The sequence below is a fragment of the Dromaius novaehollandiae genome, chromosome 3 (assembly GCF_036370855.1).
Source record: "Dromaius novaehollandiae isolate bDroNov1 chromosome 3, bDroNov1.hap1, whole genome shotgun sequence".
NCBI lineage: Eukaryota > Metazoa > Chordata > Aves > Casuariiformes > Dromaiidae > Dromaius > Dromaius novaehollandiae.
Window position 1 is genome coordinate 107,959,518 of NC_088100.1, and position 70,668 is coordinate 108,030,185.

The 70,668-nt window shown below is 38.9% G+C and overlaps 4 protein-coding genes across 9 annotated transcripts; 2 read left to right on the forward strand and 2 right to left on the reverse strand.

Moving 5' to 3' along the window:
* Positions 1-612: 612 nt before the first annotated feature.
* Positions 613-4,937, reverse strand: LOC112988108 (uncharacterized). The gene is made up of 3 exons (XM_026108355.2): positions 4,714-4,937; positions 2,379-2,844; positions 613-1,348 (listed from the first exon to the last, which is right to left on the reverse strand). The coding sequence occupies exons 1-3, from the start codon at positions 4,935-4,937 to the stop codon at positions 911-913; spliced, it is 1,128 nt and encodes a 375-aa protein (XP_025964140.2). The 3' UTR covers positions 613-910.
* On the forward strand, positions 4,868-20,315 carry MTIF2 (mitochondrial translational initiation factor 2). 6 transcript variants are annotated; one of them, XM_064509751.1, is made up of 15 exons: positions 4,893-5,018; positions 5,739-5,856; positions 6,543-6,774; positions 7,296-7,401; positions 8,012-8,183; positions 8,641-8,801; positions 9,259-9,435; positions 11,497-11,636; positions 13,040-13,164; positions 14,048-14,252; positions 15,117-15,369; positions 17,802-17,942; positions 18,850-19,014; positions 19,235-19,375; positions 19,800-20,315. In XM_064509751.1, exons 3-15 carry the CDS (start codon positions 6,550-6,552, stop codon positions 19,967-19,969), a joined length of 2,181 nt encoding a protein of 726 aa, XP_064365821.1. In that variant the 5' UTR covers positions 4,893-5,018; positions 5,739-5,856; positions 6,543-6,549; the 3' UTR covers positions 19,970-20,315. The 6 variants fall into 6 exon arrangements, with proteins under 6 accessions (XP_064365819.1, XP_064365821.1, XP_064365823.1 ...); XM_064509749.1 differs by lacking the exon at positions 5,739-5,856 and having other exon boundaries at positions 4,868-5,018; XM_064509753.1 differs by lacking the exon at positions 5,739-5,856 and having other exon boundaries at positions 4,899-5,014.
* A 992-nt stretch (positions 20,316-21,307) lies between these two features.
* RPS27A (ribosomal protein S27a) lies at positions 21,308-23,641 on the reverse strand. The gene is made up of 5 exons (XM_026108015.2): positions 23,440-23,641; positions 22,896-22,950; positions 22,689-22,774; positions 21,857-21,988; positions 21,308-21,498 (listed from the first exon to the last, which is right to left on the reverse strand). Exons 1-5 carry the CDS (start codon positions 23,485-23,487, stop codon positions 21,349-21,351), a joined length of 471 nt encoding a protein of 156 aa, XP_025963800.1. The 5' UTR covers positions 23,488-23,641; the 3' UTR covers positions 21,308-21,348.
* A 149-nt stretch (positions 23,642-23,790) lies between these two features.
* On the forward strand, positions 23,791-41,054 carry CLHC1 (clathrin heavy chain linker domain containing 1). The gene is given in 14 exon segments (XM_064510182.1): positions 23,791-23,877; positions 24,446-24,734; positions 25,755-25,942; positions 26,580-26,704; positions 27,517-27,558; positions 27,561-27,717; positions 27,922-28,037; positions 28,398-28,449; positions 30,459-30,565; positions 32,284-32,458; positions 33,789-33,894; positions 33,896-33,992; positions 35,492-35,665; positions 36,751-41,054. Coding segments are annotated over 13 exon segments (1,752 nt in total). The 5' UTR covers positions 23,791-23,877; positions 24,446-24,524; the 3' UTR covers positions 36,954-41,054.
* Positions 41,055-70,668: the final 29,614 nt, after the last annotated feature.

Sequence of the window (70,668 nt, forward strand, 5' to 3'; positions counted from 1 at the left end):
CAGCAGAGAACATGCATGTTCTCCACTGGTACATGAATCAGTAGAAATTGTACACAAAAGTTAATACAGTTCCTGCTTGTATTAACTTTCTTTTCAGTTATCACCAGTAAATACTATACCCAGCCAGGAACCTGCAACACAATTATTCCTTAGAGCTGTTCTGCCAGAAGAGAGGCTAGTACCAGTGATTGACGCCCCTGTATAATCTGCTTTTAGATTACTCCCTCACATTCTGCCATTTTTGGAGAGGCTCTAAAAATGAATGAGGCACACTGTCTTAATGGGACATTTAGTGGCCGTGCCATCTGGAATTAATGGAAGAATACTCTTAAAGTTTTCCAAGCGCAGGATACTGTGAAAGTGAAAATGCAGCTACAAGTATAGACAATCAAGTATGTGTTGGGTAGCATAAGGAAGGTTTGGGGTTTTTTTTTTCCTCTAGGTAAAAATAATAAAAGGAAAGCAATATAGTAGAGGATAGATGGGCGCAGGTACACAATCTAGACATCTCTGTTCTAAGCGTATTGCAGAATATTTTAGAACTTTAACTTAATTCAGTATTTCTTGATGATGTTTTCTTAAGTTTCAGCATTTCAAGCCCAGTACAACATATTGAAAGTTCCGGTTTTATCAGTTTTATTATTAAACACTATAACATTATTTAAATAAAACCTTTTTCTACCCACTGGTTACTTAGTGGCAGAATGCAAGCATCTTTTCTCATAAAGAATATTCTGTTGAACTTTTAATAATCTGAAGACAGTATTTTTTTCACCAGATTATAGAAGACAGATTTAGGTAATTGAAAAAAAGAGAAGCATGCCTATTTTTTCAAATTGTATTTGTAATGAAAATTCCACTAGTTTTGTTCTATAAAATCTATGCCTAACAATAAAAATGTGAAATTTATCTACTTAATATTTTCATCAAAATGTATGATTATTGGATCGTGTCCTGTTGATTTCACAAACTTCAGAAAGTCTTCAGGGCTTAATCCCATGGTTGCAGAATTTGTCATTGGATGAAAATATACCCTTTCATGGCCATCTTCCAGAAAGCCAGCATCCAGTACAAACTTCACATCTCCTTGGTCACAGAAGAGGGCTAGTGGTGTTGCACATCCTTGGCCCACTTTTAATTTTTCCAACATGGCATTTTCATTAGCAAATCTTAGATTTCCACTCCCAACCCTCAGTTTTTTAGCAAGAGCGTTCAAATCAATCTGCCTGTTGTGTAGAACAGTTACCAACCAGAACCCTTTCTTCTTTTTGTCTTTAAGAAAAAGATTTTTACTGTGACCTCCTTTCATGTGTTGGACATAGGGCATCATTTCTTCAACAGTGAATACCTGGAAAATAAAATTAGTATAGTGTGAGACTCTATATCCCATTAGATTTTTAGTTGCTTATTGACAGGTATCTTTTGTTAAGTATTTAGAAAATCCTGAATGTTATACTCAGCCTAAAAACTGTACCCTTTTATGAAGAAATTTTAAAAGAACACAAATAAAATGTGACATACTGGTCTTACAGACTTTCTCAATCATTTCTCTCTGATGTATACAGCAAGCGTATCACACTTCAAAAGGGGAAAAAGGCAGCTCTGACAGCACTGTCTTGTGCAGATCCACCATACATGGATCGTTATGATATGTATTTTATGATATGATATGTATTTTGAATTGGGAGTGAGGAAGAAATTTGGAAAGGATTGTGCAGCTATTGCATTTTCTAGACTGGGGTTTTGCACTGGAGTGCACCAGTCCACCCTTGACTGGTGGACTTACATGCTGAGAAATTCACTATCAAGTAGTCCATCAGCATGCTGTAGCTCTTGAAACAGGGGAATTAGAGGGGAAAAGGGAGTTTTGCCAGCTGGGGTGTGAGCCACAAAGTCCTAAGGGGAATGACCTAGCGCATATTCTTGAAACAGTTACAAAACTTTTCTGCTAGGCTTGGGATTCGTAAGTACACTTTAAGGGAAACACAAATTTTGATAACTTCAAGATTGATACTTAGTTATGTTTAAAAAAAAAAAAAAAAAGTCTAATCTGTCCTGTAATCTATTTTGTCCTGTCATAAGTAGAACTTAATTTCTGCACTGAAAAAAAAAAAAAAATCCTAAGGATGTAAGGAAAAAGCATTGCTAAAACTACTCTTGGAATGTTTAAATTGCAAAGGTACCTGGAAAGGATTTTAAGCAGAGTAACTCGTTAATGCACACAGCTGTGCAAGTCCCTAACGTGCTTTTAAAAGTGACAGGCTTCAGGGGCGGATTTCTCCCTCCCCCTCCGGACGGCCCTGCTCCTAGCCACGCGGGCACTGCCGGGCTGGCCGGGCTGCCCCCCACCCGTGGCCCCGGCCCACGCCCGGGCCTACCTGGGGGTGCTCCGCCGTGACGGTGGTGATGCCCAAGCCCCGCAGGTGCTGCTCCAGCACCTCCCGCAGCCTGTGGCGGCCTCGGCGCAGCCATGGCAGCCCGCTGCCCCCGCCGCGCCGCCCACCCGCCACGCCACCCACCCGCCACGCCACCCACACGTCACCACGCGTTAGCTTTGACGTTACGGAGGAGATGCTAAGGCACAACCTTTCCTGAGCGTTTTCACAGTACAGTGTTCTTCCTCTGCCTTTCACACGAGAAACTAGAGCGTCTCTTTGCTGCAGTCGCGTCTCTGTGAAGTAGCAGAGGCTGGACGCGACTGAGGAGAGCTGCTGTGGAGCGAGCAGATCCCCCAAGGCCAGGGCAGCAGCGGCCTCAGCTGCCGAGGAAGACCCCTTTCTCTGCCAGCGTAAATGCAACGTCTTGAGTTTTGTGTCTCCTGTGCTAGGGAGACTTGTGCAGAGCCTGTGAGATTTACCTTTCCCATTTCAGAGTGATTTGCCAGCCTCGATTAAGAATTCAGAAGCTATTCTGGAAGTTGATACGTTCTGATGAAGAATACAGGGCTGGATTTGCCAGCAAATAAGACCTGTGAACAGTTTTTAAGCAAGAAGCTAGCTGTAAATTGAATGCATTTGCATTAACTTTGGATAAGAAAAAAGCCCTAAGCTTCAGACTTAAATATAATGACTGTGTTAATGCAATAATCTTGTAATAGTTCTAAGTTAGGATTTTTTTTTAAGTTAGATCTAAAGTGCGTGAACACGGTGCGCTTCAAATAATTAGCAGTCTTGGTCATCTGGTCAAACTCAAAGCAAGGCCAACTGAGATCGGGTTGCTGAGGTCCTTATCATAAAATCATAAAATAAGATTTTGAATAGTATCTAAGATGTCTGTTTCATGCTCTGCAGATAGATGAATAGAAGTAATTTGCAGGGACAATTAGTTGTATAAACCTATCTTCTAGCTATGAGTATGACAAGAAGGGTTAAATCTATTCAAGAATGTGCTCAGAAATGCAAGCTGCTTTACCAGGGAAGTGGATGTTATAAGCCATATTATATGTCATCTTTGGGTCTTTCCTACAACCTTTGACATTTAAGTACTGTAGTGTTTTTACCATGGTTTAGTTTTCAGAATATTTTTCCCTTTTTATATTTGGAGAAACTGAGGTGTTAGCAATTACAAGCTGCAGCCAACTCAAATTTTGGGAGTCTATGCACAGCTGTGATGATGCACACCTTGTGCAGATCAGCCTTATGTTAATTTCCTTTCAGGAGAGATTTTAATTCACAGACACAGCTGAAGAACTACACAATCTATCCTTAAGAAAAAGGCAGGGGGAGACCACCTTGTGCAGTAGTGGCACAATGTACATTCACAAACAACAGAAAGCAGGCTTAAGTTTAAATGGTTATTAGTTTTATTTTTTCCCATTTTCTTAGTTTGCTTATACATGCAAGAATATTTTTTTCTTTTTTGCTGTTTTTTTTTTTGGTTATAGTTGTGAAAACTTCCTCAAGTCTTCTAGACTAAGGGTAGAGAAACTCTCCCTAAATGACCCTGTGCATTTTAATTTTTCAGATTGTACCTAGGAAATTCATTGGCAGATTGTGCCTTCAAAAATGCAGGATGTGCTTTTTGTCAGTACTCAGTATCACGAAGGACCAAACAGGCAAATATGAAGAGTAGCAAGATACCGAGGGCAGCCAAAGCTGTAGCTACTGCCTATTTTAAGCGTAGAAAAGTGGTTGTGTGAACTACTGCAAGCTCTGTGCTACATGCAGTACATGTAAAATGCACAGTCTGAACCTACGGGGAAGATATTATAGTTATTACTCATAACACAATTTGCAATAGCCAGATGTATATATAGATCACTATAAAAACAGTACTGTCCCAAGAGCACCCTAAGATTAAAGGATGTCTTATGATGTAACTGGGATTATCTCTGGGTTGTACAAATGGTATTAAAAAGGGAACATTAAGGATTTTTCAAAAACTATTTACAAACCTCCCTCTTAGGATTTTTTCTAGTCTATTAAACTGATGTTATTTTACAGATGCCAAATTAGAACTCCTATTAAAAAAAATAACTTCAGCCATTTTAAAAACTTTAGATTGGGGGTGGGTGGAAATAGATTGCAAAGAAAAGCAATTTTTTTTCCTGGTATGCAAGAGAACCTGAAATTCAAGCATATACAATTATGACTACTCAGAAATGAAGCAGCCTGAATTTTCTCGCAAACACCTTGACGCTTGTGCACAATTTTATGCAGAAAGCCCTTGGCAAGCGTTAAATGATTTGTTTTTGTTAAGTCTGTGCCAGGTCACCATCTGCTTCCGGCGCGCGCTGCGCTGCGCATCGAGGCGGCCGGACGTGACCAGCCGAAGACCCGCTGCCTCACGGCGGCGCCCGGCGGGCTCCCGAGGCCTCCGCATCGCCCCGCCCCCACAGCCCGCCCAGCCGTTAAGCGCGCGCGCCGCCAGGCGCCACTGCGCCTGCGCAGCGCGGGGCTGTCGCCCTCCGGCAGCGGCTGCCTTTCTGCGGCGCGCATGCGCGCCCCAGCGGCGCACCGCCCCCGGGCGCCACGTGCTGCCGCGACATCCGGTGTCCGCGCCGAGGGCGCTTCCGGCAGGTGGAAGGAGCGGGAAGCGGAGGGGGGGAGCGCCGAGGCGGCCGTTGGTGGCGCGCGGGGATCGTTGGGTTGCCCCCCTCCCCCCAGCCGCGGCGCGGAGGACGAGGGACCGCCCGGGCCCGTCGGCGGCCTGATGGCGGAGAACCCAGGGAGGCGCTGTGCGCGGCCCCAGCTGCGGAGAGGCGAGGCCTGCCCGCGGCCGGGGTGGTCCCGGAGCCTCACCCGGATATCCGCTGCCCGCGGCGGGGGGAGGGGCCTGCCGGTGATAGGCCGCGGGTGCTGCGCTGCCCCCTGGGCTGCCAGCTTCAGGGGGCACCGTGGTTCGCGTGGTTGCGGCGTAGTCCCGTTAACGGCAGGGTGCGGCTGCTTCTCGGGCAGGTGTGCTTGTGCCTGGGGTGAAAGCTTGCGGCCTGGGTGCGGTTCCAGCCAAAACGAAGAGCCCAAGCACAGTGTGAGATCGAGGGACGCTTCCCTGATGGCCATTTGTGACTCAAGGGCTCGGAGAGCCGGGAGTGGTTTCTTAGCAGCTTGTAACCTCGAGTGGATTTTTTCTCTGTGAACTTGTCCAGTCTTGCCGTAACCTTTTAAGTCAGCTTTTAGTGTAAACGGTGTCTTGTGACAGTTCCACAGCTTTACTACTTCCATCCCTGTCAGGTTCTTTTTAGGGAGAAGCAAATAGGTTGCTGGTTGATTACTTTGCCTTCTGCTTACTTCTTGTAGGTTTCTTGATACAGCAGTGTTTTTAAGGGAACAGCAGGCATTCTGAGAATAGCATTTCAAAGTGTTTGGAGCTCCTTGGAAGATGGTACAAAAGCATCTCTGAGAGAGGATATAGAAGGTATTGAGAAAGGGGTCACTGAGTAAGGAAAACAGAAGTATAACAGTGGAGAAGTAGATGGGAGCTATGAAACAGCCAATTTTGAGCAAGAAGAGAAGTTTGTATAGGATATTGTACAGAATAGTTAAAAGAGTAACAAAACAAAATTGAGGTAGTTAAAACAAGATGTAAGATGATGTGAGAGAAGCATCTCGTAAAGATTATTTTCGAAGCCATGTCTTAACCTGGAAGAACATCTCCATCCATGTAACAAAACAGATTTTATTACAATGCCACAGTCTTCTAGTATTGTTGTATGCTCATGTAAACAGGGTTTTGCAGATTTGCTTTACTGGCTTAGAGAGGTAGGTTACCTCAGTATAGCCAGAAAAGTGGAAATCTCAAAGTGTTGCAGAACTCAAAGTGGAGATTTCAGTAATTTATACTAAAGATGATCAGCAAAAAAACAGGAATGATTTGTAAGCTGTGACATGATTAATAAACATAGTGAAAGTGGGGGAAGGTGGAGCCTTTAGGGAAACTGAATAACTGGGACAGTTACTAAGTATTTCAACTTTTACAGTATTAGAAAATGCCTGTTTTGAAACATTATAATGTTTGAGCTTCTCGACCTTATCAGTATTATCATAGGAAATAGCACATTTCAGCTTTGAGGCTGTATTTCAACATGTCCTTTTTGTTTTCAGTGAAGAAATGAATTGGGGGTTGATACTGAAGTTTGAAAATCTGTTCCAGTTACGCTGTGCTTGCAGGCAGCTGCATGCTCTGTCCCACAGAAAAGTTTACAGAACACAATGGAAGCCTGTACAGTCATCTGTGTATCCCATATGGTCCGTTCATCTGTACCCACAGCTCTGGCAAACAGACAAATTAATCAGTGTTGCCTTACCACATTACAGACATCTAGCTACAAAGGAGGTAATTAATGGAATTCAGTAATCTCTGTTTCTGTGTGAAATTTCAAAGCACAAGAAATCACTTTGAACATTTTCATTACAAAAATGGAACCTTTATATGTAGTAAGCTTCTTGTGAACAGGATTCATGTAATTATGAGTATCGAGAAGTATTATAATTTTGTAAGATAAAATGTACTAATGTATGTAGGAGTGTATTGTGACTCCGTCTCAAATGTTCGCTTGCAGTATTTGTACCTGCAGTATCATGACTCTTGCAGGGGCAGGAGAAAATGATCATAAACAAAAATGAAAATTTTGTTAAATTTTCCTTGCTGTGAAAAATGAAGAAAAAAATACATGATATTTTAAACATTCAGTGTGATGTTTTAAATGATTCATTTATTGTAATTCATTTGTAATGTAGATAAAAAGATGTGTTTACAACATATCATGTAAGGTCATTGTCTCTTTAATGTTGTTTTTATTATTTCTTAGTTTATGCCAGCTATGTGTTCCTATATACCTGTCTAATTCCATGTAGGAGAAGAAAAAGAACAGAAAGAAATTGCCATTGACAAAAGGTGAAGTTGAGATAAGGCAGAAAATGACTGTTGAAGAACTTGCAAGAGCTATGGGTAAAGATGTAGGTGAGAGCCTGTTCTGTTGTTTGAGATGCATTACAACTATTACGGTTCAATCAATCATGATGTTTTCATGACCAGTAAGGGCAAAGATGTGCTAAGATGGTATTGGTAAGCGATTACTAGTCCCTTTTTTAGCAAGGTAGATTGTACCTGTACCGAAATGCCTGTCCTGTCTGGCTGTGTGTTTCTGAGATAGACTTGTAAAATATGTCCTGTGTTTCTGCTACCAAAGAAGGTGGAATATGAAGAGACTTAGCAAATTTCTTTCCTTCCTGAATCATTTGTTAGCTATTTGGTTCAGGTCAGTTTCAGTCGTTTTCTTCTTAGGAATTAATGGGAAATAAGCTATGAAAATCTGAGTGAAAAATAATATCTTAGCATTTAATGAGGCAATCATTTTCACTAAACCTTTCCGAATCAGATTGTTGTGAGTATGTAGTGCAACAGGAACCTTTACATAAATGTAACTGAAGCAAAAATGCTTTGTGAATTAAATTTATTTGCAAGGTATCAATTACTAATGAAGAAAGTCTGAGTGATATTAAAGGGTATTTCTGTTGCACGTATTTTTTGATGGATGAAGAATTGTTAATTGTATTCATCTTTTCTTTAGATCATATATATGAAGCCCTACTATACACAGATATTGACTTTGATTCACTAGAACCAGATTCTATCTTATATGAAGACTACATCAAGTTAATTGTTAAAAAATCGGGAATGAAGTATAAATCAGCAAAACTGAAAGAAGAAAAAGAAAAAGAAAATACGGATGCTGTAAAAAGGTAAAATGTGAACTGGTTTTTTTGACTGTTTTTAACTCTTTGTTTCTGCAAGTGTTTTTCATATACTATGCTTTCTTTCTTGAATAGTATGTTAATGATACCTGGTATGGTCATGATCTAATAATATTTAAAAGGTACAGTTTACTGTTTTGATTTCTTTTCCCGTAAATCTGATGCTCTGATTTGATTTAAGTGGTTTTGTGGTTTTTTTTTTTTTTTTTTTTTAGGAAAGCTGGTTCTTTAATTTACTGAATTGCTGTAGTAATTGATGTGGAAGTAAGACTGAGTGCTAAGAGGGCAGACTGCATGATGTAGCTAGGATCTGTGATTATGTTTTTGTATGGGGGGAAGCAAGGCTGACCTGCTCATCACTACGTTCTGGTAAATGACTGTTCATGGAATGTGACTTAGTAAACATTTTTGGTATTTACAAAACATGGTTTTGTTCTAATTGTAGGCCTCCTGCAGACCCAGCGGTATTAACCCCCCGGCCTGCAGTTGTTACTATACTGGGCCATGTTGATCATGGGAAAACAACTTTACTTGACAGTCTGCGAAAAACTCAGGTGGCATCAATGGAAGCAGGAGGCATTACACAACACATTGGTGCTTTTCTGGGTATGATTTAAGTGTGCATGTGTGTGTAAAAATAGCTTGCTGTCCATCATGTGTGATCGGCTGATTTTCTGACAGTTTATTGGGGGGGGGGGGGGAGGGGGGAGGGGGGAGGGAAATGTGTTGATGTACACAGTTAATATATAGAAATTGAAAAGAGAAATCATAAACAATGATGTGTGGATGGAACTGTGAAGTGTATTGTCTGTACAATAGAAATAATATTTAGATTATTTTGGATTATGAAAGATCCCAGCATACTTTTTTTTTTTTTTTTTCTCCTCCTCCCTATGAGGTACAAACACCCTTGATCTCCATGCCAACTGTTATCTGTCTGCCTAAACTCTCTCTTTATTTTTAAAAAAGGTTCTTAAAGGTGTGATGTTTGACTTGGGATAGGTCAAAGCAAGCTATGTGAAATACTGCTTTTAAAATGTACCATGTATGTGTGTGTTCACAGTGCATTTGCCTTCTGGGGAAAAGATAACTTTTCTTGATACTCCTGGACATGCAGCTTTTTCAGCTATGCGAGCGAGAGGTACCAATGTTACCGATATTGTCATACTAGTTGTAGCAGCAGAAGATGGAGTAATGGAACAAACTATAGAATCCATCCAACATGCTAAAAATGCTGGAGGTACAGTGTTTGTCTTGTTAGTATTTCATTTTTAAGTGAGTGGCAAGCCCAGTACACAAAGCTAATATACAAGATGTGTGCGATTCACATAATGAATATGTTGTAAACAAATGTCTATTCATCTCTTGGAAGAAACTCCTTGAATTAGCATCCATAGAGTTTGGGAACCAACTGTCCTAGTCCTGTCTCCTCCCCTGGGAAAGTGTCCAAAAATATACTGAACATTACAGTAATACATTAAGATAACAAAACATTTATGTGTCTGCAGACTTAGTGACTTGCAGATTTGCCAGAAAGGCAGTTGCCATTCTTTAAAGGGAATATTAAATACACACTCAGTGCTTTGCAGTTTGTATGTGCAGTTGTCAAGAGTATCGCATTGCCCTTTCATGACTTCATTAAGTTCTTAGTGGCAGAATGTATGGGTCATGTTTTAAAGAGCATAGTTCTCTAGAATCCTAAAGATGCTAACCTTGTTCATCAAACAGGGAAGTGAAATTTAATTTGATTAAGTGGCTTTATAATAAGGTATCTCTGTTTTCATAGCTGTTGTCTCCACGACATACTGCGATCTAGAATCGTTTCTAAGTTGCTCTGAAGTTATCAATTTAGAAACCTTAGGTTTTTTTGCACAGGACTGTGGTTGGTGATACTCATTATTGTCTATATTATTTTTCTATATTTTATCTTGATTTCTGTAGATTTTAATAATGTTACTGTGGTATTGTCATCTAGATAACAACAGATTCACTATATTGGGATGCTACTCTAAATAGTGTTGCAAATTATCACAAAGGGAAAATTGACTCTTTTTCCCGATAAACAAGGAAATTACCTATTCATATGAATGTAAGTGGTGAGAGGAGTAAACTTTGTGTACACAGAATGGTAAAATTCCATGATTTTGAAGGGAAATGAGAGAAGAATAATCTTTAGTGGTATCCGGAGTTGAAAGAATCCATAGACCAGATCTGCCTCAGTGGATCGCAGAGAAAACCTTAGTAGTAAATACAAGCTGTTTCCAAGAGAAACTCTGTAAGATCCTTCAGAAAAAAAATCTGAAATCTTACAGTACCAGAAACATCTTGTAAAATTACGGTTTCTTCCATTTTTTTCCGGTTGCATCTAGAACAAAAGTGTTTATTAAAAGACCCTTTTTCAAGTGAAAAACTTCTATAAGGACCTTTAACGTATTGTAACAAGCTCTCTTTCATTGAATTTGCTACAGTTTGCCAATTTGCTATATTTTTCATTTTGCATGTGTCCAGTCAGTTTGATTACTTTGTGATCTAAGGTTTGATTACTTGAACTTTAAAAAGGAAGAAAAATATGAAGTTATTTTGGTGGAAATGTGAAACAACTTAATTTCCAGTTAAACTGAAAACGATGTGAGAAGTTAGAGCTGCTCTGGCCTTTTTCACTTGTTGTTATTCTTATGATCAGTTTTCTTGGCTGTGTGTAAGTGATGTAGGTACTGAGAACTGCCGCTACTGCCAGCTTGGCTATATGGATCATTGTAGAGTGCTGTGAAGAATTTTGTCATATCTGACAGCTTTTTGTGTGATTGTTTGAAGTATGTTTGAATGTCTAAAATGCCACTGAATGTCAATGTTTAGGCAACTGAATTACACTGTTGCATGGGTACTGTGATCTTCCAGTCTGTTCTGCTGCATAATGTTAGCAAACTCCAATGGCAGTAATATTTGGCCTCCATTTTTTTTCTGCTAGGATAATTCATCCAGCCTACTTCTCGTAGCCCAGTTTTCAAGGGCTTCCTAAGGTTGCTCAGGGAATAGGCATCAAGTAAACTTTTTTTGGTCTCGTAACCTGCTGTAACCTATTACTGCAGCTGTTCTAGTGGCAGGATTCTTTGAGCAAGTCTGAGGCCTGTGTCATGCAGCATTCCCTGGCCTTGAACTTCTTGCTTTACAGATGGGAATGAGGAAAAGTTGCTTTCCCATCTCCACTTGCACAGCGTGTGTAGGTTGGGCAAATGCTGCCTTGGGACTGCGGTAAGTGCTTGTTATGTTGGTAATGTGTTTGTATGTTCTTTCTTTGTAGTTCCTCTTATCCTCGCTATTAACAAATGTGACAAACCTGAAGCTGATCCTGAAAGAGTGAAGAAGGAATTGCTGGCTCACGATGTGGTTTGTGAAGAGTTTGGAGGTGATGTTCAAGCTGTAAATATTTCTGCACTCAAGGTAAAGGTTTGGTGGAACAAATGGTCACCACGTTCATAGATATCCAGTATGTGCATACAGCCACATTTTTACTTGGCAGTTGGAAAATGAATGCTTAGCTTCCTGGTGTTTGATTGGACACCTTACATTAGCTAAAGCGCTGCTGGCTGTCACCAGAATCCTTGGAACATATTGCTGTCATGTTTTGAGGCTCAGACCTTTAGTGACCAATAATATCTCATTTTTCTTCTGGAAATTTTAGTGGATATTTTTCAGATTAATCCCAGTTATTATAGATATTTGTTTTCTGTGTAAGGTTAGTCCAAAATGGTGATAATGCTGTGCATGAAGATAAACATTCGAATGGGGATATAAATATCTTCCTAACACACTTGGAGACAGAGTTTTCTTGTAGACTTGCAGACAACCGATAGCTAAAAACTAAACTGAAATCTGAACTTTAATACTTGCCTTTAGTTTTGTAGTGGCCAAAGCAGCCTTGTTGAAACTGATGCAGCAGTATCTTAGGCTTATTGCTGTCTTCCTGTGCACCCCAAGCATATTCTAAAATTTCAGATAAATTCAAGACCATCTGAAGTTGTGGCCTTACGCTTCTTTAAATAAATGTATATGTAAAAATCTCTGTTCACCTCTGTAGCAAGCTTGTTGCCCTAATTCCCACAAAGCTGGGTCTTCTGACTGACAGCTTCTCTCTCTTATTCTGAGAACAAAATGTGATTAGAACAAAGAAGGAAAAAGAAAACAGATCAACACGAACACCTCAATGTAATTTTATATCTTTGCTGTCCTGGAGTCTTGAATTGGTTGTAGATATCATCAGGTTTCAGGTTGGCTGTTCTTTTCAAGAATTGCTTGTCATCCCTAGTATGCCTGTAGCAGAAAATTGAAAGGTCTCTTTCTGCATCTTTTCTTTAATTAAAGAGAGAATATGTGAAAGTTCTGAAGGGCTGCAGACAGCTATTTTGTTGTGAGAATGAGGTTTCCAACTCTGATTTTTGAAATGGGGAAAAAAAGTATATGCTAACTCCCAAACCAGCCTTCTGCCTTTTTTTCAGTTAGTGTTAATGATTCCATTAAACTAAAAAATATTTTCCAGAAACGTAATTCATTCATGTAAAGATTTAAACTTTATTGTGCCTTTTATTAATCCTGATACTATGGACAGAGAGGAGGGGAGCTGTGCTTTCTAATGTTTGTTTCTTGTGTTTGGGACTGACAACACAGCAGTCTTAATAGTTTGTTATTTTAGTGCTGTGCTGCCTTAATGGCAAAGGGACCTATGCTGTTGGACCGTATCGCATGATTAGAAGTTCTGAATTAAATGGGGGAAGTTGGCACTAAGATTACAACTTCTGATCTTATTTTAACAAGGCACTTCCTTTACTACTTATGATTCTGTACAGGGTGAAAATCTGATGGTTTTAGCAGAGGCAACAGTTGCTTTAGCAGAGATGTTAGAACTGAAGGCGGATTCCACAGGTCTGGTAGAGGGGACTGTAATTGAGTCTCGGAAAGACAAAGGAAAAGGGTAGGTCATCTGTTGTCTTCGCAACTTTAATGGAGCAGTTTGTAAGAATGCAGAGATAGTGTTCAGCTGGTTAATACCTCAATATTGAGGTTTAACATTGTATTTTAAAAAAAAGTTGGACAAAACTTTAACAGTCTTTTTTGCAGTGTTTGTAACTAAATTGTTGAAATGTAGTTTTACAGCATGAGAGCCAGAAAATGAAGTTACAAACTGATGAAGCAAATTTCATCATACCACAGAAATGAAATATTGTCTGCACAGGAAACATTTTAAAATGCAGATGTATTTTTAAAAGTCATTATCAGGAGGGGTGATCAAATGAATAATCATAAAATAATAGTTATGTTATAAACAACTTATCAAAAATTATATGACATTTTACTCTTTAAAATATTTTGAGCCTTTTTGCAGGTTCTCTATAAACAAGATTTGTTCCACTTCTTAAACATAAACTGAATATTGGAAAACTGTTAACAAATATATATCTCTGTGTGTGTATGTGTATATACACACACACATATATGTATTTATTTATTTATTTATTTTCACCTGTATAAATATGAGCTTAAGTGAGTCATGTGCTTTCTGGCCCAGAGAAAAAGACTGAGATTTCACTTAGCATGTGAAATCAGTCTGTATTTGAAAGTTGAATATGCGAAATTCTTTATTAATCTACAAAAATGGAAAGAGTACAATATGCTTCTGGGTTTTTTTGCGCTTCACTTCTAACACTCTCGTAGCATGATAGTAGATTGTGTCATAAGAATATTTTGCCTGTAATCACAAGTACACTGTTTTGTCTTTGCTTACCTACCATAGCTATGAAAATGAGATGTTATTTTTGTACATTATTTTTTCCTTCTCTCTTTCTGCTCTTCACTAGTCCAGTTACCACAGCCATCATCCAAAGAGGAACTCTGAGAAAAGGCTGCGTTTTAGTTGCAGGGAAGACCTGGGCAAAAGTGCGTTTCATGTTTGACGAGAATGGCAAAGCCGTAGATGCAGCCTCTCCAGGCATCCCAGTGGAAATCATGGGCTGGAAGGAAGTCCCTTCAGCAGGAGATGAAATCATTGAAGTAGAATCTGAGGTACAGTAAGAACTGTTTAATGGAAGATTCATATTGTGGTAAAGTGGATAGGCGGCAGGAGCTGAGTGAGGAATAAGTGGTAGCTTTCACTCTGAAAAAACAAGATAATGTGACAAAAGATGAAGGCCAGGCATGGGTATTAAATGTAGCCTGAGCTAGGCATTTTGTATGAGGAATAAAGATTTGCACATTGTCCCTTTCTTTCTCCCTTTACCACCCACCACCTCTGGTGTGCCAGACCCTTATGTCCTCCCCTCCTCTCCATGCATCCAGGTAAACCTACTTTATAAATCACACAATGAAAGTGGACTGTTGCTTCAGCAGAAGATAAGTCACCTTTGGTTCATTCCTTGTGCTTCTCATGGTCATCCTGCCTTCCTCTTATGCCTTGTTTGCAATGACTGCAGTACTAAACAGCTTCTTTTTGGATTATCTGGGATATGTTCTAATGTGTTCCCTTTCCAAAGGCACAGAAGACTGTTTTTCTCTTTTACTTGACCTCGTTATAACCTTACCTAGAAAACAATCTAGTACTTAATGGTGTTAGTGTTTTTAATTCTGGAATGAGAGATAATTAGATTCTGACAAAAGAATGTGCATGTCGTTTACTTGGAATAGGTGTTTAGAGAGCTGGACAGATACTATTTGAAAGAATGAATGGTATCAGAGATATCTTAAAAATAAGACTTGAATCATGTTGCTGTAGCTAGTGCTAGTTTTCTGCATCTTTGTGGCAAAATTTATTGTTAAATGTGAAAGAAAATTAATAAATCTGTAGAGAAAACATGAAAGATTGAAAAATCATTAATGTGGAGTTTTCCAGTGCCGTGTTTTAAAAGAGAATTTCTGTCTCTCTTTGCCCAGCAAAAGGCACACCAAGTTGTGGCTTGGAGAAACTATGTTGAACAACAGGAGAAGATGAAAAGGGATTCGGAAGTTATCGAAGCAAAGCAAAAGGAACACAGGACGGAGTATGAGAAGAAGCAACAGAAGCTAGCCCATCTGACCTGGAGACAGAGAAAGGCAGTGCTGTACAAGGCTAACAAACATCTCATGTGTTCAAAGCCAAAAGAGAGAACAGAGATTGACAAAAATGTGCTATCAGTAATTGTTAAAGGTACTGTCATATTCTGTTCCATTCTTTTCGTGCTTCTCTGATCTGAAGCATAGTTCTAAAACATTAACAGAATTTCTATTATCAGAAGTGGGGTTAAAATGCCACTTGAGCAGAATAATATAATAACATTAAACATAATATTGAATCTTTCTCAGTAAGGGGAGGGGCATCAGAAAACATCCAGCAGTCAGGAATAGTGTGCTTCCAGCAAGGGCAGAGCAACAGGAAAATTTCTGAGCCTAACCCCCTTATCTAGGAACTCCTAAGTAAAAGCCACATGAATGCCAGCATGATACGCCACAATAATGTGTGAAGGACAAAGGGGATAGACAGACTTGGAGCATAAGTGCATTGGGTTTGGCCAGAACTTGTGCAAAATGGAAGAGACACAGCGTGAACATGTAACCATGAGATCGGGAAGCCAGAGAAGGAGGATATGAGTTTTGGGTAGTAGATGCTGTGTAGTTCAAATTTCAAACAATATTTGGAATTTTAAGTTGATTTTCTTAATTTGATTCAGTTGCAATTGCAACTAAACCTTATCAGGCTTAATTTAAAATCTTAAGACAACTGATGGTCTTCAAATTCTGCTGCCTGCACAGATTCCCCTGTTTTGGTACATCTAGTAAGATCACATTTTCTTGAACAGCAGAACATGAGTTGTACCTGCACTGTGGTCCCTCAGTCCCTGAGGCTGAGTGTGGGTAATCAGGGACCAGCTTTGCTTTGTTTTTCATGGCTGCAGGCTGGAACTTTGCAGAGTACAATTTAAAGCAATTTGGTTGAATCTCTTTTATAGTTTAGAACATTGTTGTTGGTTATCTTAGTTAAGCATTCTGTCTGGTCTAACAAAGTTAAGAAATAATTCAGGTTTTTTTTTTTTTTTAATTTATTTCCTTCCTTTCCTTGTGTACAGCATCATGTATCTCCTTCCTCAAACCCAGACAAAATCTTAAAATGTCTGATTCCAAGTTTCTGGGGCTTTGTATTTGACCTATCCGTGATAGTGCTGATGGATGTAGTTTTGGGTGGTTCTTGCAGTCTTTCAAGTACAGCTCCGCTTGCCCGTCCTCAGCCAAATAACTGCTTATTAGTCCTCAGCAGAAGCAGTATTATCAAAGACGAAAGAATGGTTCCTTACTCAACAGTCAGTCTTCAAGTTATGTTATGGGTACTACAGCCTTTGTTCTCTCTCTCCCAACTCACCTGTGTCCTCTTCCTTAGAAGCTGTCATTGATGGAGAGTTGTTGGTCTTCAGTTCTTCCTTATGCTTCGCTACAGAAATCAAGAGGGGCAGTGCCAAAGATACTATTGCTGCTAGGTGTGCTGAAAATAGATCTGTATGGTCAGCACTTCTTGAAGATATTCTAATAAATAGGACACATGATAATTCTATTCTTGTGCCAAACAGCAATCAGTTTAATTGAGGAACAGCTTTCTGGTTTAAAAAAAAAGATATCCTTCATGTAGAATGGGGAGATAATGTAAGCAAATTTACTGGCCATAGTAAAGCTCCTTTGAAAAATTAAAATGAAAATATGGTATGTTTAATTGGCAGGCTTCCTGTTAGAACTTTAGTTTCATGTCTTCTCTTTGGTGGCTTTGATTCTATTTTACAATCTAGAGTTATTGTGTCATTTTTCATTTTACTTCAGCATTACTTGCTTTGGTTTATAGGAAGTTAATAATAGTGCTGTTTATATGTTCAGGTGATGTAGATGCATCTGTTGGGTAACTACCATCAGGGCTGTGGAAACAGGTGTTGAGATTCTGCTCTAGCTCATGCTTCATCAGCCCACTAAAGTGATCCTGTAAAACTGAAGTGCACGAGTAACTCCTACACATAAAAGGAATCTCAGTAGATTCAGTGGCTTATGTGTGTAAGGTTACTTCCATGCATAAATACTTACAAAGTCAAGGTTTAAGTTTCAGTAATAGGGCTGTGGACACGCAGGTGTGTAGTTTGCTAGGATGTCCTCATTTATGTGTGTGTGTGTATATATATGTGAATATGTATATGTGTATGTATAGCTATATAAACACAAGCTATGCAAGCAGCAGTATTGCATTGACAGAATGGAGTACAAAACAACTATATATTAGATAAAATGGGGCAGGAGGAACTTAGTTTTGCCTCACGTTCTGTACTCTACACGTAGCGAATAATAGTAGCTGAAAACTATGCAAGCTTGACCTGAAAATGACAGCAGATACAGAGCCTCTGCTGCTCTTGTATTTATTTACTTTTTAGAATGAACACCCTTGTTTTTATATATATGTATGTTTTAGCCTACTGTTGAAAATATTGTGAGAATGCTAGATATAAAAAGATTATGATTATATCGTATAGCCTGCAGTTGTCTGTCTTTATTCTACTTCAGTATTAATTTGAGTTATATAAAAGTCAATAGTAGTATTGTTTATATATACAGGTGATGTAGATGGATCTGTCGAAGCTATTCTAAACATTCTGGACAGCTATGATGCTGACAGTGAATGTAAACTGGATATCATTCATTTTGGAATGGGAGATATCAGTGAAACTGATGTAAGTCTTGCTGAAGCTTTTAATGGTGAGTGCATGTTTAAATATCAATTTACAATTAGTACAAAATCTTTTCCTCTCTAATGAAATGGTATTTATTCATTCTGATTTTGTTTTCTTTGTAATAATTAGCATTATCTTTAATGTAAAATTACATGAAACTTAAAAATGTGTTCTTCAACACTGAAGACCAGTGCAGGTAGGGAAGGCTAGAACTCTAATGAAAAGGAAAAAATCTGACTTAATTGTTTAATAATGACATACAATGCTTGAAAACTCTGACTCCTCACTCTAGTTGCTTTATTCTGCTCTAGCAGAGCAAAGAAGCCAGAAAAGTAGTGTACCAGTATACTAGATATAGTATAAAAAAAGGAGAACTTCCTTTTGCTCAGGAAGGTCATTGGAAAGGTTGTACTAGTTTAGTACCCATTCCTACCCCCTGCTCCTCACATGCAGTAAAGGGTAGAGGGTTGTTGATTTGTTGTCGTTGGATCTGGCCTCACCTATAAGTGGTGAGAATGAATTAGGGTTCACTTCAGACTTAGGCTAAACAATCAAACTTTTTCTAGGCAAAAGGTGAGGAGTCCTTTTCCTTTAAGTAGTGCCATATGCTCTGATGAGCTGTGCATAAGAATTTTCGCTTTGATACTTTCAGTTCTGTCATGACAGAACTTCTTATGAGGGCTTTTTCTTTGAGCATAATTGTTTTGGTACAAGGTTAAAAGTAGTGGATGTGCTGAATGCAACAAGCAAGGGAGACAAATGCTCCCCCCTTTAAAAGGGAAGCATATATAAAATGGTGTTTCTTGTATTGGTGACTGCTAATTTTAGGCTGTGCTGCAAGTTTAACATTACAGAATAAATGCAGCAGAATTTCACCTACTGTTTGAAAAGCAATGATCTCTTGTAGTCATCAGCTGCTAATTATTTTTCAGGTGTTGTATATGGATTCAGTGTGAAAGCCAATGAAACTATTAAAAAGCTGGCTGCTAAGAAGGGAATAAAAATTAAAATTCACAATATCATCTATCATCTTATTGAAGATGTAAAACATGAGCTAAATAGCAGATTACCACCATCTATGGTGGAAAATACAATAGGTGAGTTTTCACTGAGTTGTAAATACATCTTTGCTTCATGATATGCCCTTATTTTCCAATTAAGTGTTCCTACTATATTGAATACTTAGTATTCTTTTGTATCTGCTTTTCTTTTTTCTTATAAAGCTTAATAAGTGGAAGAGTGTAGCTTGGTTCTAATTAATAGTAGCTTGTACTTCACTCTCTTGTATTTCATACACTCTATTTTTTTTTCTTTCAGGGGAAGCTTCTGTACTTGACACCTTCTCTGTAACAGTAGGAAAAAGTAAAGTTCCAGTAGCTGGGTGCAGAGTACACAAGGGGCAGCTAGACAAAAAGATGAAATTTAAGTTAATCCGTAAGGGAGATGTTATTTGGAAAGGTAAGTTTAATTGCTACAAAAGCAATGTTTGTTCATATTTGGTATTAGATATGGGTATTTCCCTGGGAAGTCAGTGCAAAATGTGTGCATGCATCTCATCATGCAATCCCATGTACTATTTAGGATGGTTTTGCCCCAACTAGAGAAAAGCTGCAACCTCACTGTACTCTGTTATCCAGACCTTTTTCTCACTACCAACTCTTGATAGGAAAGCAGTAGCAACACACAGTTTACCTACTGAAAGGGATGGATATCTGACTTCCAGACTTTAATCAACTGCAAGTGGTTATTGTCCCTAGTTTTCCTTGCTTACAGTTTCACCATGTAGCCACAGAAGGAAACTGTTTGAGAGGAAACCAAAACACTTATGTACTGCGATGTCAGTGGGGTCTCTATTTTTCTTTGACATTTTTTCTCTTTGTAGGATCCTTATCATCACTGAAGCATCATAAAGCTGATGTCCAGATAATAAAAACTGGTATGGATTGTGGCTTAAGTTTAGACAAGGATATAGATTTCAATGTTGGAGATGAAATTATCTGTTATGAAGAAAAAGAAGTTGGACAGACAACTTCCTGGGATCCGGGATTTTAAAATACATTTGAATACACCAAACTAAAGGACATGCGTTGTTCCTGGACCAATGGCTTATAAACTCTTCACTTTAAGTGAATTTATGAAGCAGCTCATATGAATCCTTAGACCTGATATTTATATAGCATTGTTCTACTTCTAAATCTTGTCAAGCAGTTACCACTTGGAGTATAGGATAAACTAGAAGCATTAATTGCAAGCACTTCAGATGCATACAACAGTCAAGGTATAAATATCTTTCTAGTGACTGTAAGAAATTATATAAATGCAATGGTTCCACCATAGCTGAGCTGCTCCCTTATAATGGTGCTGTACCCATTACCTTCAGTAAAGAAGGAAACAGGTTTTTCAGTGTGTTGTCTGCATTTTGTTGGCAGGGTTGGAATTACGTCAGCAAAGGGTTAAACGCTAGAGAAAAGGATATAGGAGTCCTACCTTCTTGATCTTTTACTTGTTTGCTAATTAGAGCTATAGCTCTATCTACTCCCCTCATGCAGAACACGCCCCTTTTACCATTGTTAGCTGAAATGTTTTTTTTGCTCTGCTATTGCTCCCCACTATCTCCTTAGAAAGGAGTGTGTTTGCAACCACCTATTTTGTTGATGCTCTGAAAAGGACAAGATCAGACTTCAGCTGACACTGGTATTACAGCAATTTTCATGTTTGACAGGAAAGGGAGAAAAATATATTTGAAAGTAAGCTTAGGGAGATTGCTTCTATTATGTCTATGGTACTTCCTATTAGATAAACCGTACATGTAGAGATGGGCAGAGCTATAGCCCTGGCCATCTCTGCCTGGGCATTTTGTTACCCTGGTCACAAGTTTAAGAAAGCAAACCCACTCTGAAAAAGTAAAAGTCTAGAGCAAAAATTTAAAGTAGTATTCTGCTCTTGAAGAGCTAAAATTTTCCAACTGCGATGAATATAGTCAATATAATAGGTAGTGTAGCTCAACTATCTAAGCATGGGCTGAAAACAGCAGCAAATCTCATTTGACAAACTAGTATCTTAATAAATAGCCTAAAATAAAAGGAGTAGAACTAGGCCTTCACTGCTAGCTAACATTTCTAAATCAGTTAGCAACCTTGAAGAAAAATTCTTCAGCAGGAACATAAGTCTCTTTAGCTGAATCCTCTGCCATTTTAGTATATTGCTGCATTATAGAGCTAAGAAAAATAAAGTCTCTTACCTAAAGCAGCTGTTTAGAAAACTGAACTTCTTGCTTCAGTTTTAGAGTCAAAGTACAGAAAACCCTAGTTGGCAATCAACATTCAAAGTTTTGCAGATTCCTCTCGCTTATCAATGAAGAGGAAATACGGTAAAAGGAGAAATAAATCCTTAAACCATAAAGAACTTCAGATTTTTATTGTCTAGTACATTTACTTGTCTTCTGGTTTATTGAAGCAGTATGTCAGACAGCATTTGCCACAGTAGTGCCTGTCAAAGTGGCTAGCCATGAAGACTCCTGCTCCGCACTCCTCAGAAGGGCACTCTCGGCGTAGACGACTGATTTTGCCATTCTCATCCACCTGCAAAGAGGCAGTATCTCATATAAACTCACCACCTTTTGGCACCCGTGATTTTTCAGTATTTTCTTTGGCAAAGCATTTTTTGTGGTAATTGTCACAAACTTCCCAAAGCAAAGTTTTGGAAGTGCCTGAGGGCAACTGTCAGTTTCTCTGCTATTTAAGAGAGAGTATTTGCAAACAGAAAGACTTCAAATGTGCCAGGCTCTATGAAGTCTAGTTATATGCCTACAACACTACCCTCATATTTTGTAACACTTTCGTCCCTTTCTGTTACTGCATGGCACAATGTCTGTGAATTTCCCCAGCTTTACTGAGAGCTAAGCTCTTACCAAATTCCCCTAGAAATAGTTCTGCTTACCTTGTAATACTTGAGCACAGCAAGCTTAACCTTCTTTCTCTTATGTTTGTTCTTCTTGGGAGTAGTGTAAGACTTCTTCTTTCTTTTTTTAGCACCACCACGAAGTCTCAGCACAAGGTGAAGAGTTGATTCCTATTTGTAAAATATTACATAGATTCAGAATTCTTTCTCGAGCTAGGAGTAGCATTTACACAGGCTTGTTCTCTAACTTACAGAAAGTATTTCAGTAGCAGATTTCAAGCTCCAGCCAACTAGAAAAGCTTTAAAAAGATTTTTTTCTACTAAGTTTGCAAATGAACAAACTCTAGTGAACTGCGTGCTGCAGCATCCCAAACTCCGTAATGGTTCAAATACTGTAAAGTTTATTGCAACTACATTGATTCTAACATATGCAGGATGCAGTTTCATGATGCAACTAAGTCAATCTGTCAGCTGTTTATTGCCAAAAAATAATCCTATCCTCCTTCCTTTCTACTGGCTGCTCATTTGGCCTCACCTTGCAGTCAATCTGTGAGCAGTAGCTTTCACGTTAGCTCCCTAAATTAGCTCACCACAGAGCAAGCAGTACCAGGAGCTGACAGAAGGGAAGCAATGAAAGTGGAAGCTATTAAAGATGTTAACTTTTGTCCTGAAACTACACCCTCAACTGCAGCAACTGACAGGTCTAGTCTTAGCATCAGTATTTCCCAAGTTAGAAGTGCTACCTAAACCTAAATAATGTAGTTCAGTTTACCAGAAGCACTTCTTAGGCTCAGCAGCAAATGTCAGTCTGCTCCTGTAATACTAGCTAGTTTGTACTACTATAATATTCCATTGATCTTTTTCTACTCACTTTTTGAATATTGTAGTCGGACAGTGTGCGTCCATCTTCTAACTGCTTACCAGCAAAAATCAATCGCTGCTGATCAGGAGGAATTCCTAATAATGACATAAATCAAGATTAAATAAGAAATAAAGCGAGCCAGGCAATCCAATCTGCAGAAGAAATACACCACTCAAAGTGGAAAGAGAATTAAAAAAAAATGCATTTTGAACTTACCTTCCTTATCCTGGATCTTAGCCTTTACATTTTCTATTGTATCAGAAGACTCAACCTGTTATAAAACAAAATGATAACGTTAAAGATTACGGAAAAAATGTATGTGGTTAGTGTAAATCTTGATGTGGTGTAAGAAGCTGAGTGCAACCTACACACCACATCCTACCTCACCTGTTCACTGCCACCAGTAAATCGATGTCAGTTCTATACAGAGAAAAAAAACAAACACCCCAGAGACCGTATTTTCACAACCGAAGCCGCACTTGGCCTTTTAAATAACCGGGAAGGGAAGAGAGCCATGAGCAATTTGGGCCTCGCCAACCGAGCCGCCAAGGCCGCTCGAGCCGCGGGGCTGATCCGACCTCCCCGCGGCAGCCAGGAAAGCCGAGCACGCGCGGGCCCGCGCGCCACGGCGGCGCCGCCTCTCCCGGCACACGGCGGCACCGGCCGGCTGCGGCGGCACGCGAGCTCCGGGCCGGGCCTGGGATGCCGCCCGGCCTGCGCCGGGATCGCACCGCCTCGCGGCCCGCCCGCGGCGGCTCACCTCGAGGGTGATGGTCTTGCCCGTGAGGGTCTTCACGAAGATCTGCATGGCGAGGCGGTGAGGGGCGGCGGGCCCAGGCACCACGCGCCGCGGCGGAACGAGGCCTCACCAGCGACCTGCTCGCGGAATGGCGGCTCCCCGAAAGAGCGCCGCGCCGGCCCGCACGGGGTTTCCACCCTCGGCAGAGGAGGGGTGGCACGCTGCGCCGCGTCGCGCCGCGACTACAGCTCCCGACGCACACCGCCACCCCGAGCCGCGCTGAGTACTGCTGGGAGGTGCAGTTTCTGCCCTCCGCCCGAGGGGCCTCATGGGAATCGTAGGCGGAAGCCGGGCGTAGGCAGGAGGGGAACTACATTTCCCACAATGCACCGGGCCCGGCTCTTCCGCGCAGCGCCTCGCGCGCCGGTTGCCACCAACGGCCGCGGCGGCGGTTGGAGGGTGAGGAGTTCGGGGCGGTAGTGTAGGTGTGAGGCAGCGCTGTGAGCGCCGCGGTGTGGGTCTTCGTTCTGCCCCGTGTCCTCCTGTATCTATCTATATACGTATATGCGTACGTGCACGTAGGTGTATGGGCCAGGGTTGTCTCTGTAGAGGTGCTGTCTGCCCTTCACGGTGGCTTTTCGCCCCCCTCCCCCCCCCCGTCTTGTTTTTCCGGGAGGCGGTGGGAAATCGCACGGATCTGCATGTTCACCTAGGCTCAGACCTGTGGAGGCAGGTTAAAACTGCCTGTTCCCACAGCCACGTGCCAACTGTAGGTTCCCCAAGGTCAAGGCCAAGTATATCTGGGTTTTAAGAGTAAATATTTTTAGAACTGGGAGGGTCATAGGTAAGTTAGGAACAGAACAGCATTGAGGTTTATGTTTATTTGGAAATGGTTTATTAGGAGATACTTTCTTGCTTGTGAGTTGAATATTTTAGAGAAAGGGCTAAAGCAGAATGGATGAAGACTGTTGCTTGAATACATGAGTACTAGCTGATGCTATGGTAACAATTTCAATTTTTATTCTAGGTTTTGGTTTGAGGCACCTGTTGAACAAAGGAGGCAAGGGGCATATGCTTTCTGTAAGCGAAGAAGGTCCTAGGCAGCTATGCCAAACCATAGCACTGGAGCAGATAAATGTTCTGTCTTGCCTCCAGTTGTTTTTGAGAAAGACAGGAGATTTCTGGAGAGCACACAAAGATATATATTGACTGAAATTGAGAAAGTGGGTTGTACTGAGCACGTACCACCTGAGGAGTATTACATTATATACAGAAATGCATTTGACAAGGTAACAAGTACTTTCCAGGTAAATGAATAATGGGCAAGACTAACAAATGAGGAGTGCTTGATGCTTCTTTTTCTTCTGGGAAAAAAGGTAAAAGCAGTCAGACTGATTGTGGCCTGTTTGCATTGTTGTAGGGATCAAGGCTTGGTGTGTCATAGACTCTCAACCATTTTTCATGTATGTCCTCTGTGTATGCTGCAGTCAGATAGAAGCCATAATGATGACTTCATACCAGCAGAAATTACATTATAGTAGGATTTGTGCTTGATAACCACCTGTGTTAATTTTATGGCAGTTTTGAAATGATAAAACATTATAAAATTGTCCTAAAACAGGGGAAAACCTATTCCCACTTAACTAAAAAGATCATGACATAAGCACCATATCCCCTGTACTAATATTAACTGCTCTTCAGTTGGGTTGAAAGGCTGTTGGTGAAGCTTTTGAAGGACTCCTGCTCCTGCCTGTTTGATTCTCTTTGCCTTTTTCAGCCACAGAGATGGGAGATGCCAAGGCGGGAAGGAAAAAAAAGCAGGGGGAGGGGAGGAGTATTCATGCACAGCTAATTTTCCAGATATCTAGGAATAAGGACTGCCAGATGTGCTTTTAAATCTGGAGTTGGACTGATATTTTAAGCCATTAAAATGCACAGCCCTTGCTCCTTTGGTTTTCCGCACCTGTAAGTGTTAAGGAGAGTTAGTGCCTGTCTGGAGAAAGTATCTTCTGTTACATGAAAATGGTGTCTGCAGCTGTCTAAATAAATGATGATTGCCTTAATTTTAATAATATTTGTGGTTATTGAATCTGAAGGAAGTTTGGAGCCTGTCTCTTACCATGTAAAGCTCTTCTATATTTTCATCAACTTAGTATTATTTATTTGTATGGGGGACTTATTTTTTATTAGAGCAGCACTATGGAGCTTGGTCTAAGAAGTACTATTTTTGCATAGTTATTTTACTGTAAATCTATAATGCTCATTAGAAAGTTCCAGAGAGTTTTCTTATGTTAATTATCTCAGTATAAATATTGCATCCAAAAATACATTTACAGATAATTGAGTATGTTACTGCATACAAGAACATCCTGATTTCAATCAAGCAGGAATATGAGGCATTTATTGCCACAATCAAGAATGGCCAAAAGAATGCATTTTTTCTTCATGGGAGATGAAAAGTTCTGGCATCCGAGCCCACAACTCTGTTATACTACAGGAAAAGAGCAATGGAGATTGAAGACAAGTAAGTTATCTCTAATAATGTTTAGAGGAAAATGTATTGTTTTACTTAGGGCATAAAATAATTTAGTCATTGCTGGTTTCTCACACATACATTTTTCTAAATGGTTCTATTCTTATTTTCTTGTATGGAAGCTTCCAGTGATTGTGTAAACCATTGCTAAAGTCTGGTTTTTAGACTTCTGCTCATCAGATCCCAGTACTAATTCTTGTGCGGTCAGACTTCAGTTAAAGTTAGTGGAGGCTTTGCTTGTGAGTTAAATGTGCAAATTCTCTCCACTTGTAGAAAGAGTATAGCCTTGAAGTGAACATTTGTTGCTAAAATGCATTGTATTAGGTTGAGAAATAGAGAACAGAGAATGGATTACTTTCTTTTCCTCAGTTTAGTCTTATATTTAGGAAGTATTGTTATCTAGCTCTATTTATGTGATAGGCTTCTCAAAAGAGACAGTTACCTTGCCATATGCAGTTTCAAATAGAATAATGTAGCAAAGTAGAGGACAGGCTTTACTGAGAACAGCAGAACAGTATGATGGCAAGCCCAGTTCAACAGTTTTTGGTCCTGATGTTCTTGCAGTCTGATGTGTAAAAAGGGAGGAGAAAAAAAACCCCAAAACTCCAGGAACTGTTTCCTTTTTCAGGATAAAGGCTATTGAGAAGAATTCTGCAAAAATTCAAAATCTGATACTGAGAAACATAAGAAAGGTATCCTCTAAAAACTTTGACACCCCAGGGAAAACAGTTAATTCTGCTAAGCCCATCCCAGGTAAATCTAATATTCTGCTAGTCTTAAATGAGGACCGGAAGATGGCAAATATGATGCCCATTTGAAATGAGGACTCCAGGAGAGATTCAGAGAATCACAGATGTGGAAGACTAAGATCCAAACAGGGCAAACTAAGAAAATTGAGAAGAAATACAGAATAAATAGATGCCCAGATAAACACGGTTTGTTTGCAAAGAGTGAATACGGCCTTTGTTAAGGGAAGTCCTACTTTGCACATCTGTTAGAGTTCTTTCAAAGGATAGGATTATGTAAGTGATATGATGTTCTTGAATTTTCAGAAGGCTTCAGGAAAGTCTTTGAAGGAAATTAGGCAGCCATAGGATAAGAGGGAGAGTCTTTGCCTAGATAAATAAATATTTAAAAGGTACGAAATGGAGAGTATGAGTAAGAGGTCAGTTTTCATAATGGAGGCGGGGGATCTATACTGTTTAGCATGCCAATAAATGATCTAGAAAAGTATGTCATCTTTGCTGATGGTACTGAGGTATTCAGGATGGCAAGAATGAGAGCCGAATGTGAAGAAATGCAGGAGAACCCTATGAGACTGAATGTCAGCTCAGCACTTGACAGCAGTCAGAAAAGCAAATCAGTTATAAGGAGTTGTTAGGGAAGAAACAGAGGACAAAATACAGAGGTCTGATGATATTCTCTTTCTCTTGCCTCTTGCGACTTGAGGTGGCCCAAAAGGGGCCTGTGTCCCTATAGTAGGGCTGTGTCCCAAAAGAAGGACCTGGAAGAGACTCACAACAGAGCAGGCAGGAGCTCGTGAAACGCATTTTCTTCTCCCACAGGTCTCAGTATAGAAGAATCGCTCAACTTGGATTCTCTTTCTAAAACCTTGCTCAGCTAGACAGAAAGATGCTAGAATTGAAAAAAGAAAGGGAAATAAAATACATCCCTTGGAATAAAAAGATCGAGTTAGAACAAGAACTGTTGCACTTAATGACCTTACGAGATACAGCTGAAGCAAAAAGAGAAGAGCTGAAGCTCAGGTACAAGTGCATATCTGCAGTATATTCTCATTTTTACTTTGGATGTATTCCCAATGTCACATATCCTTTTTTTTTTGTCTTGTGCATTAAGTTGAGTACATGAATCAATTTTTAATACAGATATTCTTGATACTGTTATGTGAATATTTCTTGGTTGATGTAACTGTACTGAGTTCCTCTGTTTTCCTCTTTAATTATCCATAGATGTACTAGAATTTTGTTAGTTGCAAATGTTATTTCTGCCTGTGCAAAATCAGCCAAAACTATCACCCTGCAAGATCTCCTCTCTCAGACTGTGGAAAATAAAAATGATGAAAGAGGTAAAATCATTAAAAATTGAATGACAGTATTATCAAGAATGAAAATATGAGTCTAGATAATCAGCTGTAGTGGACAAAAAGTTTGGTCTTTAGGATGGTGTCTTTTATTTCTGTCTCTGGCAATTTTGATTGAGGGCACTGGTGTTAAAACTGTCTTAAATTTTAACTGATGCAGTGAAAGGTGTGTCCTAAACAAACATCCTGTTAGTGAGATTGATTGTTTTTTAAAAATACAAGAAAATATCCTCAGTATAAATTATGTCTTAACTATATGGGGGGGGGGGGGGGTGTTAGCAATTTTAACTCTCATTAGCTCATTGGGGTAATAATGTGGTTATCCTACCATGGTTTATATTTCAGCTCTTGATGTCCATAGTAAAGTGGCTGAAGATTTGCTTGAATACTTTGAAAGGTAAAAAGAATATGGTTGTATAGCTCTGTATTAGCAGTTTACAACATTGCAGTTAATATAGCATATTGAATTCAGTCATTCCTGGACACATCAGGCTTTTCTGCTTTTCCTGACCCTTTTGGTGTTTGCTGGAGTTGCAGCCTTGCACATTGTCAGTTGTTTATCTGCTTAAAAGGTGAAGCAAATCATCAGTCGTCATTGATTTCAGCACACTGTTCTACTTTGTACCTTGATCCAAACTCAGAGGCTCTTCTTTGGCCCTTTTTCTGTGACCAAAGTTGAAAAGACCAGCTGTTGAGATGCTTCTGATTTGTTTGCTTCCTTGTGGTGTAAATGCTGACAAGGTAATTTTAAATATATTTCTGTACCTACAGATGAAAACATTTAACTTAAAAGATTTTCAAAACTGTACAGATACATGATGCAAATTGGGCATTGGATATTTTTGAAAATCCCAGTAATGCAGTTGTTTACTTCTAGGTGCCTAGATCTCATTGCTAATACATAATCCTTTGATAATAAAAATTCAGAGGATGATCATCAACTCATCTCATATAGCCTGCTATGTAACAGAATCACAGCATCACAGAATGGTTGAGGTTGGAAGGGACCTCTGGAGATCATCTAGTCCAATCCCCTGTTCAAGCAGGGTCGCCTAGAGCAGGTTGCACAGGAGCGTGTCCAGGCAGGTTTTAAATGTCTCCAGAGGAGACTCCACAACCTCTCTGGGCAACCTGTTCCAGTGCTCTGTCACTCTCACAGTAAAGAAGCTTTTCCTCATATTCAGACAGAACTTTCCGTGTTTCAGTTTGTGCCTGTTGCCTCTTGTCCTGTCGCTGTGCACCACTGAAAATAGTCTGGCCCCATCCTCTTGACACCCTCCCTTCAGATATTTGTATACAGTGATAAGATCTCCTCTCAGTCTTCCCTCCTCCCTGCTAACCAGGCCCAGCTCTCTCAGCCTTTCCTCATAGGGGAGATGCTCCAGTCCCCTGATCATCTTCGTAGCCCTATGCTGGACTCTGTCCAGTGGTTCAATGTCTCTTGTACCGGGGAGCCCAGAATTGGACAGAGAAACCATTAAAAAGAAACAACTCTCTTATTCTTGGCCATTGATGAATTATGTAAGTGCCTCGCAAATAAGAGTTGTACAAGACACATTGAAATATAAATTGATTTCTGTTTCCAATTCTGAAACAAGTAGCCTTTTTCTGCAAATTGACACTTGGAGTGAAATGGGTCAGCCTGCTGAGAGAAAGTCTAAGGTACTGGCCAGTTGGTGACACAGGCAACATACCCAGGATGATGGCATTTAATAGCTGCTATCACTATTATTTGCTTGTAGTTGGAAGAAATGGTGTCATTTGTCTTCTCTTAATTATTTGAAGCAAGATTGTGTCCCTACTTTGCACTACATCATATGATTTTTGTGTGGAAGCATCTACTTTAATGGTAGCTTGGCTACCCTTTGAGGAAGTGCTGCATACTTTGTGCTTAGCTAGTTCCTAAGGAATATAGTCAACAAATTCTAGGCAGACACAGGACAAATTTCTGTTGCCTTACTCAGTTAACTTGTGTGGCCTTGCATATTACAGTTTGGATTGCCTTCTGTTTCACTTTCCTATCCTATTCTCAGCCAACACCATTTCTTTCAGCATCATCCATTTCTTTTCTTCTTCTAAATTCCTTTTGTGACTCTTTTTAGGTAAGATTTCCCCATTGATAACACCCTTCCAGTTCTCATAATAGACACCATCCAAAGTACTAGGTAGGGAGGCAGAAGAAAGGCAATCAGATGCCCAGGGAAACAAAGCTTCTTAAAAAGCTTTAAAATAGATACATTTAAATCTGGTACATCTTTATCACAGCATTTTGCTGTTTTTTTAGTGTTTGAGCTTCTTGACTAGATCACTATCTCATCAGCCAACCTTTTTACATATATAGTGTATTTATTTAGTATTCCTGCAATAGATCTTGTTCCTTTTTTTTTTTTTCCTTTCTCTTTCTAGGTTCAGTGAATTACTTTCAAATGGTCAGTGTGATGCTGCAGCAACTTCTGCAGCAAACTCTTCTAGTGGAATTCTCCTTAATGAAGGAACTCTGAGGAAACTTGAATGTGAGAATTTCTACTGGAAATACGTAGCTGGGTTGCTTATTAGAGGGCTTTAGTTGGTATCAGTTTAGTCATTTCAGTGGTTAGGAATTTGGTCTTTATCAAATGAGAATTGTTTGTGTGGGTTTGAGGTTTACACTTAACAATCTAACTGAAGATAAGTAAAACTGTAGGGCTTTTCTTCTCCTTAGGGAATGTCCATAACATTTGACAAAGAGGTGCAAAACAGGAGATAGCTGACTCTCAGCCATTGCTTTTCTTGTTGTTGGTAAGGTATTGGGGTAGGTGGTGGGTTAAGGGAGAGAATGGAACATAAACTGTGGTGTACAGCTTTCAGAACTGATTTGGTTGATGAAAGATGACCAGCTATTAGACTTCCTTATGTTACAGTCAGAATCTTCTCAATCATTTTGGGGTTCAGGGTTTGCAGAAGTATAAATTCCTGTTACCTCCTCTGTTTAGTGCAGATCAGATGTGATCAGTATAAAGCTGTTCTTACAGTAGTTCTAAAACCTGTTTTATTCCTACTGATAAATTATGTGCAATATTCAAGAACAGAAGTGCATCCACTGTTTTGAAATTCTAGTCCTTACTGTTCTGTGTGTTAAGACAGCCTTTTGAGACAGCCTAGCTTCTTGAGCCATAAAGCAGTATTAGTTTCATTAAAATTAATTAGCTTTATTGAAATTAGTTTCTGAAATCTGTATCAATTTTAGGTTTATAAAAAGTAATCAGGATTTTTAAATACCCCAGATAAATGCAAAGTCGTCTTTTATAGTTTAGTCCTCCTGTCAACGTTTTGGTTTGCATTTGGAAACATAAAATTCAGTGATGTTGGTGATGACAGAGACTGAAGCAGCTGAATATTTTGTTCTTCCTCTGGAACGAGCCTTAGGGGCATTGCTAAACTTTACAAGATCAACATTTTTTTTTTCTGTGCATGTTTTATTGGCTTTTGTTCAAGTTCAAAGGCAATAACCGAGAGAAGAACTGTGATATGCTAGTATTTGAGATCTGAATTACAAATCAGATTATGAATCTATGGCAAGTTGCGATCTGGCAAAAATGTGCTTATGCGCTTAGCTTCAAGTATATGAGAGTCTTACTGATTTCAGTGGCACCACACCTATAACTTATGCTACCATAACTCTGAAAGTAAGCAAGCACATTTTTGTAGGATTCAAACATTATATTGTAAATGCTTTGGATCATAGCCTATATCTCTGCAGAATTGGATGTGACCCTAATTTGCGCTATTGCAGTAGAAATAAACGGTAATAATAAAATAGCAAAAACAAGGGCTCTCTAAGTTAAACTAATCTTTATTAATAACTATAGAGCTGACATGATTTTCTGATTGTCTACGGTTAGCTTTTTGTAACCTTAACAAAAGGTGTTTTATTTCCGAAGAGATAGGTAGGCCTTCCCAGTATAATGCTCTACATTCTCACTAGAAAGATGGTTTAAAGATGCACACATCTCTATGAGTTTTTTCCATTACCTATAAATCGTAAAGTATTGTCATGAACCCTCTATCTTCAGTTTTGAGCAACCTTAATTTGGAGTGAATAACATAGCAGCTGAAATGACAGATTTAGTAAGAATGTTGTCAAAGGTTTTAATGGGTATCTGCAAATAAAGATTAAAACTTAAGAAGTCTTAAATGGTGAAAGCTACTTTTTTGAGTGTTCAACCAATGACTTTTCTCTTTATCTCTCTAGCTGTTGGTTGTCTTCAAGGAAGAAATATCCTGTTACTGACATATTTTGAGACTCTCATTAACTCAAGCACTGCGGCTGGTTTGCCTCAAAATTCAGCCATAAGTCTGGATGCAGTCAAATGTGCATTGTCTGAAAAACAATTAAATATAGTAATGCACTGGATTACACAGCAAAGGTAGGTGTTTTTTCTGCACTGAGGTAAATAAGGGGGTTATGCCATCCCCCTTTCCTCCCCAAGTCATGAGGCTTTGCCTTTTCTCCCTTTCCTCTAAATTAAAATCCCTCAAACAAAACAGACTCAGAAATGTATTAATGGATTTCTCTTTTGATTCTGTTATTAAATCCACTATTAAATCTTAAATTCACTATGAGCATAGACCAAATGAACAATACCAACAACTACCTCTGCAGAATGCATTTTGTTTCGTTTGCTGTCAGCTTTTGTTACAGCATTGCAGACTCCAGTTTTGTTCAAGCCTCTTTTCTCTCGCATTGTAGTTAAAAACTATACAAAAAGATTTTCACACCCTTCTGTGGATGAAAAAACTGTAATTAGTGGAAGATTGATATCTTTCATTTTATTGTTGCTGTCAGTGCGAGATCTACAGTTTTGAACACAATTACACTGAAAACATTTTTAATCTGTAAAACCTATACCAGCCCTTGACCTATATATTTCATTTACAGGAATAGGATACAATCATATTTGAATTTTTTGAACTGAGTCTGTCTCTACATTTTTGTTTTTGAAGAAGCTGTCAGAGATATGTTTTCTAATACAGTGTAGATTTGTTTGAAATGGTGAAAATCCCACCAGAACAGTCTGGTATTGGATTAGCTGTAATTGTTTCCCCTCTGCTGAAAACCACCTGAAAAGAGCAACAGTATTCTCAAAGGTTAGCCCATATTTTGGTTTTGAATTCAGATTCTAAACTGTCTTTTGCCAGGATCTAAATATCACCTTTGTCTCAGTCCTAACCCGTAACCTGTCCTACCCATGTGAAAGAACCATTACAGCGGGCTCTCTCAGCGTACTGAAATCATCATCATTCTTAAAGTAATTAGACCTAGCTAGTTACATCATCGCACTGAGACATACTATTAAATGCGTTGTTAGTAAGCAGCAGCTTAGTTCCTTGAGTATCCTATGTCCAGCAATACTGAAAGGCTGCGGTTGTTCCTCCTGACTGCAGTGGACTGGCCCTGAGGTTAGCACTGAAAGAAATGTCCCATCAGAGCCTACTGCCTTCACTGCTGTCAGAGCTCTCACTGCTGCAGTTGAGACATCAAAGAAGGGAAGGAAGAGACTGCTTTCTCAAAAATAGAGTTAGGACTGTAAGAGGGACAGAAGTGTGGAAGAGCTGAAGGGGTATAATCTAATACTTACACATGCAAACATACACCCATATACACAATTCACCTGCGTGTGAGCTCATTCTGAAATAATCTGAAATTGTGAAGCATATTAGTAATACCGGTTTATTTTATTACCTTGTCTTCTTCAGGCTGACGTTTTCTGAAGTGTTAGGAGATGTGATTTATGACTATGGGAAAGTGGAACCCAGCAGCTTGTCAAAATGCCTGGCTTTGGCTCAGACTGTGTATGATCAGTCTGGTGTACACAAAAAAAGTTGCTCTGTGCCTGTATAAGCAGGGCCAAATTTATACAGCAGTGGATTATATTCGGCAACTCAAGCATTTTTCTTTAGGTAAATAATAAGGCACTCATAATGTCTTTCATGATTGTTCCACCATGTATTTTTTTCAGGTTGAACAGTGACATTTTGGACCACACTTGTATAGAAGGCATTTGAAGTGAATACAGGTCTCCAGCCTTCTTACCATTAAGTCTAACAAGACCCCCAAGTGCTCTATTAAAATATCCCTATGTATTTTATCATAATGTCAATACATGCATGTTTTTAAGAATGGAAGCTACATAGCACATGTGAAATAAAGAATTTCTTCTGATAGGCATGCTTGAAAATCCCCACGATTTGCCAAGGACCCTAGGAGGAGGCGATGGCTTGTAGGAATTCTCAGAGCTACAGTTCCAAAACCAAAGGTTAATTTGGACCTCTCTAATGTGATCATGAATTCATTAATCAAATCATTACCGAAAGGCAAAAAGAGACACTTCAGTGTGTCAAATAAGCTCTTCAGGACGTTATATCAATGCAAAGTCTGTCTGCAGATACCGATAGCATTACGTTAATCTTACTGAAGTTCAAATAACTAAACAAGGTGAAAAGATTGCAGAAACAGATCTCAGGAAAGATGACAGTAAAGCAGATTATAACATTTGAACCCTGCTAGGAATTTTCGGTCTTTGTTTCCACGTGGTCTCTCAACCAAGTAACATAAAAATTGACAAATGGTATTTGATATGAAAGTAGTCCTTATTTTTTTTTTTCTTGTGATGCAACTTATGTCTCTGAAATACCATAAAATACCATTTCTTTTGACACCAGTATATTACATTTTTGATTTGGTTCTCCAAAAGAATCATGTTTAAGGTTGACCACATTTGTCATAGCTGAACTATAGCAAGCCTGCAATTTCAAGATCATTTAAAAGATTAAGGAATAATGTTTATTTCCAGGGTTTCTACCTCCTGAGTTCTCTCCCTTTTGTGATAGAGCGTTAATTCATGAACTTGGTCAGAACGTAGGTTTCGTTATGGTTTGCAGTACTCCTGGAAAGGGTCAATCCTTTGAAGAAGGAACTTGTTCCTTCATTGCTCTGGGATGTGCTGTCTCTGTGTAAGCAGACTAACTGCAAAAAAAGCCTTTTTTTGTGGTTGTATTGCAGTTTATTCCCATATCAGTTTTGCCCTGTGTTTGTTTCTATGTTCTGTTCTACTTAGTTGTCTTCTGACTGTATCCTCATTTCTTCTATACGTGTTCTTGCTTAGGCTATTGTTCAGTTAAGTTATAGTTTTCTATTCTTCTTTTGTTTCCTGACTCTATTCCAGATAATTTTAAGGGAGGTTTTTTGGTGTTTAGTTCTTTTCTGGTGTTGGATAATTTTCTTATTTTATGAGATTTCTAATTTTTTTTTTTCCAGTAGAAGATTAGATTTTGATCTCACACTAGCTTTTCCACTGTGTTTGGGGAGAGCAGAGTACAGATGTTTTCTTCATTTATGGTGAAGAAGGGGAGAGGTGACCATCTGCAAATACCTAATAATCTTGGTATCTGATTTTTAGATGATTACTTATTTCTACTGGAAAACTGTCCTACCACAGAATTCGTATGTTCTCTCAGTCAAGAGTGGTTTAGAAACCCACCACTTTCATCCATGGGGTCTACAGTACTATCTCTTATTTCAACTGATCACAAAAAGCATGGCTTTCAGCTTTTGGAGGAAATGAGCAAGAAAAGTAAGCACAGCAAAATGTTAATTACAAACTTTTATTGTGAAGTTTTAAAAATACCATGCTTCTCAGTCCAACTGGGAAATAACAAAACATCTTTGTATCCAGCAACAAAAGGTAAACAAGGAGAGATGATAGTAATTTCCTATGTTAGAAATTTTATTTCAAATCCCAGTTCAGCCTATAAATCACTCTGGATGTGGTGCTCCTGGTTTATAATGGAGTCTGAACAAAAGCTTTTCCTTCACAGTGAGTCAAATCTTACATTCTCACATCTTTTGAAGTTCCCACAGAGATGAGGGTTACTTGCATCACATTTCAGGGTCCCTCTTGCTTGCTCTTCCCCACACAGGTTCAGTCTACTGTTGCACAGAGCACTCCTTGGGGCAACACTGCTGCCAAAATAACTGTGCAGGCAATTTGCTTGCTTTTAGTAGAGCCTCTATAGGCTGGTTCTTGGCCAACCTGCAACCTCAGTACATCCTGCTTAGGACACAAAAAGTAACCGAAGTTCTATTTTGTGGCAAGGGTTATAAGTCCTCAGAGGGGCTCGTGCTGCCAGAAACCGAGACAGAAGCTCTCTGGGCAACGTGAACTCAAACCAAAGGCGGACAGCTGCAACAAACTATGTGGGCACCAAGTCCTGAAACTACTCTGCAGACAGACTAATACGTATCTGCCTGGATGTACCTTTAGATTTACGCATTTTTCTTGGCTAATAGTTCTGAAAATTAGGTTTTCTTTATCCAGTGATAGTTATTTGCATCTATTGTGTTTATCGTGTCTTGCTTCAGTAAACTGCCCTTAACTTCAGTGTCTGCTGCTCCTCTGTCATTCTATTGCTCTTATGCGTTTCAGAAGAGATTTTGAGAGCAATCAGAAGTTTTGGCCTTTAATCTTTTTAATTAAAAGAAACACTCTTTTTCTTACGGGTCTTTAATTTGATCTTTTTTTTTTCCCCTTAGTCTTTAATCTTAGGATTTAGAGTCTAGCTAGAAAAACAGTGATTTGTCCACTGTGCTTAATATGAATAGTAAAAACACTGATCAGGCCAAAAGCTTGATCTTTTTATGTTCTTTTTTCTTTCTCAGATACATCGAAACAGATGATTCTAAATGATACAGTCTGTACAGTAGAAGGCTGGAAGAAGATAGCAGATACATGTGCAGAGAATAAACAGGAAAAGTTATCTCAGGAAATCATCTCAATTATCACCTCACAGGATGGAGTGTTTGAAAATTCACCACTTGAAGATGAAAAAGATGCCATGTTAATGGAGCATGTTTTCTGGTAGCTCTTTGTAACAACAGAGGGAGCTCTTACAGCAGACAAATGAAGAATCCTTCTAGCTCTTTGTATGAACAATAGTAAACATTAATGCTTCAGAAAAAGTGCTGAGAATAACTTTATGATCAAATATCAGCTATTTGTTCCTTTTAACGTCTTTCTGTGAGTGTGTGTATGTTTGTATTTTGTTTAACTGGAAGTTTATTCTCAGTGTAGAAGAAAATTGGCATAATATACTCTGGAATGGTATGCTATGGTAATGTTGCACATCTATTTTCTCTTACCCATCCGGTTCTCCACTTCTGTTCATCATTTCTGTCCTTTTGTACAGTGCTGGAGGGACATACCACACTAATTTAAACCTTGTGCAGTAAGGGAAATTAGTCTGAGTGGATCATCATTCTGAGGGAGCTTTGCAGCAGTGCATTGTAAAATGTAGTCGTACCCTCATGCCTTAACTCCCTTCCTCCCCTTTTCCCCTCTGCCCCAATAGGCCCGAAGGGTCAAGCACCATCACTAGAGTCATATTCCAAGCTCAATTATTATGATAATCTAACAAATTCTGTCAAAAATATAACAAATGCCTACTTAGAATAAATTTAAGCGTCAGTTATATGCATCCAACTGCTACTGATTGCTGTGGAATTGCACGATTTGAGAGCCATATTACACAGTAAGAGTCAGTATTGGAAGCTTACTTACCTGATATTGATCACTAAGAGATAGGTAATTCAGTCTTAGAAAAATGAAGATGTCCAACCGCAGTCTTTGCCAGCAAATTCACTGGGTGTGCTATTAGTATTAGTAACTGTGCACAATAAAAGTGGTTAAAAGGAAAAAACAATAAAACTTTATGGTTTTAGCTTTTGAACAAAAGTAAATAAAATAATACATGTTATATTATTATATAATAATAATAAATAAAAATAATATAGAATATATCAAAAAAATAACATCGCTATTAGTAGAGCCTTTTTTTTAACTTGCTGCCCTGAACTAGCGTAAAGAGGAAGAATTCTGGATATTGTCTACTGTTGTCAGTGTGGTACATGTTTGCGAAAACAGATATTTCTATAACTACTGCTGTTTTGTTTCAGTGTTAATATGTTTTAGCACTTTTAAAAAGCTGCTGGGCTGTGTTTATTATACTGATAAATCTGCAGAACTGTGCAGGTTTTATGATAGAACTTTCTTTAAAAGAGAAGAATTCAAAGTCTGCAGGTACTGTAAGTATTATGTGCCGATGAGGAATCGAAAAGGGTGTCTGGTTTGCATTCTCAACATACAGAATAATATGTCCCATAATTATAATCCTTAAGTTAAATATAAAAATATATAAATATTTCCTGAAATAAATTAGTGGTAATTATTTTTTTCCAGTAAAGCCTACCATTTAGTAGTGTGTTTCCAAATACTTACAAATTATCCTTGCTCTGAAGAATTTTTGAAAGTCTGATTAGGAACACACTCTTGGTAATGAAGATTCAAACTTTTTACCTGGAGTGCGGTTCAAATCTGCCAAAAACTGACTGGTTTATGTGTTTATGTTTAGAAGAAGGAAAATGCTATGGCCCTGGGAAGTAGGGCCTTGCCAGGATGCCTTTGCAGTAGTTCCAGCTTTTCCAGGAGAGACTTTTTTTTTTTTTTTTTTTTTTTAAGCTAAAGCAGCATATTCTATACTCCATTTGCTATGCTGAGAAGAAATTTATAGTACTTTTAAAAGTCAAGGGGAAGTTGACATCTTACTTGAAATAAGAGTTGGGGAGAGAAAAAAAGGTGAAACTAGCAAAAGGAAGTAAGAAAGAGATATAAAATATTTATTAAAGCTCCAGCTTACAGAACATATTCTGGGATAAATGATTTCAGCGACATGCTGCTGAAACTTGACTTAATGTTCGAGTACCTTTTCTTAGAATTATAGCGAACTGCAGATTAAGAATGTAGTTTTCCCTTTTTGCTGCTTATTGCTGTTAATGTTACTGAAATTAATGTAAGCCTACCATTGTAAACATATATGCTGGAGCACATACTCCAGAAGTGGCCAGGTGAAAAGGCCCGCACTGGTGGCTTCTGTGGGAATTCTGAACACAGTACATGTACAGAATGGGGCCCTCAGCAAGTGCTTTTATTTGAAAAAAAGCGTTGCACGCTGTGTCTGGAAATGCAGACTAATATGCTTTGGGGACTGCTTAGTTTTATAAGACATAAAGGGAACATTAAATGTTTATTTTCCAGATCAAGATTGTTTTAGCTGTTCAGAGTCCATTATTTCTTTAACAGCACCAGAGCATTCACTACTGGAACCTAGTCTTTTTCTTAACCCAGTTAGACTTCACCAGAGTGGCTGAAGACTTCTGTGCTTTTTGATTAGGAAAGGAAGAATAGTTGGATTCTGCAGAGGGTCTTCTTCCAGTGTCAGGTACAGTCATGTAGGATAAATACAGAGGTTAATAGCCATTTCTCTTCCCACTTATATAACTCAGTCATGAAATTCTAGAATTTTAGACCAGTTTGTGGTATAAAGTTAAAACTTGAAGTAGAAATGAGTTCCAGACGTAAATGAGGGATCAGGAAGAATGGCCAAATATATTTTGTATGGTGGGGAAAGAAAGCAGATATGGGCTCTCAGAAGTAGTAATGCACCTTCATTAAAAAAAAAAAAAAAAAAATCAATTTTCCAACAGCGTGGTTTGTCTTTATTATGCATGTTAGTGTGCTTTCTAGAACTTCAGGTTCAGTTCTCTCAATTCCATTCTATGCTGCTGGGTGTTTATTAATTTTAATGGTGCTATTCCTGGTATAATTCAATGAGTTACAAAAGACCGTTTTCTGTTAGGTTAGTCATACTGTTTAGAAGATAAGATGGAGATGAGCATATGGTCTCAAACACACTATGTATATTGTAACTTGGTTTACAGTGTAGAATAGATCAGACTGTGGCCAAAAGGGTGAAAATGATGAATGAAAAGATCACTGGCACTCTTAAACATAAGAGCTGACAGCATACAAGAAAACAGTGGAGATGTAACTGTGATACTTCCCAGGGTGATTTCATGGTTCTTGTTTAATATTTATAGCAGCTGAAAAATGAAAGTGCTTGTTAAATCAAAAAAGACACTGATAGGCTAAAACCATAAAGTTTTATTGTTTTTTCCTTTTAACCACTTTTACTGTGCACAAATGGTTTCTATCAAGGATACATGATCAAATGGCAGACCTGAGGTACATGCTGCTTTAGTTGGAGTATTTACTCCAACTAGCTGTTCTGTATTAAGCACTCTCCAGAAGTTTTCGAAATAACGCTACGTAAGAAAAACAGTACAAGTGCAGAATTAAATGTTTACTTTTTAGGGTAGACAAAACTGTTCAGTACAGTTTTCTCCAGAGGACTTCAGTAAGTTGCCTCATGTGCCTTATTTTCCTTCAGAAGAACTTGGTGTGCCTCCCATCCCAGAGATCAGTTGCTAAGCATCCATTTGGATTTAAAGATTTAGACCCATGTGTTTTACTCAGCAAGCTAAAGAAGTTTCAGTCACTTCTTCATCTTAAAAAAAAAAAAAAAAAAAAAAAAAAAAAAAGTCTTATATGCATTAAAATTCTATTTGGCAAGATGACAATGCCCTTTTACCCTAAGTCTCCCTAAAAACCAAATTTTTATTTTTATTCAAACACCTAAAGTTACATATTTTTTAAAAAGTGGAATTTCAAAAAGCTAGAGACATCTGTAAACACTAAGCAAGTTTAAAAATCTGTCCCTAAATTCCTTATAAAACTTTGTCCCCAGTCTCAGATATTTTTTACTTTGAAGATATTATCCATTTTTCAGAGACGGAGAAATAAGAGAACTGTTTTATATATCAACTGGCTGGTAAGAGAGATTCTGAAACATGTTGGATACTGTCAGTGTTCACTTTTCTTCCTTTCTTCCTTTCTTCCTTTCTTCCTTTCTTCCTTTCTTCCTTTCTTCCTTTCTTCCTTTCTTCCTTTCTTCCTTTAATAATCAAACTCAAAATTTGTAGTTTTCTCAGTGTCTGACAGATTTTGATCTGGATAAAAGAAATCTGGTTGAAATGGAATTACAATAAAGCAGTTGTGGGGTTTAAAAGTACTTGATGAATGAATGAAGTTTATAGATCTACAGTATCATGGTCCTATGCAATATTTTATTGCCAAACTCAGAGCAGGTGACTTTCTTCCTATCTCTGGTTGATGAGAGTGCTCCACTTCCTTTAAATCCAAACCTCACATTGGTCAGCCACAGATTTATACCTTGATTTAATAAAGAAAATAGGCTCTTACAAGATAGATGCCCTATTTTTGACCTCTTGAGCAGAAAAGAATTGGGATTAAAGATATCAGAATGAAAGAAAACATTGTGAGATTAGTGCCTACTGCCCAGGACGCTTACCCAGAAGGAGGAAACTGTAAGTTGTTTCCTGCTTCATGGAATTCTTTGTCTTTATATTCTTTAATTCATTGTTTACTAGATAAAATACAACTCCCATCCAAGATCCACCTTCCCAGGTGAGTACCATTACCACCTGGACCACAAATTATGGGTGAATTATGGGTGCTGCTTCAAGAAGGTAAGCAGCCAAAACTACTTTTTGCAGATGGCAGGACCTTGTGTGTGTTAGCATGTTCTGAGGCTTCCCCCCGGGCTGGGATTTCAGGAGAGCTGAGCAGTGAAGCACAGGCTTTTGGGGTTTGGTGCTGCCAGCACGGTGGTGCCCCACCAAGCATAGAAGGGGAATTCAGCGCTTAAAGCAGAAAAAGGTAAGAGGCTTTTTAAGTTCAGGTGGTAAGTGAATGGAATCTTTTGAGTTAAAGTTCTGAATTTTGTGTATCCCAGTTCTATTTACATCTTACCTTAGGTTACTTACATGCTTTATAAACAGGCAGTCTTCTGTTACTCCAGTCTAGCCTGCTGAGTATGCAGATTTCCAGCCTATAGAACTGTGAACATCACATGCCTGATTGTTCTCCCATTATACCAGCTGATGTAAATCCACTATTTGCAGAGTTTATTCTGAGTTACCCTACAGACCGAGGTTACAGAAGGTACTAGGAGTTAAAAAATAAATAAATAAATTTTTTTTAAAAATCTGTATCTATGTCTATCTAGCCCATTAGCAGTCTAGCTGTGTGAACAATACATGCATATCAATACCTGTATTTACGTCATTTTTACAGTAGCTTTAGACCTTATTTTTCCTGCTTAATTCTAATTATTCTGGAGTTATTTAAACCATAATCTAGCATTAGGTCACTAAAAATACAGATACAAAAGGTTTAATGTATCTTAAAAATGAAAAATACTTTTATCAGTAGGCCTTGCTTGGTCATATTCTTTGTCTCAGAGGAGTTTAAATTAGAGATACTGGCAGTCAGAAACAGTCCTAGGGCATAATTTGTAAGCTTATATGTATTTTATATGTACTATGTATTATTCTTAGCCATATTCTAATCTGAATAATTGCATTCTGATTATCTCAGTTCTCTATAATGCTGACAATATACTGCACCACCAGCTTTTGAGTTTTGTTCCAGAGAGAACTGCATCTTTCTGTTGTACAAATGCTGACAAAGTATTCCATGTTTTGTTATTTCACAAATTTCTGAAATATAGTTAGGCTACTCTAACTTCTGAAAAATACTGAAGTGGACCAGATCCAGGATTTGGCAAGAAGAAAATGGACTTAACATCACCTTTATTTACCCCCTTCTCTCCTGCATGAATTTAAGCTGCCATACCAGCTGATGCAACCCATGGGAATTAAATCTGAAATGTAAATTTTACTTTTTTTTTAATGGAAATGCAACATGTCCAATTTTTTTGTTACTATCTCACAACTTCGGTAGTGTGCTTAAAAACAGATGTATCACTGTGCATTTCTGCTTAATGAAAAATTGTCATTCTTAATGAATCAAAGAAGCTATTGCTTTTTGTTTATGGTACCTATAAGTCAAATGAGTAAATTACCGTGTCTTCCCTAAGACAATATGACACCCATAACTGACATCTCGTAATGGTGATTTTCAATCAGTGATCAGCAGATCCCGGAAGGGTCTACTTAATACTTCTAATGTGACTCTGAAAGGTAACTAAGAAAAGTGAGTGCTGTCAGGAGGCTGAAATTTACTATACAGAGGATGCACAAATCAAGAAGACTGAAAAGTACTGTCTTATGGGAATACAGGACTGATTGCTATTACCTGGGAGATTGAGTCTGGTGCCTTGTCAGTACATCAAATAATATCTGCTATAAATCAGTGCTCCTCCTCCAAATCTTTGATTGTCTGATAAGTCTGTTTAAGATAACCTCCTCTTTTTAGCACATATTTTTAAGGCTTTTGGTCATATACAACAAATGGTGATGATGATTTCACAATGATGTAGAGTAATTTAAATACACATTTTCAGGAAATAGTTTTCTGCCAAATTTTAAAGTGAAAATTGACCTAATCAATTAGTTTGAGTAATACCTTCAAATCATTTCTGAGCCCTGCTATCTTAACTGCTACCGGATCTCGTAATTCTGTCTATTGCAGTTTGGCAATATAGAGTTGGTAGTTGGTTTTAATCTCTCTTCTGAAAATGCAGTGAAAGCCTGAGAGCTTATAAATTGTCCCTAATTCAAAATTACTACTATTTCCTAGTATTTGTTACTGTGGCTGAAACAAAATAAGATGGACACCATTTCCATCTAGTTTTCTGCATGCAGAAATGCGTACCTGCTGCCTCTAGCTATTTCCAGCATGGATGAAGCTATGCCTGTCAGCAGAGTTGTGTTACGGTTCTGGAGTTATGTGGAGCTGAGTGATTTTAGGACACTGGGAAGCAGTGTAGCCCCATGAATGGGAAACAAGGGGATGGATGTCAAGAGGTGATTAGGGAGGAGGGAGGCGATTAGATGGCAGCTCTGTGATTGGGAGGGTGTTCACTCTGAACAGACTGGGGGAATGATTCCTTTCTGCTGATGTATTGAAACAGAGTTACAATCCTTGAAAACTCGCTCTTGCTTTGGAGAAAGATAATGGTTCCCATCAAGGTCACAAATCAAAAGTAAAATATAAACTTTACCATCTTTTTCTAAGTGTTGGATGGCCTCGGAATTTCTGTGAGTGTGAGGTTGGTGCTACTGCACTTTTCTGCTGGTATCTGGCCTTGAAAACTGCCAGAGCAGAACTGTTTTTATAGAGCTGGCTTTGAGATGTTGCCTTCCTCAGTTATTTTGATCCCATGATGACCATGTGGCTCCTCCTTTTTATATTCACTGTGTAAAGAGCAAAATAAATGGCAATAACTAGAAACCTGCTCATCTTGGCTTTAGCTGAAGTGAGCAATGCCATGTTTCAGAGCTTTCCCTTGGCTAGTGGTGTGTTTTCTGAATATAGCCCTGAAATGAGCAGCTTGGACTTGATTTTCCTGATAAAACTGTGCGAGGCATGTATAAGATAGTTTACTCCAAAACCCATAAGAAATTTCGTTGACACTTAGAAAAATGCTAATACTATTTTTGGCGCATTTCCCCCTTTATAAGATGGTCTTTTCTAGGAGTACTCCAGCAAGTTTGACTGAGGGAAGGGGATAGGCACAAAGGTAGATAGCCTTTTGCATGGCTTGATGATAAATCTCTGATGTGAAGCATGTGAGAATGGTAGGGAGCAATCTTTCACTGACACAGGATTAATGATATTAGCATGGTGACCTAATACGGTAAATGTGGTCTATTTTCATCCTGCTGTAATGCCATTGAAATCCATGAGTCACACTGAGGATGTTTGGCCTTATGCCTTTTCCTCCTCTAGAGCCTCCCTTCTCTTTCTGAACATTGTACATACAACCACCTGATCTGCATCACTGCTGAAGCCCTTAGTCAGAAAAAGCCTTTGAAGGGGCATAGTGAATATACCTGAGCCATGAACTGAGTGTTCCCAAGCACAATTATTTGTATCTTAGGTGTGTTACGTTGTTTTGGCAGATGGTTTTGAAACTTCCAGATACATTAAGAAATCCTGATAGTCCTATTCTGAATGAATTGATGATGAAATCTACTATCTATTCACAGCACTCCAGACTTCATTAATTAAAGCTTCACGCTGAATTCAGTAAGCTATAGATTCCAGACTGGTGTGCTCTGCTCCAGTGGTACTCACTCTGACTATTCTACTGGATAGCTTCAAGTGAAAGTAAGTATCTCTTCAGTGAAGATTAAAAAGCATAGCAAACAAAAATGATACAGTATTTTTCTGAGCTTTTGTAGTCAGGTTTGGTCAAGCTTGAGCTCCAGTTGTTTACAATTTTATACTCAACAGAAATAAACATAGTCTGAAAAACTAAATAAAAAATGCTGTAAATACAGTGTAGGAGACAGACTTGGCAAGCACACAGCTGTTGAAGACAGCTTTGATAAGCTGGAGTAATTTCATTTGAATGAAACTTGCATTGATATGAAATGTAAAAGGTCAAATCACTTTTCAGTACCTCACCATTAACCTTTGATGTCATTGGAACCTCTGACTAACTGTCTTTCTACTTCAGGAGTTTAAATGAAATAACAAACAAAACAAGCAAGCAAGCAGACAGACTGAACTGCCATTGTGTTACAAGACAACCCTGAGAAGCTCAGAAAGAATGTTTGAAGTAGGTAGATTTGGATAACTTCTATCTTAGATAGAACTTGCTTAGCATGAGTAGCTAAATTTGCTGAAGCCTTAGGCCACGCTCCTAGTTCGGTAAGAAAGGGCCTCAGAGCTGGTGCAGGCTGGAAAGATAAGGGAGTTACAAGCAGTCTGCATTCCTGTGCCCCACTCTCCGAAAGGGAGGATGCCAAGGCTGAGAAATAAGGCCTGTTTGGGCGCGAGGACCTTGGGAAGTAAAAAGCTTCCTCTCACTGTTGAAACAGTACTGATTAAGGGGTCTGGATTATGTCTTCTTCCTCAGGGCCTTGGGAGATAACACCTACTGACCCAGCTGGGGCAGTGTTAATTGACCAGGACCTTGAGGAGCAGGGGCGGGGTCCAGGGAATGAAGAAATCACTAACCAATCAGTGTAAAAGGGAAAGTCGTAAATCTGGCAATTTGTGTCTATAAATGCTACTTGAAAAGTTGGGGGTGTGTGCTTGATTTGTGGGAAACCACCGAGCACCCAGGCTTGCGCAACTCTGAAATAAATAAGCAAATATCTCTCCTGAGTGTGTAATTATTGGCTTATTGCACACCGGGCAACGAATCCGCTTTTCGGACAACAATTGCAGCTACAGTCACTTAGGCCCGCAGTCCCTGATTAATTTTTTTTGACAAGACTGGTCCTAACTCTCTAAAACACCAGTGCAGAAGATTCCATCCTGTCTGTTCAAAGTAATTCTTAGCTCAAGTGCAGGAACAACTGCACAGTCGACCCTCCTGTAATCAGCAGGGCAGCAAGTAGTCAGTTACAATCATTTGGATCATACACCATTTTGGGGGGGGGGGGGGGAGAGGGCAACCACTAGTGTTCCTTATACTATAGGAACACAAAATGTCGTTAACAGAATGCTATATTTCTAAAAGGATTTTTTTTTTCATAAAACAATATTAGAAAAGAAATCTCTGCTGGATATCTTGAAAAGATTATTATTTTTTTATATTGCAGTAGCATTGAGAAGCACCACATGTTACTACAGTCTCATTTTACCAGATACCGTAGAAATACCAAGAGACAGGCAGTTCAGATAAAAAGAAAGCAAAGCACAAATAGTCAAGCACATCTAGAAAGGTCATTGCTAGATGCTTTTGTTCTGGTTACTTTTCTGAATTCTAAAACACAAAAGAAAAAGATCAAGGGAGAAAGATACATCATAATCAGCTGAAACTTCTAGAGGGGAATATCTTGATTTTCCAGAATAATTGCCAGTTAATTTGTACTTTTAAGTGTGATTAGGACAGGATTGAAAGTGTAGCAAAGGTGCCTGCTTGGCGAATAGGAATTTGGCTTGCAGATGAGCTAAACATCTACTTGTTTGAAACTCTTGAGCTTTAGGTTTTTTTATTTGTGCTTGAACAGAACTGTGGGTGGCTGCTCATACCCAGCAACTTGTAAGCAAGTTACATCCAACCCAAGGTGCCTAACTCAGCTAGCTTGCTGAACTGTGAGGTTAATTTCCCCAGACCGCCACCGTAGCCATCACGCATACCAGGGTCAGGACGCAGTGCTGTGGCCAATGGCACATGAATCCGGCCAGATCTCTCTTCTCTTCCCCTCTTCTCAACTTCAGTTGCTCAGGTGACAGATTGAGTCAGCCACAGCAAAGCACAGAAGGGAACTGTAAGGAGTGGGAGGAGAAAGGTTCCCCAGGGGCTATAAAAAGGGTGGAGGAAAGAGGAGGGAGAATATTGGTACGTGCCTTGGAGAAGGTTTGCCATTTTTGTTGCATAGACAATGGAGAGAAAAGCTGCCAGAGGTCACTTCAAAGCACTTCAGTTAAGTTTCTTTCTAAATTTAACATCTGGTGTTGCTTCCTCTCTTCTCTTTGGCTTTTGAAGGAGATAAGAAGAGTAAATGAGGTGCCTGGTGTTGGATGGTGTTAGTCTCCTCCTATATACTGGAAAGGCATTCTTCAGGAGTCATTTAGGTTCTTTTCCCTGGTAAACTTAGCATGAGTCATCTGATCTAGTCAAATGCAAGCTCAGGTTTGGGTTGTACCAACAACAGGGCTATTCTGGCACAGGGACTGGGCAGGAACTAGAATTCCTGGCTCTGGGGAACAGAAAGAGAGCAGCAGATGCTGAAACCAACACTTCTAGTCTCCCTGGGACCCAGCTGTGTGGCCACTCTCCCTTGCATCTTTCAGGGGAGCAATAGGACCTCTAGAAGCCCTTGTCAGTACTCAGGGGGCATCTTCTCCCCATGGCTCTCTGAGGGTCATGGTATACGTCTTGGGGCTCTTGACGTATTTTTGGTAACTGGCTCACCAAGTCAGGAAAGATGGTGTCTCTGATCATCGCATGTCTTTCTGAAGCCATTCTCCTTTATGAGCAGATAAATTAATTAAAAAAAAAAAAAAACCTTTTGCATCTCTGTTTTTATGGAGGCATTTGCAATATTAATGTCAGTATCAAAGCTGTTAAATGTGAGGACTTGTTACTGAAATTTCTTTAAACTTAACCTTATTGAGGATAAAAATTTTCCTAGTTCTAAACATTTCCTCTTCATTGTCATTTGTCTTGATCGCTGTTACTTATTTATTTCATCAGTAACAAAATGTGAACATTATGTAGACTTCATTGCATTTTGTCTTTGCAAGTACAATTTCCAATCAGCTAATACTGATTGGCTGAACTCTTATTTTCATCACACCTCATAGAGAATCCAGTTTTTCCTTCAGATATGTTTTGTTGTACTCTGTTAGCGGGTTTGTGCAAAAGAACTTTATGTCTGCCACAGTCCATATGAAAAAAGAAGCATTTTGTTTTTAAAAAATTACATTGCAGTAAAAGTTTCTATTGACTTTTACATTTTACTTCTTAATTGCTATGAATTATATTTTTTGGATCAACCTGGTTGTTTTCCTAGTCATTTTTGGGTTGTTCTGATAGGAATTCTTACAGCGTTGCTTACAAAAAGCTTGATCACAACTGTGTGATTTCTATTTGTCATGTTGGACAATATTTACAGCAGTGTCTACAAAAAGCTTGATCACAACTGTATGATTACTACTTGTCATGCTGGACAGTATTATCTCCTTGTTTCCCTCGTAGTTCCCATATGTTGTCTCTTGTCTTAGACTGCGAATTCCTTGGAGCACTGACTGTCCTTTTTTCTATGTATAGAACCCTACAAATGAAGTCTCGTTCATGACTGGGGCTCTTATGCAGCATGGTAACAGAAATCGTAACCTCCTCCTGTATGTTATATTTTCCATTCCAAGAGGAGATGTCAGCAACAGAAGGCAGACTTGTTAACACTGTTTGGGCTGGGCCATGTAGCACTCCCAAAGGCTACTGCCATATGCTGATAGAAGTGGTTTTGCCACTGCCTCAGAACTGATGCTCATTCATGTTTTTACACTGCAAAATATATCTTGTCTCCTCATTTGAAGTCCGTCTCTTGAAAATGTTAATTGGCTAATTTTTTTCCTGTATCAGTCCCAGCAGAGAGAATACTTTGGAATGAGAAGCAGAGTTTAACATCTGTAAGAGGAGTAACTAGATTTCACTACATCAGAATAGCAAGTAGTAAGGTAAGTGGAAACATGGCAGAAGGGAAGAAAGTTAGTTATAAGTTATTTGGAAGGGAGTGTAAAGAATCTCTATAATCAGAGTGCTATGGGAAGAACAGGAGACAAGGGCTGGCCGAAGGGGTGGTGATTCTGTGCTTGGAATCTAAGGCACTTTTGCTACTTGGTGCTTAATGTCTTACGGCAGAGCATCTGGGATCTCATATTTGGTGAAGAGGTGCAATTTTGTTCAATGAATGTGGGAGATTATTCCATGAAAAGTAACTTTCACATAATCAGATATATTAGTAGTCACTTTTATTTTGTTTTCCTGACAGAATGGGTGGCTCAAGCAGAGGAAGAGGGGAGAGGGAGCATGTATTGCATGTAAGGAGGAAAAAGATGTCTGCACTGAAAAGAAAATGCAAAAAGAGAAGCTGAAAGAGGAGGCCCAGATGGAAGTGAAGGAGGAGGAGAGAGAAGGGGCAAGTTAAATATTATTTCCAAACTTTCATATGGGAAAAACAAACTTTCCTATGGGATATTCGAAATGGCATTAGACAGAAGACTAGAAAGATGACTGACGATTTGCTAAGCTTTTTGTATGCGTAAACATGAGTGATGCGCAATCACCATGCTGTCATGCACAAATGAACCAGTATTGCTCTCCCCACATTTGTGACAGGTCTATATCTTTAATTAGGCTCCCAGACCAGTAATGCTACATGAATTTGAATCCCAACAGTTGTATTCAAGACTGGGATTTGAAGTACAATCAGGAATTGGCAGCTGCTCATGGAATATCTGAATAGCAAGGTTATATTCAGAATTTTCCTTCAGCACCAAGTATGGGCATAAATATTCTTATGCATACGGATTTACACATCCCTCATTAGTTGCACATGTCTAAATCCACTTTCCATTGAGATACTTACAGTGGTGGCTTTAGTTATTCTTAGGGTTGATCCTTTTGAAAAAACATGTTTGACAGCATATTAATCCTTCAGTAGTTTAATAGCCCAGCTATTAAAAATACTTCTAATTTCATTTTAGTGAGTATACTTATTTGTCTTCATAGCTGTGGTTGCAGGAACATGGTTATATTTTTCATTAGCTAGTGGTTCCAAACTGTTTTGTGTCACTGGCAGAGAATTTTAGAGCTGAATTTCTTTCTCATTCCAGAGCCTACTTGTGGCAGAAGTTTTGTTTGAAGAGGGACAGCTTTTTATGTCTTCTCATGATTCAGAAGCATCTAAAATGGTTCTGAAAATTCCCTTCTTGATTCATACATTTATAAATTTAGATTCTGTTTATCACACGTGAATAATGCCTTTCTCCTCTTGAGCCTAATGGGAATATCTAACTCTTACAGGTATTGATTCTTTTGGGTTTTGAATGGCAGAGACCTGTATAAAGAAGTTTTTCTCCAGAACGTAGTGTATTGTAGCATTGTATGTAAAGAGAAGATATGTCTAAACTAGGAACAGGCATGAGCTGAAATCTCACATACATGTGTATCTGAGCTGCAGATGAATGGAGATTCATAGTTTTGAGTAAAGGTCTTGGCACAATATAGGCTTTTAGCTGATATTAAGAAGGTGAATCACCATCTTCACTGCTGGTCAGAATGACCTCAGACCTTAATGCACATTCATAGTCAAGACTGCCGCTTTGCGGCTTAGGATTAACTGTTGTCTAAATATACTGGACATATGATGGATTAATAATAGCAGTATAAATAGGCACAATATGTTGTAGTATTTGGTAGTGCGACTAAAGATCATGTTCAGCTGTTGTGATGACTTGCTGTTGGTGTTAGGAAACTTCAGGCTATTGCTTAGAGTTACCTGGTTATGAGGTTGACTGAGAGAGACACTGGAACAATAAGGCAATGCAAAACAGTAAATATTTGAAGAATATGCTTGAGAGCTAGCATGCGAAGGCAGAGGTCTACAGTAAAGCTGCCAGTCTGGAGATGTGAACTGGAGCTTCTGTAGGTGATGGATGCAACTTTCTCCTGCTTTCTAAGCTGGAGTAATTATTCTGATGGGAAAAAGAAGCAGCAGTCTCTGTCAGCTTTGCTCTCATTTTCCTCTGTTTCCTTCTCTGAAAAGGGAGTTTTTATTCCTCTCTCCAGGCCTAGGGATTGGAGAGTGAAGAATGTCTAAAGCATCCTCCAAAGAGAAAAGAGACTCCATGGCAACTGTCTTCCCATCCCTGCTTGCGGGCCACTGAAGTTCTTGGAGCTCCAGAAGGAGCGGAGTTGGCCAAGGGCCACAAGGGAAACAATAGTTGCAGTGGAGTTGTCCTAAACCCTGGTGCAAGGAATGAAAGGGGGCTTCCAGTTCAGCCCCTACTGCTTACCATCAGCTTCTCTCAGTTAGCTGGCTGGAGCCTGGACTGCTGTAGGCTTTGGGCCCTGATGCAGTTGCACTACCCTCCTCTGCTGTGGCCAGCACACGTGTGAAAACTGAAAAGGTCAAAGCTAATGTTGGAGCTGGTGTGCTACATTCGCTGGGTAGCAACTGTTCTGATGAGTGGGTGGTAGAATACAATAATACTGATTGCTCTTTGGAGATGTTAGGAGCTCTGCACCTTACATTACTATGCTGCAGAAAAATGGGGAATTTGATTTGCATTTTTTCAGGGGCATTTCAAACAGCATGGCTGATTCACATACTCTCCCTATCTCTGAAGTTGGTAGCACTGCAGTTCCTGTATGCATGTGGCACCCACTGTGAGAGCGAAAAAGTATACTGTCATGTTCTGTTTTGTTTTTAATCTGGTGGGTTTGGCAGTCTATCATAGCTTTTGAAAATGGAGATTGACAGTACTGACTTTTGTCCCCTAGTGCAATGGTGCAAGAAAGAGGGTGGCTGGCTGCATATCAGCAGGTCATAATGAGAGGCCAGGGTGCTACCCAGAATTTTTCCACCTGTGGGAGGTATTGTGACCTGTGCGGAGTGGGCTTTCTTGGCCCCAAGTTTGCTAGCATCTCAGAAGGAAACATTCAGCTTTGACATATCAAGGCATTTAATGTCTTTATAGATGTAAAAAAAAAATTAATAAATAAAATAATAAATTTAATAATAAATTAATAAATTAATAACAAATAAATAATAATAATAATAATAAAAATATATTAGTAAATTTAATGTCTTTATAGATGTAAAAAATTAATAAAGTGCCGGCAGATGGCGCCCAAGAATATCAAGTGTAGAGTCTAGAGTTGGTGGGACTGGCTATCATTTGCTTTTGTGTATTCCCTGAATATTGTCTTACATGCAGCTCTTAAGAAGCTCAGCCTAGAAGGTCTTTCCTAAATTAATTTATAAAACAACAAGTAACATATCGAACTGACAATCACCCATTGCTATGTGTGAGAACTGAAATCACCTGGAGATTGTTTATTGGAAGAAGTGGCTTCGCAGCACTAGTAACAGGGGGAGAGAAGCACTGCAGGATTCCGGAAGGTAATGCCCCTGGCAGGAGGAAGAATTCCCATGTTCCAGATATGGCTTCACTTCAGAAATGGTGACTTGCCTGAAACAAATGTGTATGGTAAACAAAACCCTTACAAAGCCTTGCAGAAGGCAAGTTGACTGCAGGTAAATAGCTGCTTGGGTGGGTAAAATGGTGAAGGTATGACAGGAATGAATTTTCTTGCTTAGTCATATTTTGCAGACATGTTCAATCATCTTTTTACTCTCATGAATGCTGGAGAGCAAAACATGGGATGCCTCGAAGTAGGGGCTTTCTTCTCTTGTTCTTATCTCTCAGGTGAAACGTACACAGGGATAAAAAATGGATTAGATAAGCTTTCTTGGAGGAATAGAGAACTGGGAATACTGATCTATCCTATTAATTGTGAAAGATGCTGAAAAACTGTCTGGTCTTTCTCAGGTTTTGTAAAAACACAGTGTTTACATTGGCTTTTATCTGATTGATGGCTTTCTTTTTCCTGTTCCTTTTTTCCCCCTGTCTTTCTTTTCAGCTGTTTCAGCATACAGAATGTGTCTTTGCAGTTCTATTCAGATGTCCTTTCTCTGATATATCCTGTGTGCCTTAAAGTGTCAGCAGGACTGGAAATAGACTTGTGGGCCCATGGATTAATATTAAATGAATTTTAACTTTTTTGTAATTGCAACTTGTCAAGATACAACATTTAGCTTTTAAGCAGTTTATTTTCTAGGGCAGAGTGTTCTGCTTGATCATTCCAGAAATTTGTTGCTGAGTTCAATGGGAATATCTTCCACAGAGTGAGGCCATGGCAGGTATTTACTTTGTGTATCCTTTTTTTTTTTTTTTTTTTTTTTTTTTTAATGATGGTATATTTTCTAAGTAATGGGTGTGGAGGATAGTCAGTACATGTAATTATTGTGTGTTAATTAGTGCCTTAAAGATATATTTAATTAAACTTTTAATAGCAACAGATTAAGATATTTCTGGGAAAGCAATTTGTCAAATAGGGTCGTTGCACGCTAGCATAACTAGAAACGGATAGACTGACAGCATGTGCTGTCCAACACACATGCTTCTGTGGGGAAAGATAAGAACATTGGTAACAAAGGGCAAAATGTCAGTGTCCAAATTTTAGTAGTTGAATCTATTCTTTCTGTCTCCTGCCAAATAGCCTATTACACCTTTCAGCATTGTGCTGTGATGATGTCATTTATGCCAACAGCATTATTGTGACAGAGTAGCATGATTAACCTTTGTTAGTCCCATAGATATATTCTTGCATGATATGTGGAACACACATTGCTTAAAACATGTTGTCGTCAATGTATTGTAGTGTTCAATATACTATCTACATACGTTTAATATGTAGCACACATTCAGAGTCACTGTTCTACTGAAGCTCAACGTTGGGTCGAAAGTATAAAATTGGTATATATAATTTGCATTTATTTTATGGCTTATGTGAAGCAGTATTGGCAGAAATACTGCTGTGCATTATTTGCACATGATTCTTTTTATTTGTTTCTGAAAAAATAAGGTTTTCTTTTGTCAGGCTTTCCAGTCATCAGATGCTAAAGAGGCAGGGTTAGAGATTTAAGCTGATAGAAGATTTTGCCCCCAGATGAGCTACAGTTTGAGGAAACATACGATAAATTTCTGTCATTGTACACAACAACATATGTCATTGTACAGAACAACATGCGGTTTTCTCCTGTTCTCACTAGGGAAGTTTGTGCATGAGAGCTGTTTCTGTCTCTAAGATGGATGTATTCATTTTTGCAAGTCTTTTGCATGCAGCTAGTTAGGCTGTTACTACTTCCAGGCTTTGATTTTATGGAGAATGAACTGACTGCTACACTTCCAGCAAAAAGAACACATCAAAAGAGAGAAAGTTCAGTCTTTCTCCAAATAGCATACTTTTTTAGGAAAAGAGGATATACACATTCCTTTGGATTTCTTTATATCAGACTGCAGTTACAGCTAACAATACATTTACAGTACCCTACCCTTGAGGGTTTCTCCACTCGGCCTATTGTTCCATGATAGGTACTACAATACAATGTTGAAATACATTGATTGTTGCCGTATGGTATGTTTGTGTAACACACATGCATCGGTTTTGTTTTTCATTTTTAGAATGGTTCATTCTGAATTTCCTTGCCACCTTGAAGGTTTCTTCATTGAGTTTTATTGAGAAGAAATTTTATAGCTCCTACCTGAAGGCTTGCAGAAAGCATTCTTGCTGAAGCCCTAACATTTCCTGTGAGGTAACTGAGGTTATTGTAACACATTACTTGAGGGGCATACAGGAGAACAGACTTCATCTGATTTTCCAACATAAATGCTGACACAGTGTTTCACTTAAATATTCTGGCAAACTTTTTTTTTTAGAAACTAACAATTATATGCTAATATTTCTAGACTAACAGGAATAGAAATTAGAATTAATGAGTTCTCTGCAGGTACATGTGTCACATGTTTAATAATACTAGGCACATATCATGCTCAAAGCATTCTGCTAACATTATGCAATTCTTGCAATAGCTCTCTGAAGTAAATACTAATCTTGATTTGCTGCTAGAGAAAATGAATCATAGTTTACAGGCATGACTTCCTCAGGTGCTAAGTGTGTGTGTGTGTGTGTGTGTCTCCTGAGGTCAGTGGATATAAACATTACTTGGACCTGCTGTAAAAATCTGTGTCCCGGTGGACTTGGTGATACATCCTTGTTTAAAACATATTTACGTTTTAGAACCTCTGATTGCTGTGGCTTTGCTTTGCCCAGTTGGTTTCCTTTGCCCATCAGTTCACGGTTGTTGAAGCCTAGAATAAAGAGAAGCAGCAATTTCCAAACATACCTGTTGAGCTGCTCATGTCTTCTAGGATAAAGACAGAGATAAACACCAAATAAATATATTTGCTTTGTGAACAAAATCTTAACCTGGGACTGTGCTGCCAGTTTTTCCGTGGAAACTTAACTAAGTGACCTGATTTATCTCCGTGACCATTCTCCCTTGTGTAAAATTAGAATAATACTTGCATCTGTCTTAGAAGAAGCTGGAAGAATAAATCTTTCCCTAGCGCTGAGACAGCTTTGGTCCCTATAGAAGTATCTCTTAATCTTTATTATGATAGACTAAGAGTACCCAGGAAAGGTAGGTCAAGCATTGTTGTGCTCGGCATTGCATATACCTTGACAATGGCATCTTTTTCTTTTGGCAAACTATGTTCATTCAAAATAAGCAGGTAGATACTAGACTCTTTACTTCTAGTCTTTCCATAATTCACAATATGGCCCACAAAAGAATTGCATCCATGATTCATTTAACCTGAAATTTCAAAATGACTTTACCTGTAAATGGAAATTCATTTGAAATTTTGCTGCTTTGTACTCATTTGGCTTACTCTCATTTTCAGTCACAAATAATACAACCAACTATTAGCAGTTTTTCATTTAATGTGAAAGTTGAATGTGAGGATAATAGTTATGATTTTCAATAGTTGCTGCTGCAGTTCTACCTGTGTGTGATGCTGGAATTCACTTGCCAAAAGCAGTGATTTGAGTGTGATCCTAGGTGTTCATGCTTCTTTTTGAACTATGGCTTTTCAGGTGAGGATAATTCTATATATATAACTGCATAGCAGTTCTTTCAGCAATATGGATAGACCTAAAAGAAAGTTTCTAATTTGGATCTTAATTTTTCTCATATTTAGGAACTGTTTAAGTTTGAAGGCCTATGTGAGTCCTATTATAAGATTCATTTATGAAATTCTGTTCCAGTTCTAAAGTTGGACTTAAGAAGAATTCTTTTTCAGTCTGGATGTCTGGTATGTATTCTGACATCACTAGTGGCAGGCTTTTTGACCAAATAGAAACCTTTCACTTTGCCCATTAAAGGAGTTTCCATTTAGCCTTTGACAGAAACCCCTATCAGGAGTACAGAAAGACTATGGCTCATATTTTTGTTTTTGAATTTTATATAATAAACTATTCCTCATCCAGGAAATGGGGGATATCTTTAGACTTGTTAGCTCTGATGCAGTGTGAATACATGGACACATGTTTGGTTTCCAGAAATATCTCATGCTGTGCCTGAGTTACTAGGCTTTCCTGTTGCAGTGCTGGGTAACTAACACAAATGCAAGCTCTTAGGCACCTGAGATAATACTCTGTCTTCCCCTCCTTTTCAGTACATCAGTTTGACTGTCATCTTATGCCTTTGCCTTAATATAGTTTTCTTCTTGCACACTCACATCCAGTCAAAAGGAGATCTTTTTTGTGGATACAGCCTCTTGGCCACTGTCTAGGAGCTCCTCAGGCATGTAATAGTGACAAAAATTATAGGTCAGTTTTCAGTATTTGTTCTTCCACAATGACTTTTAAAGAACAGCTAAGGGTTTTTTTTTTTCATTATCGTTATTATTTTTAAGGATAGAAATAGGAACTGTTGATAAGAATGGTTGATGTGTGGCCACAGTTAGTCTCCCTGAAATAAACCAAAAAAACCCAGGATGGATTTAGAAAATGCAGAAAAATGTAAAACCAAATTCTGACATTCGTTCTTCTGTTTCACTTCTGAGCAGTGACATCTGAAAATACTGTTTTAAAAAGGAAAAATAAATCAAGAGACAGTTTGATCTAGATGGGAGGTTCCCTCAGATGTATTCTTAAACATGGTCCTGATGACTAGACTGAATACATGGGCTTTATCAAGTCACTAATTTTCTCCCTCAGGACATGTCTGCACTGGAGATTGCAATGTAGCTTAGAGGTATCCAACCCGTCTCTAAACTAGAGAAAATTAGCCCATGGCAGGCTCTCTTCAGAACTGCTATAGCTAGAGTGCTTCCGGGTGTCAGTGAAATAAGCCAGGCTCATTTAAAACTAGATTAGGTCTCTATATATTTTATCTCATGCTTCAATAAGGATCTAGGTCTGGTTTTCCTTTTTTATTCTAGGGATAATGTTATGCATGCCATAGGAAAAGCTTTATCAGTTGTAAATAACAAATGTTAGGTGGGGCTAGTAGCTTTTGTAGAATGCCTTTAATTTTTTAAGGGCTGCGCTATCAGCAACTAGGCATGCTAAACTCGAAGAGGATCATGTCTTATATCCAGTCTCCTTCTGAAAGAGATGTTGAAACTGCAGGATAATAGCAGTAACTCATTTGGTATTACTAAATCAAGCTCCTGAGAATGCTGAATGAGAAAAAAAAATGTTTTTAATTCTTCTGATGTAATCTGTGGGGTTTAATTAGGCATCCAGTTTTAAATCCAGTTATATTTGCTTGTGGCTTTAGCACTGCCTCTTAATTCAAAGAGTAAATGTGGCTGTGTTCTTCACTCACAAATGTCTCTGTTGATGTTTTTTACTGCTGAAAAGCCTGTCAAAAATATTCACTAGATTTCTTTGTGACCTCTTTTAGCGAAGACTTGTTTGTAAATAAATTTCTTCAAAATGTGGGCAAATTTCACTTTTTTTTAAAAAAAAAGCAAACTCGAAATAATAGCTCTGTAGCTTTTGAAGTTGAGAATAATTTGCATTCAGAAACAAATATGGAATTAGCAAGACATGCTTTTGGTGACTCTTGGTCACTGTGTGTGTGTGCCACAAGGTGGTGATCCTCCAGAAAAAATATGCAGGGTCCTATTTCCTTTGCTTAGGGCTTGTCTTTCTTTAAGATCAAAACTAGCGTTCAGAACAAAGACAGACAAGCTACCTCACTTTTCTGCAGGCCATCATCCGTTCTTCAGCATTCCCATCTGAAGCTTTGTACTGGGAGGTTACTGTTCCTCAGAATTTTCTCCTGAGAATTGCATCTCGTAGTGGTTAAGGGCTGCCCCTGGTCCATGATCTCTCCTGTCTCCTCTCTTTACAAAAGAGACATTGCACCTCTCATACAATTCCAGTCTGAAAGGACTTCAGTCATGGAGGAAGTGAGCTGAACTGTCCTAAAGTTCACCAGCCTGTTCTGTTCCAGACCCTGTTTTGTGTCTTTTTAGGCCCCAGTGTGGTCACTGACATGTTGGCCATTGCCTAAGTATAGCCTTGAAAGCAAATGGGATATATGTGAATAATTAAATATCAAGATCTTACTCTGTAAAATTTCAGAGTAAGGACTATGTCTTCCTATTGTGCAGTGCATGTTTCATTCTGAGTCATGCTTAAACAGGTTCAGCAGCTGTGCATTTTAAATTGTTCTGAAGGCAGATTATTTTCATGTAAAGGTAGACTTAAAAACAGAGTCTGAAATAAATCCAGGTTGCCAAATGTCAGTTATGTTAATTTTAGCTAGGATGAATCAAAAATCACAACTTTCCATTTGAAATTGTTTACATCTTAAGAACATCATGGATGGTTTACCTGAACTGGATTCTACAGTTTTGATTCCTGTTGTTTTGGATCCCCAGCTTTTGACTGAAAGGAATTAATTCCATGCAAGCTGAAAAGTTGTTCTGGAAGAAGAGCTTGTGAATTTTTGGATCTGGTTGTCTTTAAATAGCCACTCCTACTTTTATGTTTGGCACAGATGTCTCGGATAACCTCCAGCTGAAACCAAACTTCCATCTGTCTTTGTTATTTTACTGGTACTTGATTTTGGATTTTCGGCAACTCGTATGCCTTAATACACATCTAGCAGAATGCAATTGCTAGGATTCATTACATTTAGGCTTAAGGACGTTATTTAGCGTACAGATCAAAACAGTATGGGCATTAGCTGTTTTTTTCCAATTCAATTTTTTTCACATAAAACCAGTTACGAGATAATGTTTCAAATAGTAAATTCCACTGGAGTTGCCAGACAGTACTATCTGGAAATAAATTTTGTATCAAGAATTTAGGTATGTACTATTTTGACCATTTTGTTTATCGTCAAGAGCAACAGTTAGAAACCATGAACTCTCACGACCACTATTTATTTCTTAGTGCCTGAACTCAAGATCGAAGTGAAGTCTGTTAAAGAGATCTTTCTATGTACATGAGTGGGCTTTGGATGAGGTCCATAATTATTGTAATATTTCTAGCAAACTGTGGAAGTTGTTTGTGTATTACCTGCTTCTCTCCTTGTCACACGAAGGGCAGCCCTTTATGACTAAAGACTACTCCTTTATCTTCGTTTTCTAGAGAAAAGTTAGTTCAGGGCAGTGTCTGAGATTGGAAGGAAACTTGCATGAAGTAACGCATTCAGTAATTGTTTTCATCCATTTTAATCAGTAGTTGATTTCCTCATCCTCAGGGAAAAAAAAATAGAAAGCGGTTGGTATTTTTTATGGCCATGAATCCCACTCGCTTAAACAGTATTAGAACAATCTTAGAAGACGATTTTATAGCATATCTTTCTTCTTATTTTCATCCATATTACCAGCTGTCTGTAAGATTCAGCATACATTGCATAAGTTAGTAATGCACCGTATTCTCAAATTCAGTTTTCTTCTCTGAATTCATCTATCTCCTACTGTCAGTTAATCTGAATTTTATCTATTATAATAGGGCAATGCATGCTTTAAAGATGGTCATTGATCAGCCATGATTTGAAGAAGTGCTATTCAGACTCAGACTAGGGTTAAGCATAAGTCAAATCAAGGACAGGGCTGGCTAGTGTTCAGACTCGGACACCCCAGGGCTGAAATCTGCATTTATTCTAATCCATTCAGATACCATTTCTGCAATGCAGGCAATATCTAGGTTGACCTCAGATCCAAAGAATCCTTGACTGTTGGTCTGCTTCCAAAGGTTTAATCCCTTTTTATTTTGAGTTTCTTTTGCTCCTCCTTATGTCTGCACAGACTTGAATGACATTTCTGCTGCTGTTTTATTTCTCCTGGAGCAATCCTTCACACTACTGATGAATAATTGGTATTTTTGTACTTTCTTTTCTGAGTATTAATTTCACTTGATCCTACTTCTGCAGGACTCTGTTGCAGCTGATATGCAAGCATATTTTGAATTGCATCGGTGCTACTCTGTCAGTTCAGAGAGTTGTATCCCTATGTGGTACAAGGCACTCCTCCAAAGGACCTGAGCTGAACACACATTACCTCTCCATTACTCCTTGTCTCCCTGTGGTTAAAAACTGGAAACTGAGCACAGCAATTTTGCTAGCACCATCATGCCATAGATAAACAGTTTGGTCAGTGTGATGCCTAAACTAAGCATTACAAATATTGTGGTTGGAACAAAAAGGGAAATTAAGAAACTAGCTGTACTACCTAAAGTACACATCTGTGATCTTTGTGGGTAACCTGGCAATGCTTTATGAGAAACGGCAAGCTGTGATTTTATTCCCCAGGTTTGTCCCTGGTCACCTCCTTTTTCTGTGAATAAATATAACCCAGAATATTTGGAGTATAACAACTAAACTGATCCCTCAAACCCATGTAGATTCCACAATGAAACCAAAACAAAACAAGTCAACAACCAGGTGATCCCTGCCATTTATCTTTATATAAATTCAAAAAGTGATGTTAAAACTCCAGTTTAAGGTGTGAAATCAAGGATTTAGAAAGAAGGATGTTCCAGAAATAAGATTGCTCTTTAAATTATCCTGATCTCTTAAAGCATGCCTGTCTTTTAAGTGTTAGGTTATATATTATCTTTGTCACAGAACAGCTCCCTCCTTTACTTATTTACCTCATTGATCCCCCAAATCTACCCTGTGCATTGAAGGAGGCTGGGAACCTGCTGGGCAACAGGAAGGGAGAGAAGAGTCTCCATGTGAGACTCCAGAAGAGTGTCTATGTGAATGAAGTCTCTACAATCAGGTACATGCATGCAGGGATCAGATTAGTTTCTTCCCCATACCTCCATGCTGTGTCTGCTCTTTCTCTCCTTTCCATTGTACTTCTAGTCCTCGATTCTTTGTCCAGCCAGTCCCTGCCTCCCTCTAGCTCCTCAGTTCCTCCTTAGTCTGTGTTTTCCCTGATCAGTTTATTCTTGTTCTTGTATTTAATTTCCCTCTTAAGACCCCAGTTTCACCTCTTTCACCAGTTCTGGCCTTATTGCTTGACTGGTCTTAGCTTGCCTTCCTGCCACCTCTCCCAGTCACAGTTTTTTCTTCCTCTTTTGTCTCTAGTCTTCCCTACTTTGCTTCTATTTACTACTTATGTAAAACCTAGACTTCCCAGTATGAAGTACTTTTAGCTTGATCGAATTGGCCTGTCAGTGTGGATGGAGAGGCTGGAGCCTGAGTGTTGCTGACGTTAAAACTTATAATACACCAGGGACGCAGGAGTTTGGGCTGCAGATCATCAGGTACTAATCCAGCCACCCTGCTTTTCCAGTCACTCTGTAGTGTAAGTGTGGCTTGCGGGGTGGCTGTTTCTTTCCGCTGTCACTTGAGCTAGACCATCCCAAGTGGAGCCAATTGGAGTCCTGAAGCGGCAGCTATCTGTTGCTGTGCAGACAAGACATCTTGCCCCATTTTGCTCGTTTCCCTCCTACCGTCCTTGTGTCAATCCAGCATCCCTGTGTGTTTTGAAGGAAACTGCTGCCTTCTCCATGCTGTGTGCTGAGGAAGAGGTTATTGTGAGCAGGACAGGTGGACTCCCGGCCCTCAGTTTCCATGCCTGGCCTTCTAGCATCTGGGTTCAGCAATTACAGATGAAAGTCCTTGTGAGCTCACTTTCTGCAAGGAGACGCTGCCTGCACAGTCTGGTTACAGACAGAGCTGTAAAAGACATACAGATCTATAGAAATACAGCAGCATCAAATTAAAAAAAAATGTTTACCAAGTACATACGAGTTCGAATTTTTCTGAGGATTATAATTTAGTAATTTTTCAGGGGCAGCAAGATATGCACCTTATCTGTTACATGCTGCTTGATAGAAAAAAGTAAAAACAAAAAAAACAAAAAAAAAACCCTAGAGGCTTTTAAAATAACATGATTGTGACAATGTGGTTTTTTCTTTTTCCCCTCTCTTATTTCTTGGAAACAGCTGAATCATTTCTTGCTGAAATGTTCTCCAAAATGTTCAGCCAATGGCATGGAAAATTTTGGCTCAAAGGCTTATGTGCAGCTGAGGTTAAGTTTTTTGTTTTTTGTGTTTTTTTTTAATGGAGAGTCGTAGGCAGCTGTAGTAACATGGAATTCTATGAGCCCAGCGTGTAATATGTGTATATTACACTTACATAAACACAGCCTTAATGGTAGATCAGCCAGGTGAATAGAACTCTAAAGACTCTCTCATTCTGCTATTGGAATGCAAAATAATTTATAACAATTGTATCATTTTTCACTAATAGTAAATGTGTTCATGTGAGCAAACAAGGCTAGCACCTGTATTCAATTTGCATGTTTTGTGTGTAATCTGACCCTTACTGTAAATCTAAGCAAGATAATAGGTCTTTGATTTCATCTGGAGTGTAGAATTTTTATCTGCTTAGCATTGTGTCTGGAAACATTTCTGTTCATAGCAGGCAACTGCATTGCCATAAGCTGAGATTCTGTATCACGTACTCAGTTTCTTTATTACATAGGTTATGTAAATTGAATTACATTAACATCACCTATGGATTCAAGGCTATCTTGTTTGCATAACAAACAGTCTTGCAAACAGTGTGCATACTGTACACTCACCAATTAGGCTTTCTTTTAAATCCTCTTAGTCAGTCATTCATAAAAAGAAGGAAGGGTTTTTTTTTTGGTGGTGTTGCAAAGAAAAGCTGCTAATGAAGGAATGATGAATGGTCTGATTGTGTTACTGTTTGTATAGTTTCACCTTCATTTGCATCAGTACCAGGCACAGATCCCAAGACTCATTTTTCAGTTTTCAGTGCTCTTCTTATTTGGCCCCTGCCTGCACTAGAGCCAAACAAACACATTTATCATTGCCTCCTAGAGTATAGAACAGGAATATTTCCCTTCTTGCATTATTGTGGCCTGCATGCATTGGAATGCATACCTCTCCCCCACCAGGTCTCCTGTCTTCAGTTACAGGTTGGTTTGGAGATCTGACACCCTCTGGAAGACGCACAAAGCGTACTGGGAGCCATCACTGTACTTTTCCTCAGGAATGTTTAATGCGTCATCTTGAAGCGTGTATCCATTTCTTGCTGCAAGGACTGGATCTCTTATTTGGTATCTTTTTCTTGCAGTGTCCACACTGTGCTTGGTGCTGGAAAACTCAAACTAAATGAAATCAGAAAGAAAGCACATAAATAGTGTCAAGGGCTTACATAGCAAACCCCTAAATGATTTAAATCAAGAGTCTGAGTCTATACTGCAGAGCAGACAGTGAAGCCTCCCTGTCTCCCTGTAGCACTAAATGAGTATACACAACCAGCAGTTCACAAGTGACTCCGCAGTTCTGGAGGTCTCTCTGATTCTTCCGATTTTTCCTGTCATTTTGAAAATATATTAACTGTCAAAAATAATAATTTTATTTTAAAAAAGAAAAAAAGAAAAGAAAAGAATGTGGTCCTTTGTTTTCTGTATCTGTTCAGGGAACAAGCTTTATTCACTGAATGCCAGGGAGAGGATAATGCAATCTCCCATTAGGCTTGTTTGTATCTTTTTCCAGGATGACAGTTTAAGTCTGCTGGCTACAGATGGCCTTTGACAACTGACAACACTTGCTGTTATGCCAGTGTATGACTTCATCTGTGTGACTCTGCATGTGACTGCAGCTTTCTTCCTCTTTGGCTTGCAGAAACTGTTCTGCAGTTTAGTAGCACAAGAATAACAGAGGTTTCCCTTGCATAAAAGAAGCAGCAACCTAAAACTGATCTGCTGCCTATGCCAGAAGACACTGGGAGCTGGAAAAATAGTATTGCTGGAATCTGCTGTTTGGGTTTTTAACCACTGAGTCTGAAGTTAACTTGGCCAAATTTGCTAAAGCATCTTTACAGCCTCAGTACTCTTTGGAACAAATAGTTTCCAATTCTGTTCCAGTCCACCTGTCTTCTTGACAGTTTCTATAGTACCTATCCCTCACACACCGATGTGTTTCCCAAATAAAGAAACCTCAAGCTTTACAGAACTGTTTTGCTCTGGTGCAGAGCCTGTGGGCCTGTGCTGGAATATGCAGAAACAGTTTTGCCTCCTCTCAGTCTTGGCAACCTCAGGGAATGCTACAATGTGAATAAATGAAGTTATGCATCATCCAGCTGTGACTGGAACTCATCCCCATTATGTCTCTTGCATCAGAAGCAGGAACAAAGTAAGGTTTATCTTCTAGACTTCTCTTTCTATCACCTTGGAACAGGGCTCATGTTTTGTTCTATGGTTAGTAGCTATTATCTTTTCCTAATTTTGACTATACCTGATCTAAATGAGGTCCTAGGGCCTATTCCAGGACAGCTAACTTAATATCAGCTTATGAAAATAGTTTTGGGGTTTTTTCTTTTCCTGAACATTTTTTATTGTTATCGTTCTAGATAGACAGCTGAAACATGCATATGGTAATGTGGCTCATAGGCCATACCTAATGTATGTGTACTGCACATGTGTACCAATACACATGCAGGCTGTCGAAGTAGTCCATCACAGGCCTGGGCTGGGGATGGAGTCTAGTGGATATTAGGTCTTAAAGCAGAAGATGATAACCAAAAAACTAAATAAACATTGTACAGGAACAGAACTCTAGTCCTAAGGGAACACAGTTATGTTGTTATCTGTCAGTGCCTGGATTGCAGCTCGCTATAGCAGACATGGAGATGATTTGAATGGCAGGCACATGGCCTCTTGAGTCCTAGGACGCTTCCTGCAGAAGGGACCATGAGCCTTCTTTCTTCAGTGAAGTTTTCTGTTGCATTTTGGAAGATGGGGATCTAGCTGGTTGTGGCAGAAGGAAATACTGGCTTGCAGGGGTAAGTCAGTGTGCCCAGCTGGAGCAAGGGTTGGTGGGTACAGAGGAAGATACTAGGACCCTAGGAGTCATCTTTCTCATTCTTCTTTATTTTCAGTGGAACTACAGGAAGCCTGTTCTGCACTGTATGGTATAAGTCTAACAAAGTCCTCACATTAGTCATTCAGTTTTAGCTAAATGACGTGCTTTTCGATATCCAGGGAACAATAAAGAATATATATATAGTAATCTCTATTTGTTCAATGATCATTTTTGAAAGATGATCCTGTTTTCACTTCAGAGTCACACTACTGTGAAAATACTATTGTCATGAGTTTGTGGATCATGCTAAAGAACAGGAAAAGGAGTATGTGCTTATCTGAAAATGTATTTTCTTTGCATGATAATGTCCTTGTATCTGACCCACCTTAAAAACACATGGACAGCCAAGGATAGAAATAAAAATTAACATCCAAAGATCTGTATTTGGTATTACTAAAGAGAATCATGTTCTGCAGAGCATGAGGAAGTTGTGCATTTTCCATAAAACTTTCGGAAGGCAATATATGACAATAAAATTGAACTAACCTGGATCAGTAAATTTCCTCAATTACAGGGAATTTTTGGGAACAAAGCCTTCTGAAAAATTGATTCTGGCTCCATACTGCAAGCAGGCTGAATTAGCCCATGGAATAGGTCTGTGACTCTCTTTACAAGAAAACACTTCCATTTTGCAAATAAATTTTTCTGTTCTCCACTTCCTGCTAAGAAAGGGCAGGGCAGATGTTACAGATTTGAAACTTTGACACTTACCCCATCTGGTCATATGGCAATTTAACAGATGACAGTATAGAAGAATGCCACTGACAAAAAGAATTTCCATCACAGTTTCTTTAGTCATTTGTGTAACAAGTTAGATGAATAATCAGGGTGGCATCCAACGTGTTGGAAGTGCTGAGTTCCTGTATTATTTTGAAATTCATCACCTCCTCTATCAGGCAGATTATTTGATCTCTTCAAGCTGCCAGGCATGCGACCAACTAGATGTCATCTTTACTCCTGTGGTGGTGCTCCAATCACCTTCTTCAGACTTAGAAATAATGCTTACATTTTTGTAGCTATAGAGCCTCCTACCTAATATAACTCCTCTTCCAAGAGATGTTGGATCCAAAAACTTGGTTGCTTCTTGTGCTTTGATCCTTGTAACTGTGGGTGAATCTGGCTGTTCTCTTGTTTCGAGACTTCAGATGTCGTGTAAATTTTCCCCTTGTTTTGCATGATCTTGCTGTATCTGGTGATTGCAGTTGAGCCCTTGGAAAGGATAGAGGAGAATAGCAGCTGCTTGGCTCTGAGAAATCACTTTGGCTGGCAGTTTGTGAAAGAACAGTCTGTTGACTGGTAGTGATGTAAATATTCAGGACTGGATTGACAGTATGCAGGACATAAGCCTGCTGGGAATAGTATAGTGAAATTGAGCCATGACTTCCTTCTCCTGTACTCCTTTTGTGAAGGCGGGAAGAGTGTCCAACAATGAATCTCTTTCCCTCCCCAAGATACGCTGCTAGAGGGAAAACCAAACTGAGCAGTGAAGAGTTGTTGATGGTACTGTTTTCCACTTGGTTTCAGCTTCCACATACAAAGATAGAGCTGGAAAGCGAATATAGGGGTTAGACAGGTTGCTGAACCCGCCCAGAAGAGGTGAGTCTCAAGGTTGTTCTTGCTTCTTCCATGCTGAAGAAGGGCTCTGTAAATGGCAGAGAGCACTTCAGTGTTGGCTACTTTGGGTCATTTATTTGTAGTTCACCTCATTGCCCATCAATTTGAGGCTTGATGCAAAAGAGAATTCATCTCAGTGACAGGGAAGAAGCAGTAAGGCAGGGTGATTCACTCACAGACTAGTTAACGTGGTGACATCTGTACTGGAGAATGTTATTTAGAGTCAAATGTGGCCAAAGAGACTGATGGTTACACTCTGAGATATAACCATTTAAAAAAATATGGTTTCAGTGACTTTCTAGTATAGATATTCTCAGAACCCTAAAACTGATTATTAGAGCCCTTTTTAACTTATCCACTCTTGGTCGGATATGAAATCAGTATGATTATGCTGAAGCACCCATAATACCCAGATGGGATGAATATTAGACTTACTTAAACTAAGAAGATGCAATTCTACTTACCAATAGATCTACAGCTACCTCAGGTCTGAGTTTGTCCCATAATAAAGAATAGGACCTAGATCTGTTTATGTATAGTTCGTATTTGCATGCCAAGCAGAATCTTTTCATCTGTGTACTTACATTTATGCCCTTTACATCTCCTTTTATTTTTGATCATTTTTGTCTCTGCATCAGGAATGCACCTAAGACGAGCTCTGAAAAACTGCTGGGTAATTTGCAGGCAAAAAGCATAGTAGGGGAAATGCATGAAAGAAAAACTACCAGATAGTGAAAGGAAACGAAGACTAACTTTTTACTTTGTTCTTATTGACACATGCTCTTTCTGCTTCACATTGTTATGTTGCTGAGAGACCCTGTCATCTGCAAACAAAAACAACTCATGCAGTATAGAGCTGAATGTGTGCAGAATGTAAAGAGGGAGACATCTGTAGTCAGCATACAAGAGGTTGACATATTATTTCCATACACACAAAAAGTTACTTTGTGCCATTCTATTTCCCACCCTAAGAGGCAGCCTGTTGGCAGTTAATATATTTTGTTATGTCAGGAAATTTTTTGAAGGCTTGACTCCTGTATTCTTAAATAATAAATAAAAGGCCAGTGTAAGTACAGTCTAGAATTATAGTCCAAAGCATCAGTCATTATTATATTAAAATTACAGTATGTGAGATTATTGTTTAAAATACTATGCAGTCTTTTATCCAGGAATACCTGACTCAAAGTTATTGAATATCTCTCCATACCCTTGAAAAGACAAGTAGTTCTGGTACTAGAGATACCAAAAATTAGAAAAGTTTGTTTTGCTGAGTAGTTCTATGTCCAGAATCACAATAGTAAGTTTTTCAGAACTTCTCTAGCTATTTGAATGTTTTACTGAGAACAGAATTTGACCCAGTTAGTATCTTTAACATTCTGTTTTCTGTACATTTGTTTTGTCCTCTCATCCTTTTGTTAAGTCTCAGGTTGAAAAAATAGGCTTAGTTGCAGATTCTTCCTAAGCTGTTCACTCATTAAGGGCTAGTTCCATCTTTGGATTTTAGAGGCGTAGCCCCAACTAGGAAATGCTAAGACTGCAGGGTTATATCCGAAATGAAAATTTGATCCCAGTGGAGAAATAACAGAGTATCTTCTCAGCCAAAAACTGCTTAGTCAGACAGTATGAGAGTAATGGACTGACTAGATTAGTATTGATGCAGTGACACATTTCAAGACACAACCCAAGAGGGCCCAGCTGGTTCAAGATCCCTGATCGAAGATATTCATGACAATGAAGCAGAAGCACGGTCAACAGTAAGCTCATGCTATGCAGAGGCAGTGCAGACTACTGTGACATTAGATGACTCCGTTATATCTGCAGGGGTCTTCTGTCCTTGATATGTGACTTGTAGCTGGGCTTAATGGGCTCTGACTAATGACTAAACGGGAAAAAAGATAAAGAATTAGCTCCTTTGTGATTTTTCTTTCTTTTACCTATCCCCCACAGGCTGTAAAAGGATTTTCTGTAGCTGCTACATTGCAGCTGGATAATCACCACAGTATCTTTTTAGATGCTTAGTCATTATCTATTAGATTTGTCCTCAGCTCTGGCATTGTAACAGTACGAGACCAAGAAGCAACAAGGAGACCTTTCAGTTACCAAGTGAGATTTCTTACAGGAGCGTCTTAAGGGAAAAAATCGCTGCAGTGCTGCTCATCCCCAAGCCAGTAACAAAACGTGGGTAGCTTCATTGCTTGTGACCTGCCTGGCTCTGGGCATTCAGTTTCTGCAACCTTCCTGACTACCTGACTCCTGTTCAGCAGCTGCATCTGTGGGTGCACAGTCATAAATTGTGTAAGCTTCACGGAGAGAGAAGAGCCTGCAGAACCTCACATTTCCTACATTGTTTTAGCCCACCCTCTGCATTTTTAGAAGGTTTCAGATTTCCAAATATTCAACTCTAGAATATGTAAAACAAACAGCTTTTTTTGTCGATAAGGTTAAGAAATGTAAATTTTTAGTTCATCCTTCGTGCTTGGCAAGCAAATTCCAACTGTAAGGAAAAATCCTTGGAGTGAGTCCCCTGATGTGCCCTGTTTGCACTCTGTTTGCAGAGAGCTTGGAATATGCTATGTCACCGTGTTTGTAGGAAGTGTGCTGAAGTAATATTTAAATTTTGGAGTTTTGAAAAAGAATGAGAAAAATTCATAAGCTGAGAATATTACTGCCTATATAAGAAAAAAAAAAGTATAATTTAAGTAGAAACCCTCCCCGCCGCTATCCATATTGCTAGCATGTCCTTACCTTGCGGAATCAGGCTATAAGGCAGGCAAGGAAAGCCCTGTTTATACAAGCAAGCTTTTTTTAAGCTGAGTGTCCTGAGAAGACATGGGATTTGTTTGAAGTATTGTAGAGTCCCCAAACAGTTGCAGCCATCAACTTCTTCAAAAGCCTAGCATGGTTATGCCGCTGTGCTGTGGTGGAAGAGAGAATGCAGAGACCACTTGACTAGTGTTAAACTTTAGTTCCTCAAAGCAAAAGGCCCCAAGCAGCACAGTGTTGTCCTTACTTCTGGGAACATTGATGTGCTATATGAGGAATATGCCTTTAAAGAACCTGGGGTGAATCAGAGACACCCATTGTCAAAGTGAACTGTTCTCCACAGAGAATCCTTCTCACATTGCACTTACTTTCTGTGCTTGTAGAACAAGTGGAGAAACAGGAGAAGTCTGAAAGAAAAGTAGAAAAAAAAAAGACTCCAGAGATATTTTTTGGGTGGCGTTTGTCTTAGTTAAAATCAGGTATCTATGTGTGAGCTAATCATCTAAGCTCCCTTTATAATCAGTAGAGAGAAATGGTTACTTCTAGGGCCTGATTCATCTGACTTTTATTTTAAATATCTGCTTTCAGATTAAAATGTTCAGGCCTTAAAATAAATGTTTCTGGCCACTGATGATACAGATACAGACATTTGTATTTGGTTGGACATCTGAATCCCATTTGACTGTGGATGAGCTGTGTATATGGAAAAGTCATAAAGAAATTGGTTATTCAGCTGGATGAGCACACTAATGTAAAAAGAAACTGCTAGTACAGTTTGCCTTTGCTGTTTTGG

Excerpts from the sequence above, each read along its gene's own strand:
- RPS27A (XM_026108015.2), bottom strand. The coding sequence starts at position 23,487 with ATGCAGATCTTCGTGAAGACCCTCACGGGCAAGACCATCACCCTCGAG. Across the intron at positions 22,775-22,895 it reads TAAGATCCAGGATAAGGAAG|GAATTCCTCCTGATCAGCAG; the intron begins GTAAGTTCAAAA and ends TGTCATTATTAG. Across the intron at positions 21,499-21,856 it reads CTGTGCTCAAGTATTACAAG|GTGGATGAGAATGGCAAAAT; the intron begins GTAAGCAGAACT and ends GCCTCTTTGCAG.
- LOC112988108 (XM_026108355.2), bottom strand. The coding sequence starts at position 4,937 with ATGCGCGCCGCAGAAAGGCAGCCGCTGCCGGAGGGCGACAGCCCCGCG. Across the intron at positions 2,845-4,713 it reads GCGCGCGCCGGAAGCAGATG|GCTCTGCACAAGTCTCCCTA; the intron begins GTGACCTGGCAC and ends TAAATCTCACAG. Across the intron at positions 1,349-2,378 it reads TCACGGCGGAGCACCCCCAG|GTATTCACTGTTGAAGAAAT; the intron begins GTAGGCCCGGGC and ends TTTATTTTCCAG.
- MTIF2 (XM_064509748.1), top strand. The coding sequence starts at position 5,152 with ATGGCGGAGAACCCAGGGAGGCGCTGTGCGCGGCCCCAGCTGCGGAGA. Across the intron at positions 8,184-8,640 it reads AATACGGATGCTGTAAAAAG|GCCTCCTGCAGACCCAGCGG; the intron begins GTAAAATGTGAA and ends TTCTAATTGTAG. Across the intron at positions 13,165-14,047 it reads CGGAAAGACAAAGGAAAAGG|TCCAGTTACCACAGCCATCA; the intron begins GTAGGTCATCTG and ends GCTCTTCACTAG.